Consider the following 72,089-nt stretch of genomic DNA (forward strand, 5'->3'; position numbering starts at 1 on the left):
TTGGTGGGAGAGCGATACAGGAATGCATTGCAGGACACCTCAGAGCCCTGCCCCTAGGAACACCAGCCACCTCGGTCTTTGGGAAGGTGAGGGTCTGCTCCCTTCGCAGTCCAGGCCCTCATTCTCCTGGCTGCTGGTGTTATTGGTCTCTTTCAGTATGCAGCTGAGTTCTTCTTCTAGAATTGTCCTCAGGGAAAGGGAGGCCCTGGCCCCAAGGGCACCCCATAAATGACGAGTGGCTTGAGGGAATGGAGACACGGCCCCACTGCCTCAAGAGGGGCAGTTCTGGAGGTCTTGCCCAAGTCCTCCCATAAGATCATCAGAGGTGACTTCTTCCCCTCGGCCCCATCCTGCTTCCTGCACTAACTTGGGTTCTGTTTTAGATTATATTCCCCAATATAATACACACACACACACACACACACACACACACACAACACACACACACATCTGCCAAGTCTATTTCCAGGGACTCAGCCTCAGATAAGTAGCACCAAAAGTGGTCTAAGAAAAGGACTCCAAACAGGATTTCTGTTTTCCAACCAGCTGCTTGGCAATGAAACCCCATCAGCAGTGGTGGGTGTTAGACTCTGTAGCAGTTCTTCAAATATTTATTGGTGGTAAACCTGAAGGGGACAGCTGTGGAGAGAAATTCACTGACTGATGAAATATCTCAGTCATTTTTGGGCTACGGAGGAAGCAGTAAATATAAAGACCATGGAACTGCATGGCTGATACTCAATGCCCAGGAGAAAGTCAAAGACAGAGGGCAAAGAGTGCAAAATCCAAAGCCATGGGGAAGGCAGAGGCCCCCAGGCAGCTCACAGAGAATTCCATCTCCTGCAGACAACAGGTGAAGGAACCCGCTGGCTGTGTCGAAGCCTGAGACTGCAGAGAAGATTAAGTTCAACTCCAGCAGATCTGCCACACGGTCAGACATCAAATGAGACAAAATGGGGCCCTGACCCTCTGGATGAAGACACCTGAATCGGTGCTCTAGAAAAGCCTGACTTGCTGGATCCTTCTGACCCCCTGAGGCTGAAGAATGAGCCCGAGGTTCTCTGCTCAAGGCCACTGCTCCTCCCCAGTTCAAGCTGGTGCAGAGGCCTCTGCCTGGTAAGATGCTCAGTGTTTTCCCCAGAATCTGTACCCCTCTCCTGCTGGCAGTCAGCCCATTGTTGAGGGTAAATCTCAGCGTATTCCAACAGGGAACCACTGGACCTCCAAAGGGAGAAGAGGGAGTTAAAAAGCCAAGAGAATGTAGGCAACACTGGCAGGAGCCAGGGACTGATCAGAGCGGGCGGAAAACGCACTGTGCAAGGGGAGTGGGCCAAATGGAAATGCTCTCCTAGGCTGCCAGGAAACACCATGCAAGATCCTGGGAAAGTCCTGAGGTGCTGCCCTGGTGACTCGCGGAAGCTGGGAAGGGATGGAGGCCTGCTCTCAGAGTGGTCACGCAGGACCTGTGGCAGTGACGGGCGGAAATCCCAAGGCCCAGTGGTGAAGAGACCCGAGGGCCAAACCAGAGGGCATGCTAGTGAGGAAGTGGCGTGGCCGCCCAGCAGTACGTGCATGGATTGTAATTCGGCATAGATTTTTGGAAATGTATTTGATTGTGTCTATCAAATTTGAAATATCTATGTGGCCCCAAATCCCACAGACACATATGTGGCTAAGTCTTTTAGAAATAATTTTATATGTGATCAAAATAATGTGTAAAGTGTGTAAACATTTTTTAATTGATACAAAAAAGTGGAGAAAATTAATCTTCCTTCAATAGAAAAAAGTTAAATAAAAAATACTATTTTTTTATAGAGTATGACTTAAATAAACAAGATAGGGCCAATCAAACGGACATGGAAAGATTTTTAAAACATCTTCTTACAGGGGTAAAACCCAAAAACTGTCAGACAAATTGATTCAAATTGAATTTATACAACACTATAGTCCATCTTTCACATGTACATGGGGAGATTTAGAGATGGAACTTACCAAGTGATGCTAAGTGGCTCCGTGGATGCCAGTGGTTGAAGGTGATAGGCAGGAGAAAATAATGGAGGAACAGATTCATTTTTTCATTGTTCATTATTGTGATAAAATATACAAAATGGAAGAGTTACAGTTTTAATCATCTCTAAGACCGCAGTTGGTGGTAGTAGATATACTCACGTGCAGCTGTCCCTGCCACCCATTCCAGAACCCTCCATTCTGCAAAACTGGCCCTCTGCTCCCACTGAGCCAGCATTTCCACATCCCCTCCCCAGCCTCCAGCAGCTTCTGTCCTGCTCTGTCTCCACAAACTTGGTCACTCTAGGAACTCACATACGTGGAATCAAAAGGTAACTAAGTTTCTTCCTTTCTTTGTTTCCTATTTTACTTTTGAAATCACTTAGGGTGTGTCATATACTACTTTCCAAAATTGCCTAAAAAGAAAAGTTTTATATAGCAGTGACAGACAGTAGTTTGTGAACTGATCATGAAAGAAGACATTTGCAATAGTCTTTATCTAAAATATTAAAATTTCATATTTTGTCATTCACTTTGCCAATTTTTACTTTTGCAATGGTCTGGGTTTAGCTTTCATAATCTAATGAAATGAAAACCACAAAGCATCCCGAAGAGATCTAGTTAGAAACCACAGGGAATCCAAAGAAGAAACCCAGATGATAACGGCAGGAAGTACAGAAAGTCTGCCTAGGCTTGTAACAATCAAGACACGACTAATTTCATCCTCTTCCCTATTGTGTCTGATAAGGGACAGTGACAGAGGACAGAGGGGTACACAAAGAAGAGCGGAGATGGCAGCCTTCCAGCCTACTCATTAACTTCAACCCATGGCTTTAAAATACGTCCTCTGCTGCCGACTTGCTCATCTCACAAGCTGATCAGTTTCCTCAGTTGCTGGCTTGATTTCCTCTGAGGCAGGTTAGGGATGATCTCTCTGCCATACAGCTGGATACTTTTTCAGTTAAGGTTTGCAGACAGCTCTTCTCTGTTTTCACAGCTAAAGGTGCCCCCAGATGCAGAAGCTGGAGGCATGCCAGCAGTGCTGATAGGACCACGGAGCAGTAGGTGAGACCCCAGACTCCTCAGCAGTGACAGTTTGTATTAGGTGATGCTGAGTCAGATACACGGATTTTGCTGATGAAATTACTCAAGGTGCAAAAACAAAACTTGTCAAACGTCCTCGAGACCAAAGCCAAGGAGGATCTCAAGAGAGAAAGGACTAAAAGGAGTAGGTCTTGAACCATATACGATAATCAGCAATCATCAGAAACATAATAGCCGAGCAAATGACACAGTTGAAGAAAATTTTAAAACCAAGTTTTTAGAACTCATGTATTTGAGACAATATTACCATTCTAGTTCAAATAATATTTTCAAACAACATCTAAATAAATATCTTTGGTGTCTTATAGCTCTGATTAAGTGAATTCAATACTGGAAGTCATGTATGAAATGAAGTCATTCTTGGTAAGTTATTAATGAGAAGGTCAACTGATACAACTGTTTAGCAATGTAAGACCATTGATTAAAATAAAAAATTTTTTATATCTTTTAGTATTCTCTAAGATTCCATAAAATTTTTAAAAGAGGGCAATTATGTGATTTAATGCCCAATATAACACCAGTTATATTGAATATACCTATGCATTTATATGTGCATATATCACAAAATATACATATTTTACACAAACACAAAATAATACCAGTGTATCAGTTAGATTAGACTGCCATAACAATATCCCATAGACTGTGTGGCTTAGCAGGAATTTATTTCTCATGGTCCTGAAGGCCATCAGTGCCCAGATTATGGTGCAGGCAGATTCCTGTGGGGAACTGTTTTCCTGGCTGGCAAACAACTATTTGTTTGCTGTAACCTCTGAAGAGAGCCCTACCTTCATGGTCTCATCTAAACTTAAATGTCTCCCAAAGACCCCATCTCCAAACACCATTACCTTGGGCATTAGAGCATCAAATGTAGATTTTGGAGAATATAATTCAGTCACAGCAGGTAGCAAACATCATTTAAGTTTGCAAAAAATGTGGAAAAATTCAGTAAAATCTTAGTATTTATTAACCTTGCTAGGTGAGATATAAAGAGAGTGAGCACCTCGATTTCATATCTTTTAATTAAAATTCTTGCATAATTCCAGTGGTGGGATCATTTTGACAGCATACTTTTAGAACTGTCGGAAAAATCTTTCTGAAAAACAAATCAAAACAAAAAAATCAATCAGGATGTTAAAACAAAAAATGATGATGGGACATTCCACAAAACAAGGTGTGGAACAGTCCCCATGAGCAGTAGATGAGACTCAGGGGAACACAGAAACTGAGGGAACCTGGGCCTCTGGGGTGGGAGTGGCGAGAGGTGATTGGGGACTCCAGGCACTCTAAGTCCTGACAAAAGCAATGCATTGCCGGCCTGTGCCCACCTCCAAGGACAGGACCAGATGTTGAGCTTCAAGACTAGGAGGATGAAGAGCCACGGGCAGAACTGGAAAGTCCTGTCTGCAGGTTGCTGGTGAGCACTCGAGGCCAGGAAGTGGGGTCCCCAAACATTGCCATACTAAAATTAGCCCCAAAGAATCTCAGAAACACCAGCCAATACTCTCTGCCAGAAGACCACAGCCTTATCCTAAAGGGAAAGCTCCAGACACAGAATCAAAATTGGCAGAGGACAGAGACTGAGGGCAAGAGCAAGGAAGGGTTCAGATGGTTCAAAGGGGATACGCATAGGGGGAGCAGATCCAAGATGTGCCATGAAAATCCCGGAATGCATGAGGGTAGGAAGTCTCCTGAGAACAGGTGGGCCCAAGAGCTCTCAGGTGGGTCAAAGAGCAGGAGAGAAGAAATTCCTGAGTATACGAGTTGGGGTTCTGCACAGAAATGGATCCAGTGGAACATGCAATGATATGCAGGGGATTCAGCGTGGAAATTGGCTCATTGATCATGAAAACCCAGAAGTCCCCAGGTATGCCATCTGCAGGCTGGAAATCCAGGAAAGTCAGGGTAACTTAGTCTGATTCCATGGGGCTGTGGAGCAAAAGCTCATGGCATGGCGTGAGCCCCAGAGTTGGGAGGCCCTAGAATCGGAAGCTCTGGTGTCTGCGGGCAGGAGAAGATGGACATCACAGCTCAGGGAGAGAGGTGGACCTTGCCCATCCTCCATCTTTTGTTCCATTCAGGTCCTCAACATATTAGATGAGGCTTGTGCACTTTGGAGAATGCAATCTGCTTCATTTAGTCTCCTGACTCAAATGCTAATCTCTCCTGGAAGCATCCTGGAGGACACAGCCAGAGATAATATTTTACTAATGATCTCAGCGTCCCATTGAATTAGCTATTACACTGTTCAAAACCTTGTTTAGGGTTGGGCACATAGGTCAGTGGTAGAGCACATAGATAGGAGTACATGCAAGGCCTGGATTCTGTCCTCAACAGTGCCAAAAAGAAGGAGGAGAGAGGAGGGGAGGAGGAAGAAGAAGAAAGAAAAAAGATTTCATTTAAAGTGCCCAAGGAATGGCTTTGCAAAGTTGCCTCTGCACTGTGAATCCTTCAGGAAAACAGCCCGAGCAGGGAGCCCAAGAGCCAGCTAGGAAGCTTTCCTAGGCCAACGCTCTCTCATTACCTCATGCAATGGTATGACAAAAAAGGAATGAAATCTGGTCCCGAGGAGCTACTCTGACAAGAAAGATGAACTTAATCCTACAGACATTGTGACAATGACACACCAGAAACACGTGGCAGTGAAGTGAGTGAATGGCAGTCCAACATTTCATATCTATCCAATAGAATTAAGAAACTGTCACAACTTAGAAATAATCAATCAAAATTCTCAAATGGTGTGGCTAAGTCAAACCTATAATGGGACTATTGAATTATTTTGTAAATGTATTTTCAAAAATTGGTTCAATTTTGTCCCAAATTGGTTGGAAATCTTTTATCCAAGCAAACTTCAATGTTTGAATAACTGGATGAACCATAATGATTGAAAATGGACCTTGCAAGCCAAAAGATGTTGAGAATCATCTTGACAAAAGCAAGGGAGGAACTGAGCAAACCCAGGAGCAAGGCTCAGATGGTGCCTGGAATTTAATTCTGAAGTGCTGCAAGTGTGACTTGGAATATCTTGGATTGTGAGAAGAATTTTTGATGAACTTTCTATTTTAATTCGATAAATTTATGTTCTGCCTGGAACAGAACGAAACAGAAAAAACTCTATGATTTTCCAGCTTAAAATGTAAGACATTCAAAGAATCATAAATTTAATCAACTGACTTAATAGTATAATTTTTAATGCACATACAAACAGTTAAATGGGAAAATATTAAATAAGACCTAAATACTTAAGGATAACCAGCAGGGAATGTGCACATTAAATAAAGTGGCACAGATGTTTGGCTCTCCTAATAATATGGTAGATTGTTTTAGAAAAGTCTTCATATTGAATACATCTCTAAATATTTCTAAAAAGGGAAATCCAGAAAAGTGATATTGATATTTGTGTGATTTTTCTTCGTCAGATTATTGTTTTCAAATTTGCATCTGGGAGACCTAGTGCAAGGCAGGTGAGGAGCCAGGAGGTTTGCAGACCTGGGCTAGTAGCACAGATGTAAGAGCCAACACTAGGGGCAGCATGGGCACTGTCCTCATCAGACCCTCTGCAGAGCCCTTCTTTCATTTCCAGGATTTACCTTCCCGCCTCTAAAATCCTCTAGGAGCCAGATGATGTTAGGGCCTGAATGTCTGTGTCACACCCAAATTCATACGTTCTAAATCCAACCTGGTGTGATGCATCAGGAGGTGGGGCCTTTGGAACGGGATGAGGTCACCAGGCTGGAGCCCTCCTGAATGGGTTTAGTGCCCTTGTGTGATGGAGCCAGAGAACTCGTCCTGTGGAAGAATGGAATGTTTCAGCTGTCTGTAACCAATAGGACCCTCAGGACACCCCAACCAGGCAGCACTCTGACCTCACACTTCCATCTTCCAGAACTGTGAGAATTAAACTTTCCTTGTTTATAAGCCATGTGGCTGTGGTGTTCTCTTATTGTAACCCAAAGACACAGATGGTAAGTTCATACGTGGTCAGGCCTGCCTTTATTTGACCAGCTCTTTATGTCAAAAACAAACCATCAGTCTTTGCCCAGAGGCCTGAGCAGGATAAGCAGCAGCAGGGAGCCTGCCATGCTTTCAGGGTCCCCATCTGGGGCTGAGCCAAACACGTATCAGCCCCAGCTTTTGAATCTCAAGTCAGTGCTTCCAATGCCAGCATGACTGGCAAAGCTCATCTGTTACCATCCAATGCCACTTTCCACTCATTTCTCCTGAATCAGATTCAATAATCAACATGAATTTAGAGGTATTTTTGATCTTTCATGGAAGACTTTGATTTTATCATTTTTTTAAAGTGAGGGTTATTTGGTGTGTGGTGAGCTTGCCTTCATGCCAGTCTTGCCTAACCAGGGCTGACTTTCCAAGCACCATGCTGCAGTCCTTGGTGCCAGTACTTAGGGACTTCTGCTTCCTTTGTTCCATGGGCGAAAATTGACATCAAAATTCTAGCAACTCTCCCCGACCCTCCCTGCTTGCTCAAGTGCACTGTGTATCAGCTCTGAAACAAGAATTTGAAGGTGTGAGACCTGATGTAATTTCTAATGCCAGGCCCAGAAAACTTTCCATTTATACCTGTCACTTCTCCCTGAAGCCTGTCATTTCTCTGAAAGTGCAGCGGCATGTTGTAACACCAAGTCAAAATTCTCCACTCCTGGTTCTGACGCTGTGTTTCCTACGATTGTCTCTGCTGACACCAGGAGTTCAGAACCGTGGCTGTTGGACAGCTCCACAGTACCAGGCTGCCCAGAAGAAACAGCTCCCGTCCTGTTACTTCAGCCACAGATGTCCTTCCCATTCATATGTTGTAACCCCAACCTGGTGTGATGTGTCAGGAGACGGGTCCTTAGGAACATGATGAGGTCACCAGGCTGGAGCCCTCCTGAATGGGATTAGTGCCCTCGTGTGATGGAACCAGAGAACTCATCCTGTGGAAGAACAGGACGTTTCCCTCAGAAAAGGCTGTAGTGGATTCTGTAGTGGATTCTGTAGTGGATTCTGTAGTGGATTCACCCCTCTGTCAACACTCGATACACGGAAGCTCCAGTTGAGATCTCAGAGTTTTTGTGACAACGCTGACATTGAGGCAGTGCATGGAGCAAGGATCGTCACAGTCTGCCTGCTCTGCCTCAGTTTCCAATCCCCTTATATACAAGCTGGTGCAGGTCCAGTCTCAGTCAAGTCCTGAGGAATGGTTGAATAATCAAAGACACATCTATATATTGCATCTTGGAACAAAACTCCTAGATGAAGAAATACACATCATGGAAGAATGCCAGCTACTTCGGGATAGGAAACCTTCAACTCTAAGCACCTCCTCCACAGCTTTGAAACTCGTAGCTCTTTCCTCCAGATTTCTTCATTTTATCTTTGTATCTCCCTTGCTTCTGTGTCTGCACCACCTGGCTTTTCTGCTTAGCATAAGACGGTCTCAGTGAAGGTATCCATCCTACCTCGTCCTACAACAATCCACACTATGATTCTGCCCATCCCTGAACAGGTGGGCACTTCCAGCAAGAAAAGGTCCAAGGGAACAGGCACAGCCCACCACCAACTCCCTGGCACCCTCCTGCTGCACCTCTGCCCCACGCTCCATCTTCTCTCTTTCTGTGTTAAGAACTTGGGAAGTGAGGGCTCACTGTTAGGTGGCCGCCCCACCTTCTTGGTCATCTTTCTAGAATTTTGTCAATGAAACTATGGCCTATTGACTTCTTGAGAATCAAAGATGCAAATTTCCCTTGGTGAGCGCTGTGTCTGGCTCACTTGGGAATTTTCACTCCAACTGAGAACACAGGCTCACTTCTTCAGCTACCCCTGGATTTCCACACTCAGTTGCTGCTCTGCTGACTGCCCTGTGGACTCTCTCAGGGTCCTTATCAGCTATTTCATGGGGGTCTCCTCCATTCCCCTAGAACCCTGGAGTCTCCCCTCCCTTCACCCAGTGTGGCCAATGAGCTCACAGCTTAGTGAACTCCTGAAGACCTCACAGCCCCCCTGACCTGCAATTCCCCCTTCCCTCTGGGGTTAGCAGTTTGTAGAGGAAGAGGTAGAATCACGTTCCCTGGTCTCATAAACTTATGCTTGCCAAATGTAATTTTGCCTTTTCTGCCATTTTTAGCCATTTTATTCACCCTGATTCACTCTTAATTACAAAGCTCACACAAGGTAGCCTACATTTTAATTTTTCTGCTTAATCTTCTAATCCCTGTCAGCAAAGGGACCACAAGCTACAAAGAAACCCTAAATAATCAGTGGTAATTCCAGCCCCTCTCCTTGAATTTCCACTGCTTTCTGTCCTTCAAATATGACCTGCCTTGCCAGAGTTTTCCTAACAGTGAGCACAGAGGTTTTCTCTCAAGCACAACAGGCAATTGCATAAATTGGAAGAGTCTGTCTAGAGACCAGTCTGAAGATATATTTCAAAATATAAAGTGCATACAACATTGAGTCAAATTGGTTACTTTCATGAGACAGCCTGAAGGGGGAATAAAATACACTACAGGATGTTCTTTTGAACATAAAAACTAGTAGTGTTAAGTACAGGAAAGAAAAGGAATTGTTTAATTATCTATCAAAAAAGAATGACTGAAATTGTAAGCCATACATCTGCAGCAGAACTTATTGTGATCAATTAATTGATGTACTTTCCAATCTAGCACTTCATGTGACCAGTGTAGCAGACTTCATATTCTACATAACCAGTATGCAGTCTCCTGTCTATTAATACAATGGCTATTTTGGGGAGATGCCAGTCGCCTTCCTCTAAAGAAACCAAGAAGCTTTAATTCCCAATTTCCCACAGGGTGTATCAACAGACACATAAGACTTGGCCAGTTGAGTGTGGTCTTGTGTTTAAATCTTGACGTAATAACAATGAATGTTCAGAGAGCACCAGCTCCCAAGTCAATCAAACCTTCCCAAAGACTGGAAATCCCTCTAGATATCTGATGTGGATAAAACTATTTACTCTGTACAAAACCCTGTATATAAATTCAATTATAATCCCCTTTTGCAGATAAGAAGATGGAATCTCAGAAAGGTTGACTGGCTTGGTCACAAAATAGCACAGAGTCTAAGCAAGAACTTGAAGCTAGGAACTCTGGCTACAAATCTATGCCCTGAGTACTTTGCTGTGAAGTCTTACATTGTCCTTTGAAAGCAAAAATTTTGCCTGAAAATCTCAGTGACTCTTCCATGTAAAGGCAGAAATTAAACTGTTTTATGACTATAGTGTTGGGAAATATATGGCAAAATACAATGTGAATTACAGAAATCAAGTCTAAATGTTAGTTGGTTGTGGATGAAGTTCAGAGGGCATGCCTGAAAGGTGTATAGTCTAAAATCCTGCTAAGCAATGGCAGGGGAAACCACAGAAATCCCAGGTAATCTCAAAATAATAAACATACCACACCCTAGGAGCTATTCACTCTAGAAATAAGATAAAACTGAAAGAGATCCACTACCCACCAATAAAACCTATAACCAAAAACTGGGAGTTGCAACATAAATTTCCAGTCTTTAATTGTCATAAACAAATGAATGAATGGATGAAACCCTTTTTAAGGAAATAGCATCATCCAGAGATTCCCCAGGAAATCATCCAGATTGGCTGATATGCCATTGTAAACAATGATACAAAAAAAAAAAGGGAAAGATTAAATATGGGGTAATAGAAATGAGAAGCAGGTGCAGAGGTGACTAAGATACTGCAGTTAGTAGACAAAGCCTTGACAACAAAAATATTAAAGAAAGAAAATGGAGAAAGTATATTGACAAAATAGATGTACAATTGAGAAGTATAGTTCCAAGTGGCTTCTTTTGGAAATTCTTTCAAGTATTTAAGGAAATAAAACACACAAAAATTCAGAGAAGAGTAACATAAAAAGTGTTCCAACCCATTTTATGGAGACTGCATAGTCCTGATATAAATAGCTAGCTAGAATATTATACCAAAAGAAGACTGCCCTCTAATATATATTCTACATCTAATGCTCCAGTCAAAATGGAAATTATCAGGAATACAAGCAATAATAATCATTGATGAGGATGTGGGGAAAAAGGCACAGTCATACATTGCTGGTGGGACTGCAAATTGGTGCAGGCACTTTGAAAGCAGTATGGAGATTCCTCAGAAAACTTGGAATGGAACCACCATTTGACCCAGCTATCCCACTCCTTGGTTTATATCCAAAGGACTTAAAATCAGCATACTACAGTAATGCAGCCACATCAAGATTTATAGAACTCCACTCACAATAGACAAACTATGGAACCAACCTAGGTACCCTTCAACAGACGAATGGATTAGGATATTGTGGTGTATGTACACAAGGCAATCTTACTCAGCTTTAAAGAAGAATGAAGTTATGGCATTTCTGGTAAATGGATGGAGTTGGAGAATATCATGCTAAGTGAAATAAGCCAAACCCAAAGAACCAAAGGCCGAATTTTTCTCTGATATGCGGATGTTAATTCACAATAAGGTGGGGGCACTAGGGAAGAATAGTGTTACTTTAGATTAGAAGGGAGTGAAGGGAGGGGAGGGGGTGTGAGGGTAGAAAGGGCAGTAGAGTGAAACAGGCATTATTAACTCATGTATATGTATGACTGCATAACTGATGTCATCCTATAACATGTACAATCAGAAAAATGAGAAATTATACTTCATTTATGTATGATTTCTACATACATACATAATAACTGATTAGAATAAATTTAAAAATTTTAAATGTAATTAATGTACCACAACAAATACAAGCATAAGCACACATTCAGTATTCCTGCATTATTTCAGAAATGTAAAACTAGCATATATTTGAAATGAATAAATGCAAATCTTTGCATTAAAGTATAAGAGAGAGAAAAATAAATCATTATGAATGCATAGCTTGGTTAGCACTTTAGTACTGCAAAACCCGTTTGCAGTTCTCTGGGTTGATATCTCTCCTCTGGTAAATTAGAGCTTTGATTTGAATGGGTTGGGGGTCTATAACTGGAAATGGCACCTGGGGCCCCCGCCTGATAGAAGTCTGGAGCAGACTGTTGCATAAATGAGAATCTAAAAGGTTTCCAGGCTTGTAGGAGTGTGACCTGAGGTGGGGGTAAACCATCATCTTCCTGACGGAGGTGCACTGTATCGGGCTGCAGCTGCTCCCCTGCCCAGGTCCTTCTTAAGAAGGGGTGATGCCTGGTATCTGGAGCTGGGCATTGCTTTACATCTACTAAAACTTTTTTTTATATTTGCTGAAATAATTATTTATTTTAATAGTAATGTGAAGGTGTAATTACTCTCAAGAGAATATTTGCTGACATTTGTCTGGATAAGCCCTATGAGGACAGGTTTGGCCAAGCTGGAATTCAGAGGGAGAAAGTCTCCATGGGTCCAAGCATCCAAGTCTCCTTCCAGTATGTATGTATGCAGAGGAGGGCAGCTCATGGGTGACTCAGTGGCAGGCCAGGAGCACGTGAATAGCATCTCTCCTGGTGTGTGGATAGCATCTGCCTGGGTTGGTCTGCCTGTCTGCTGCCTGCTGGCTTTTTGATTGCTCCAACACTTTCTGTGCCACTTTGCTCAGGCAAATCAAAAGAAAAAAGGGGTTTTTATTAGAGGACTCAGCATCCCTGCTGGGTCCATCCCAGCAACGCCAGGCCCGGTTGCTGACTCTCCCACCTGCCTCCCTCCTCCACACCACCCCCAGAGCTTTCCCAGGTGTCTGGGACAGAATCAGGCCCTGCTGCCATCTATGCCCTTCCCAGTTTTACTCAGGATGCACTCTCTTCTCGTGGCCAAATGAGAAATATGAGAATGACGAAAAGTTTTGTTTTTCAAAAAAGTTTTAAAAATTTAAAATTCAAGGTGCTTATGTCTCTGATTATCCCATAGACCAAACATTTTAACTTGTTAGTACAACATTTCAAGTCATGCTCTGGGAGATAACATGAGAGGCACAAAAAATCCTGTGGACTAAGAACCTTGGGACACGTGGAATATTAAACCAGGTTCCTGAAGATGCAGATTGCCCACTCAACCTACCCAAACTGCCAAAACCTCCCATCAAGGCAAAACCTGCTTCCTTTATTTAATTCAACCACTTCTGCATATTTGACAGAAAAAAAAAAAACAGGGTTTATATTAGCTTATTACTCCAAGAAATCTATTTACATACTTTGTGTTCCTTTCACTTAGCACCAGACCTGATTCTTAATAGGCATTAAATGCGTATTTTTCATGAATACTTGAAATAGATGATTAAATGTATATATTTAATTGAAAGACAACCAACTTGTTATTTATCTGTCCATTTCTTTTCCGAAAACTTCCTGAATGAATCTAGTTAAAACCTCAATTATAATTGAAAGTTAGTTCATTTATTCCAATGCAGACTGGTGGGCATCAATCTGCCCCTCCCCACTACATTTTACTCAATGAAATAGCAGCCCCCACACCTCGGTGAAGATATCCTGATGCACCACACATTTCTATGCTGTCTAGATTCACTTGACACAAAAAGACTAATTGTGTTGGAAAATCCATCTATAGATTTTTCCACAAACCCTGAGGGAACAAGTTTTCATCAACATTAACTGACCGTGTATTCTTATTATTTTATGCAAATATTTTCTGTGTGTTGTATAATCCATTTCTTTCTCGCCAATTCAAAAACAGCAACTCCACATGCAAGCTGGCGAGAGTGTTGGGATTTGAGAAAAAACTCGCATCTGATTTAATATCTTATATTTATTGGAAAACAAACAATTCACAGTGTTCAGCGGGAAGTTTCCGGTCACCTATTGGGTAGTGACTGTGTTTTGATTTTGTTTTCTGTTTTACTGTTTCCTTTGTAACCATTCACACAGCGAGCAATTCCTCACTCTTCAAGGGAAGGGAATTTTCAAACACAAGGGGAAAAAATGAATAGGAAGCATAAGAAACATCCTATTTCAACTTCCCGCTCCCCTGACCCCCAGTTCTTCCAAAAGTGTAAACCATTGGCTGTGTCCCATACGAGAAGGAAATTTTTAAGAATATTATGTGTGAGCAGAATAAAAGCTTGGAATGAACTCAGTTGAATAACAGAGGGAGACGCGTTATGCCTTTGGCACGGCTGAGATTAAATCCTGAGGCATCTTTCTTTTGCACTACTCAGTAACTCACAGCACGAGTGGGCTGTGACTCGGTGCTCCAGGAGGACGGGACAGTGGCAGCCCTGGAGCCTCCAGAGGCGCACTTAGCAGTATGTGCTCTGTTGCTGGGCTGAGCCAACATGGTGGAGGCTTCCTACAAAGGTGTGCCGCACTCGGCATCTGGTGACAAATCTGTAAACAAGTTGGGCCTTTCATTTCTGTGCACATATGTGCTGGTTTAAGAGGGTTTTTTCCCCCTTTTTAAATTAGCTTTGGTAATCCAGAAGCTTATGTTTTGTCAGGACTCTTAATAGGAGACTTGATCATATCTATTTTTTTTTTTTTTTTTTTTCAGTGCTGGGGATTGAACCAAGGGCCTTGTGCTTGCAAGGCAAGCACTCTACCAACTGAGCTATCTCCCCAGCCCTCATGTCCAGTTTTGAAAGGCTACTTATGTCAGGAATGTGCTGGAAGCAAGATCAGTTCCTGAGTCACACAGAACACAGCATGAACTGGACAAAGATGGTTCACTAGTAAATGCCCAGCAGTGCTTTCAAAGCCCTTGAGGAGGCCCCAGATGTTGCACCAGTGGGGTTTAAAGCAGGACTACAGCTTTGTGGAAAGCCAATCATGGACCTGAACTCAGCAAGTTCAAGGTTCAGTAGACTGGAACCTATTTCAACGAGTTGAAGATTTGTGCAATAGAATATGTGTGGTAGAAATTGTTAGCAGAATAACTAAGGAACACATCACCTTGCCAATTTATTCCTGCAGTCAACATTTGAATGTCTACTTCAGGCAAAGTCCTGTGACTTTCCTGCATATTGACAGGCTAAAAAGATTTTGGATTTTATGTCACAAATCTTTTTTTTGGTGTGGTGGTAGACCTAACAAATTGATATACCATGTGATCAAGAAAGTGTTAAAGACAAAAAGAAAGAAGAAAAGACTTAAATCACAAGACTTCTTAAAAAGCCACAATGGTATTGACACAATGAAATGGAACTTAGGGCCAATAGGCAGACGGCTGACTTTCAGAGAGGGTCGCCAGTGTGGAGCCACTTACAGAGGAAGGAGAGATGGACGAGCTGGACAAGGGGAAATCTCTGGAAAAGGTGGGACTGTGCGATGGTCACTTGACCCCTTTTAAAACTTAATTTGAGATGACTAGAGAAATGAATGCTAAATCTAAAACCAAGAAGGACCTAGAGGCAGTCATGGAAAATGGGATGCCTCCAGACATTGGAGAGGCGAAGAAGACACGATACCACTCACAAATTTAAAAAGTAAGTTGATTTCATCAAAATTAAACCTTGATTACAAAAAATAACATTAAAACGATGGAAAGGCTGGCCACGAACTAGAGAAAACACTTAAAAGAAAGACTGATTGCCTGACAAGCAGAATCCGCAGAGGCACTGGTCCCCCTGGGCTTGCGCCCGCACGTCTGCGCTTCCAGCTTCCCTTCAGGCACTGGTCTGCGCGGTGGCTTGGGCTCCTCTCGCAGGTTCTGTCCTGCGTCTCTCCACGCTTTCCCAGGAGCTGCCATTCTGAGTGCCTCCTTCTTTCCACCTGAACATCTTCCTTTCAGCGTGTCATATGGGAGAGTCAGAATACATTTTCTTAATATTTTTCATCTGAAAATCTTTTTATATCAATTTTGTTATCTAAAGTTGACTTCATAAATTATACTCTACAGGAAATGGATGAATTTTAAGTAAATAGTCAAATATGGGCAGATGTGTGCCACCCATAACACCACATCGCTAAAGATGCAGATCTTTCCATCCCTCAGGAAGTTTCCTCCTCTGCTTTGAACCCAATCCATATCTGATTTCTGTCACTATGTATTATTTTCCCTATTCTGTAGCTTCACATACATGGAATCAACACATATACACTTTTTATTCTTTTATCATGTGCATGATCATCTTTGAGATTCAACAGTATAGAGCAGCATGCTGTAACTTTTATCGATGGGGCATTCCATTTTATAAATGTAGCAAAATTTGTGTGCTCATTCACATGTAGAAGGACATTACTTCTATTTCCATTTGGGGCTGTTATGATTAAAGTGGCATATGTATATAAAACTTTTGTGGAAGTGTATTTTTATTTCCTTTGGGAAAAAAAAAAATAGCTGAAAAGGGAATTTTTCGGTCCCATGGTTCCATGGTAAGCATATTTTTAACATTAAAGGAACTTCAGTGAACTCCCTGAAGTTGTGGTATCATTATACCCTACAAGTTCCAACTGGCTTCATGTTCTGACCAGTACTCTTCTTGGCGCTCTCTCTGGTGGTTGGGAATTCCCCTAATCACTAAAGCCTTTGAGCACCTGCCTTCGGCCTGTTGGGTCATTCCCATGTCCTTTTGTATTGTGCCCAAACAAGACTTCGGCCTGTTTTGTGACAGTTTCATATTATTCTTATTAGGTTGCAAGAGATGGCAAATTCCCAGGTAAGAGCTCTTTACCAACCAAACATATTGTAAGTGTTTTCTTGTAGTCTGTGCCTGGGATTTTCATTTTCTTAATAGTGTCTTTTGAAGAGCAGAAGTTTTAAGTTGTGATAATGTCATTCATCTCTTTTTGTGAAGAACAGTAGAATTTTTTTTCTAAGAGATCTTTGAGAACCTCAAGGATAAAATGATTTTCTCCTATTTTTTTCTAGAAATTTCACAATTTTAGCTCCATGTTTATGTCTCTGATACCTATCAGACTAATTTTTACATGATGTAACATAGCAGTCAAGGTTAATTGACTCCACACAAAACCTATTATTGCAAGGCTGTTTGAATGACTATCTCTTACTCATTGAATTATATTGAATTCATTTTTGCATATCAATTGAGATTAAATCTTATTATGGACCCTTTATTCTGGACAATTATCTGTGTGTGTGTGTGTGTGTGTGTGTGTATATATAGTATATATATATATATATATATATAAATATATAAATATATATATATATATTTATAGTAAGACCAACTTCTCTTGTATGTTATAATATTAGAATGAGCTTTGAAATGGGGGTAGGGTAAATTTCTCCAAGTTTATTCCTTTTTTTTTTTCAAAATATTTTTGTATATTCTATGCCTTTGCCTTTCCATCTTTTCCCTAGAACCAAATTGTCAGTTTCTATTAGAAAAACAGTTACTGGGGATTTTGCTTGGGTTTCTGCAGGTCTCAGTGTTAATTTGGGGAACAGACTTACTATTATTGTACTTTCCCAATCTGTGGACAAGTTGTTTCTATTTATTTAGGTCTTATTTAATTTCTCTCAACAATGTGTTTACATTGTTTCTTTAATTTCCCCCCAAGTTCTGCTTTTAAAAATGGAATCATTTTAAATATACTGAGTTTTTATTGTCAGTACATAGAAATGCATTTGAGTTTCATATATTCATTCTGTGTCTCTCAATCTTGCTAATATATTAATTCTAATATTTCTTTGGCAGAACTGTTTGCATTTTCAGGGAAGATAATAAGTCTTCTGCAAGTAGATGCAAATTTGTTTCTCTTTTACAATATCTATGTCTTTATTTCTTGCTTTGCTACCCTGGTAAGATCTTTAACCTCTTTAGATAACTTAAGAGTGGATAGCCTTTCCTTGCTCATTTTCTTAGGGATGAATTATTCATCATGTCACCAGGAAGTACTATACCAACTGCATCATGAAAAGTAGTGCACTCTGTGGGTCAAGTTTAGATGCTGCACCAACCTTGCATTCCAAGGGTAAACCCCATTTGGAACTGACCTTTTACAGTTTTGAAATTTTTCAAGATTTAACTTCATCTAACCAGGTCATCAAAAATGTTTCCTTAGAGATATTTCTCATTCCCAGTAGGTAAAATAAACTCAGTTTGGGGACTTACACATGAAATCAGCTCAGCATCATCGGGCCAGAGAAATCTCCTCACATGAGCTCACGGGACTTTATGGGAACATCCTATTTTTAGATTCACCATCCAAACTACAGCAAATATATTCCAGCTGATTCTTAGTGAGACCCCAGGACTGTAAAAATTGCTCACAAATCCTACCTGGAGACTTGTTGGTCAAAGGAAGCTGAGTTCACTCATTATAGGAAAGTAGAAAGCAATCTTGGTAAAACTCAAATATATTGTGTCTACAAAAGGGGCAAAGGAGGAAGTGAGGTGGCTTTGGTTCTGGGTCTTGCTGTGGGTCTTGCGAGGTGGAGAACTGAGTGGAGACAGTAATGGGGGAGTCGAGGTGGACCAATGCCACAGGACAAGGTCTGGACCTGGGTTTGGGGGAAGGAGCCACTGGTCTTTCAATCCGTCCACAGTCACACACCAGGGGCAGCTGCTGCTCACAATGAGTGCCTAGGTAACTTCAGACTCCTCTGGGTCATTATTGTCCAACACAGCAATAGGAAAGTAGGTTGGCTTAGGTTATAAGAGGCATGATGATTTTTTCATTTTCTCTTCACAGGTTTTGATATTCATTCTGGATGTTTCTTATTTTCCCTATTTTCTCAAAGGAAGATTTCATTTTGCTTATCTTGTTCTTTGTCTACCACTTTCATGTCAGGGGAAAGACTAGAAAATACCCCTTTAAAAAGTCACCAGATCATGAGGACCCATACTGAACCTGTTAAGAAAACAGTCCTCATGCCAAGATTTTGAAATTTGAGCTAGTGCCAGTAAGAGAAAGGGACTTTGGAGTTTTCTCTCTTAAAAGGAAAATGAAATTTATTCTATGTGAGGGAAGAACATGCATGGAAATTAAGTCATCAAATCACTATTTTCTTTGCCGTATTAATCTTCTTGCATGAAATAGAATGTTTATTCACTATCAAAACACTAAATTTCTTAGTCTTTCTAGAATACTGGATAACAAAGATTTGCCAAAAAATAGCCACAGGAATGACATGTTTAATATTTGAATTGGGACCTTAGAATGAGCAGCTCTGCTCTTGGCATTTCCCCCTTGGTATGGGTTGCCTACAAGGAAGAAGAAATGATCCACTATTATTCTGGAGTCTCTTCTACAACAGAGCAGCAACAAACATCAAGTACAGTTGTTGCTTCAGCCACTGTACATATACAATTGGAGATCAGGGAGGGGTTTGAATGGGAAGCCCACCCATGATGATACTTGTTATTAACAGTAGGTATGTTTTCTAAATTAGCCATAAAATCAGAAATAGCAAATAGTGAAATGGTGAATACTTTCACATATATGTATGATAGATTACATTTAATCCTAAAACCAACGCATCCTGATAGACTCCATTTTTTTTATTTTGTAAGAGAGAAAATGAGACTAAGAAGGTTAAGCACCTTGCCTAAGGCCTCCTCCCTACCAGGTGTGAGAGCCCAGATTGAAACCTCTGAAATTTGCCCCTAGTCAGAGCTTCTTGCCCTACACTGCCCATACCTGTACATCCTCTGAACATCTCGGCATGTGCGTTGAAACAAGAAAACAGGGTCACCTTGTCCAACCTTACCTGTGGCCACTCAGATTTGTAGTAGCTCCATATAGGTCCATCAGTGACCACAAAGACATGGCCTGAGTATTAATTCTGAAATTAAAAATAAGTTTTCAAATACAGAATGCACAGATAATGAGAATGGATTATACTTAACATCCTGGATCCCAATAACAGAACTTAAGGGTGAGTAGAGCAGAGTTAAGAAGAAATGCAAGGATCGAGGCTGGAGGTAGGTCTCACACACACATGCAAACCCATCTACAGAGAAGGGGATAAAAGAGAGAGGATAGAGAAGGAAGGGGAGAGGGAGAGGAGGAGGAAATCAGAAGAGCATCCCAGAAGCTAAAAGAAGAGAGTTTCAGGAGACAAAGTGAGGAACAGAGGAAGAGGCAGGTTTTGCACACATGGAGGTTTGGAGGTGATCTTGACCACAGCAGCTGCAGTACATTGGTTGAAACAAGTCTAGATTGATGTTCTAGCTGTTTACTTCTGCCTAACAAACCATCCAGGATTTACTGGCATAAAATAACAGCATTTTTTTATGCCCATGGTTCTATGAGTCAGAAGTTTGGTTTGGACACAATGAAGACAATTTCACTCTGCTCCCTCTGCCTGGCTCAGTTGGTATGATTCACTTGGGATGAGATGGCTGCAGAGCTTGGCTGACCCACATGTCTGGAGCTTTGGTTGTTCCCTGCATGGCATCGGGGAGATGGATTATCCAAGGTGTCTCCTGCAGTACAGAATTAGAATCCACATGGTGGTCACTGCGAGTTCTGGGCACCGGCTGGTTGCTCTTGATCCATCCGCATGTGTACAGATGGGGCTTCCTGACAGATGGCATCTCTGGGCACGAAGACATTGTACATGGCAGCTGCTGGACTCAGCTGGTGTTCAAGGAAACTCAAAGGCTTCTTATGACTTAGTCTCAGAAGTCACATACACAGATAGGAAAAATAATACCATCGTGAGCAAGAGTAGGTGATATCTAGTGCATAAATGGATAGGTTGCAATTATCTAGGAGCACGGACGGGTAATTCATTGTCACAGCAGGGAAAGCAGAGCACATGTACACAGCTAGGAAGAGAATCCAGTACTGGGAGAAGCCCCATTTTCCATTTCATACTAGGAGGGTCAGCTGTTGAGAACGGGAAGGGGTCATGGGTTTGAGTTAAGAATGTCGGTTAGGCATTAGTTATAATTACGTAAGGAACCTAAAAACATGAATAGTAAGTCTTCAGTAACAAACATCACTGTCACTATCAATCCCACTTCTGTCATTGTCACTACCACCTGTTCAGTTCTCCAAGTGGATTTTCAAACAGAAGAAAGATACATTTCATTTTCTATTTCTCCACCTTCTGATCTACATTTCTAACGCGATGATGGTTAAGTTGCAAACACGAAGTCACATATGCAAGTGTTATTCTTAAAAATCCTTTACAACTAACCAAATTCTAATCTGAGACCTCAGACCACTGAGCTGGTGGCGATCTCCTTGAAGCCAGAATTGGGGATAGGCAGATAGTGTAGAAATAGGGGTCAGGTCAAATCGGGGAAATGAAGCCATGAAGCCATCTGCCTCTGGAAGTTGGAGACTGCCCCTGGGAGAATGGAATGTCAAGGATCTCCGAGTCCATTGATTACCGAATTTACCTGCCCTTATCAAGGACTACAGGCAGGGAGCTGCTAATTAATGCCCCCTGGGCCCCTGCCTGACTGAATCACTTTGGCCCTCCCCCTAATCCATCCACTTCTCACTTTATGCATCTCACCTGCAAAACCAGGCCTAGTCACATAGGCAGGAAGGAGAGATAAGTGGGGAGAGAACTGGAGAAGAAAGAGACCTTAACCTATAAAGGATGTAGGGTGCACTCACTTCTTGGGATGTTAGAACATCAGCCATGGCCCCCTTCTCCCTCCTGGGAGAAGTCTGTATCATTACCTTTAAATAAAACCTACTTAATCTGCTTGCCTTGGCGTGCTTCTCTGATGTTAGACTTCAACACCTGCGGAAGCAGAACTCGTCACGGGTAAACTGCTGTATCACAGTCTCGCTCATTCTAAGGAAACTTTTCTACAGCATGGGTCCCGGATCCGAAATCCTGCTCTTAACCTGTGATGCTGATCCTGGTGTTGCTACTCCCTCATTTGCATTCTGTAGTTTTCATAACTGAAAAAGTCTTTTAAAGACAAATAGCTCTGCTGGTCCTGCAAGATCGTAATCTGCCCATGCCTGGGGATCCAGTGCTGTGTGAGCGGCTGTTCAAAGTCCATTGTTTTATTCCCCATGTCTCAGGGTCTCTCCATTCCCTGAGAAGAAGTCTGAAAGAAGAGTGAGGTTTTCCTCCCCCATGGACGCATAGGGACCCTCCTCCAGGAGCTCTGTATCTTGTCTCATCCTCACATCCAACTCTGCCCTGGACAGCAGCCCCTTTGCTCCTTCCCCACTAGAGCATCCTAAATGATGGTCCTCCCATTACACCACTGTTTCTGGAAACTACTCTATTTGTCATTGTTAAATATGAGGTGTCCATGTAACAAATCTCATGTGTTACACAGTTCAAGGATTTTCAACGATGAAATGATTGGTTAATGGGAGTCCTAACCAAATCAGTGGATTAATCCACCGATATGGATTAACTGGTGGTAGTGATAGGCAAGTAGGTTGTGGCTGAGAGAGATAAGTCACTGTGGGTGTGTGTGGAAGGGTGCCTGTGAGGTTTGTAGTTTGTCCCTGGTGAGGGTTGCCATGTCCTGAGCTGCTTTCCTCTGCCATGCCTTTCTGCCATGAAGATCTGTCTCACCTTTGGCCCAGAGTGATGGTGTTGGCCTTCTGTGGATTGAGGCCTCTGAAACTGTGCCAGATTAATTTTTGCTCCTCTATGTTGTTCTTGTCAGGTCTTTTGTCTTTTGATCACAGCAACAACAACAACAGAACTGGCTAAAATAGTCCTATTTAATTTTTTATTACTTTCTTCTCTGGCACTCACGTTGAAGCAGCAGCATGGTTGTCTGAAGTACGAGTCCATTGGAGACCATTTACCATTGGGAGACTGGTGAAGCTATGACTAGACAGACAGACCCGGAAAGAACCACTGTTTCTCCCATTCTTGAAACAAAGTAAAATTTGTAACTTCAGGTGAATTCAAAAGTGAATCTGCACAGAGGAAGAATGGGTGATTGTCACCCCCAGGCCTGGGCACCCCCATGCTTCTCTGAACGGAGGGGAAGGAGCTCCCTCTTCCCTCCAGATCTGGCGTGTTAGAGGCTAATGGCTGCAAGTGTATTTCATATTAGCATTCATTTTATAGATTTTTGTCTTCGACTAGAAATATCACTTCAACTCTACTCACCATGGCAACAAAACAGCTGAAGAGTCTTACAGCTTGCTTAGTGAAGAAAAATACTTGAAAATATCCTTTGGTGCTAAAATTGGTTTGTTTTCCCAGTATCACATGAAGTAACGGAGGGATAAGGGATATTGCTACACATTTCAGATGGTCACCCCGCAGGAGCATTGAGGATGGACCCAACAGGAAAGGAAGGAGGGAGGACACAGGGCCCAGCGGCCTTCTGGTCTGGAAGGTGGATCTAGCCACACACAGGCCTCCAGAAAGCATTTTTCAAGGACAGCACTCACTGAGTTGTTGGAGACTTCCTGTGTGCCTGGCCATCTTCCTAATGAGACCATGACTTCCAGGAGGGCTGTGACCAGGCCTTATTCATCTCTGACCCTCCACTGTCCATTTTAAGTGTGTGTTGGATAAAATAACAAACCAAGATTTTCATTTTAAAAAGTATAGAATAAGTAACAGTTAACTCCAAACAACTTTAGAAATCTTGGCATGAAAGGCATTCTCAGATTACAACTGCTCTTGATTCTTATTTCTGGCAAAACAGGTCACATGTCTATTTTCCTCTTTCCCCAGGACAGGTGGCAGAGCCCGTCTATGAAGCACTATTTCTTGGAGGGTAAATACCTAAGTGAATTAAACCAAACAGAATGCGGAAAGAAAATGCACTGCAGATAAGATAGGCAAAGAATGATAAAGACATGCTGACATGACCAAGCTCTGTTTCTCTGGTTAGTTCTGTATGCATCTGAGGCCTGTAAAGTATTGGTAAGCGCCAGGTTACCCTCTTCTGGTGAGGGAGACAGTGTTTCTTAGCCATCAGATCTGATGACCTTTTAATGGTACTCTGTCCTCGGCTCCTACTGGTGAACAGGAAGCAGTCCCACAAGTTTATCCGTGGGGCACTATCAAATGTTTAACTGTCAGTGTTCTAAAAGAAGACAAAGCCTGTGTTGTATACGTGTCCATTTTCATGAGAACTCTCCAATTGCCAGGACCCAAATCAGGCTACAGACACTCGGAGTGAAAGCAGAACTGGGAAGAAATGCACCGTCGTGCACCATGGATCAAATGTCCCATCCCATAAAAAGGTGCAAATAATCTCAAGAGTATAGACAGCAGTCAACCAACAACAACAAAACAGAACTAGGAAGTGATGAGTCTCACCTGTTTATTATTTTTTATAATATGATTCATTTAATTATGCTTATGTAATTTAATTTATAACAGAGGGCTGTTTTTAAACTTTAGCACTAACCCTCTCCCTCGGATGGCTAAGAGCAGCTCCAGCACACTCCAGGATGTTGACTGTCACTGACTCAGACTGCAGGGATCCAGGGGTGTGTGGCCAGAGTTCTCGGCATGACACCTCTTGGCCTGATACGCTCAGCCTTCTCACTGTGGAAAGGTGGTCCACACAGCAGCCGGCACGCTGTGCACTGCAGCCCTAACACGGAGAGGCAGAGGAGCGGCAGGGAGGCAGGCTCATCCTGCAAAGAAGCACAGCCACAGAGCACCTGACCCCACATCACTCCCAAGGGTGCAGGGAGTGGAGCACAAGGACAGGACGTCTACTGTGTAACTTCAGGTGATTCCTGCAGAGGAAATGCCTGGTGGGAAAACAAGAGTTTCTGGAGGCTTCTTCCATTGGATGGACTCAGGCATGCTGAGCCAAATTTGGGGGAACTCCAGAAAGGGAAAAGAAATAAAGATCTCCACTATTCTGGATGTGCCCAGCTCCCCTCCACTTCCCAAAGAGGTACTTTGTATGACCATACAACCTTTCTTCCATCAGGTAAGACGTTGGCGTTCCCAAGTCGTCCAGTCTCCTGCTGGTGTGGACAGACCCCAGAAGTTGCTGTCTCTGCTTACGAGGTAGGTAGTAGGGTTAAGTTCTTACAGTTTCTGAGCTGTTGAGGAGAAGGGCGACTCGACAGCAAATCCTGTGCTACTGATGGCCTTATTACTGACGGAAAATGTAGAGGTGATGGAGAGGCAACTCCCAGACCAGTAAGAAGCAAGCTGTGCAAGGTCAGCTTCGGAAGGACTGGGCTTCCACCAGGAAACAGGCTCCATGTTTGACTAGCCACAGTATTTAGCACAGTTATCAGCAAAATGCCCAGGGAGTGGCTTTGACCAACCACTCCACAGAGAAGATAATCGGAAACGGCAGAACACGAGGCATTGGGAGACCCTTCTCCCCTCCTGCCATGTGCCCTTTCCACCCAAGGGAAGATCAGTAAGCACCCTCCATATCACACAGGGCAGAGTTCATTGCCTCCTGCTGGACTAAGTCTTTGGGACTGTGACACCTTTCCGCTATTTGAATTGCCTTTTGCTACTTCTTCTAATTGATGTTTAGAATTTCTATATTTCCATTGATCAGGTTACTTGGTCACTTCTGATTTCCTGGAAAATCATCTATGTCACCCATGTTTTAAAAATCATCTTCTCAGAATTGCACCAAAAGTCTCATGAATCTAAATTCGCTCTGTCTGTGAAGAGTTGTCCTACCTTCACATGTTTTCAAACTTATGTTCTGTCTCCCTGCTCCCTGCTTCTCTGACGAAGTTAGCTGACAATTTTTGTGCTTTATTCTGTTTTTTTTTTTTTCCTTCAAAGATCAAGTTCTGGGATATATTTATTTTGACAATTTTACTAACTCCTGCATTTATCTTTATTGATTCTACTTTTGCCCACATCTTTTCTATTTTAGGTTTATTTTGCTGTTATTTTTTTCTAATTCCTTGGGTTGAAAATCTGGCAAATTGTTTTTTAGTAATTGATGCTACTTGGCTATGATTTTTCCTCGAGTGTGGGTTTGGCTCTATGAGATGTAACAGGGCATCCTATTGGGATTATTTTAGAGATGCTCTTCAAGGATCTTCCTCCAAGCCCCGCCCTCTCCCCTGCAGCTTCCCCTCAAAGTCTTTAAAGAGAAGGTTCAAATTCTAGATAGTGGTATATTTTAATTACAAGTTTTATTACATATATTTTTTGCTTCAGATTAAGAAAATAATATCTTTTCTTCATTTGGGGATGGTTTGAGGTTTTCTTTGTAATTTCTTTGCAGTTATTACAGGATTAATGACTGTTTTGTTGATAAGAGTCGACAGTAGATAAGAGCTGTCAAAAATAACACAGACTCTGTATGAATCAACCATGGCTTAATTATCTAAAGGATCCAGAAATATCAGCCCAACATTGGCAGGTAGCAAAGAGATCAGCAATCATTTCACAGTTGGAATAGTCAGCCGGAACATTCCTCAGTGGAGAAAACTGAGCTGCAGATGAACTGTCCTTTGGTTTAGTTCAAACTTTAGCAATCCTGCTAGTGGTCAAAGCTGGACCTGAGCCCAGAACATCCCACTCCAGGTGGCCATGGGCAACTTACTCCCATGGGGCAGCAGTGCCATGCAAAGTCCCCATCCATCACTCTAAGACATGGCTTGCAGAGTTTGTCCTTATTTTCAAGGTGTGCAATTGATTAAATTGAGTAGATAATTTTATTGATCAAATAACCTGGGTCTTACATAAATAGTTTGTCCATGTACTGTGCCACAAGAAAGGTAAGAATAAATTCTCTTAGCACATCTTTCTGGGTCTCCTTGCTTTTCCTGCTCTTTGGTTCTGTGCATATTTAAGTTACAACATGTGTAGACATCCCTAACTGTTAGAGTTTGGTTGTAGATTCCACACTTAATACATACTGCTATTCTTTGTGGCCTATGGTGATAATAAATCCAAATTTAACTCAGATAATATGAGTTTTCTTTTCAATTTGGACCTGGCAAGTTTTAACCATCCGTTCTTGTGGTTTACGTACAATGAATAACTGCATTTTATTCCAAAAGTCCATCTGGGACTGTTTTTATTTCAATAGCTGATTTGAAACAAAGTCTCTGGAGGTAAGTATGGTCATCGTTGGATTTGTATTTATGCTTTATGTTGCTACACTTTTTGTTTTTTTAAAGTATTTTCATGTATTGTCTGAGTTATTTGTGTGTGTTTGTATTTTTTCTTCTGATTGCTCTGAAGCTTTGAAACTTTGTTGTATTGGTCAGCTTCAGAATAAAAACTTCATGTTTTGTGTGCATTCTCCAATGCCCTTTCCTCTGACTTTTAGCAATTAATTATGTAAGTCAAAATAAACACCATAAATAACAATACTGAATAGTACTTATGTAAAGCTACTAGGTGACTTTAGGTTTTAGTCTTCCTACTTGGTGATTCCCTCTCTGTTAGAGATTTTACCGGCACTCCAGTGCGGGTGTGTGTTCTGTGGCTGTTTTTCTCAACAGTCCTTGGTGTGCTGAACTGGAGTCGACTGAGGAGGCACAGGTCATGGGTGGGGCCTCACTGAACTCGGATACCATGAAACACTCACGTCTGAGCGAAGGCAACTTGCTGGTCTGCAGACAGAGGTGTTCCCCAGGAGACCAGTTCCCCTCCATGCCTGGCTCCTTGCTCTTGCCCCTCTCAGTCCTTATCCGTTAAAGCCAGAGTTAGGTAGCCTGTTTTCCCCTCTGTCTTGCCTCCCCCGGGCCCTGATTTCCTGTTCATTTATTTAAACTGAAATGCCCACCACTCTCCAACTCAATCTTAAAAGATAATGCAATGAAACCTGTAGCATCTGGAGACCAAGCCGAGGACTCTAAATACTCACAACATGCTCAGGATCAGAATCTGATTCTCAAACAGCAATTAATACTGCTGAGCCTCAATCCTAATGAAGCACCAGGGGAGCAGCAGAGGCTTTTGAAACTTTTGCACATAAATGTAAGGAGAAAGAGCTGTTTTCATGTCTAAGCAAAGAACAAAAAATAACTCCCAAGCTTTATAAATCATTACTTCAGAATAATAGGTATGGTGTTGCTTTATTAGAAGAAAAATAATGTATTTGAAAAATAAATTTTCACAATGAAATTTTTATTCATTTATTCATCCATTGATTCATTCAGTGCAAATTGAATGCTAATAATACCGTAAGGGATGTGTCATAGATATAAGTATGATATAGCCTTTTGAATACTTAAATAACTTTAATTAGTTAATTCATGTGCTCAAAGAAAATGTAGAGAATTAGTGAGAATGAAAAAGAAAACAAAAAATTCACATGATAGGTAGGTAGGTAGGTAGGTAGGTAGAACTGACATGGTACTCATTGTCTTATATAGTCTTCCATTGTTTACTAATATGGAAACAGATATGTATGTGTTAAACTTTCATGTTACAATTACATGTTTTTTCTTAGTACTCTTTTCACTTCTGTGAAGTGCGACAGTATTTCATGTCACTGAGTGGTAATCTAATGCTTTATGTAGTCGTTTCCTTGATGCTCTGAACATATGTTCCAAGACCACTCAGTAGTGGACGCCTGAAGCCATGGGTAGTATTGAACCCTGTGTAGATAGTGTTTTCTATATACACCTACCCATAGTAAGGTGTAATTTGTCAATTGGACACAGTAAATATTAACAACAACCAATAATAAAATATAACAATCATGACAATATACTGCAATACAAGTTAGGTGAATGTGGTCTCTTTCAAAATGTAGTACCTTCACCTTTTCACCTAAAGAAAGCAATTCCTATGTTTCTTGGGTCCATCCAAATTGCCAGCATCACCAGTTCTTCACTTTGAGGCCATTGATAAGTATCATGGGGGTCACTGGAACATAAGCACTGCAATACCACAAGTCCATCTGCTAACCGAGACAGCTGAGTTGGTTGCCTGGTTCTGGGTGCTCAGTACGACCGGCAAGTTGCTTAGCATAGGGTGCTTGACAGAGCGCAGATAGCCTGGACAAAGGTACCATTCACATCCTGGCTGGAATGGGGCAGGACCGTGTGAGATTTCATCACTCCACCAAGAAGAGTACACAACTTCATGCTTATGACTATCGTATTTCCAGAATTTCCCATTTACTATTTTGGACTGTGGTTGACTGTGGGTAACTAGACAGTGGAAAGCAAAATTGCAGATAAGGGGGACCACTCTAACCTGCAAACAGATTCATTCCATTTCTTTAAGGGACCACGATATTTGATCTTTAAATCCTTCTCTTTTACATTTTGAATGATTGGCTTGAAAAGGTTTTAGATAAGACAGTCCTTCCAGCAATTTTTTTTTTTTAGCATGAACACACTTTATATTTATAAATGTGTATACTTGTTTGCACATGAAATTTACAGATTCGTACACTGGTTTTAATTTGTGAAAGTAGTTTCAATTTTTTTTTTTTTTTCAAAATTATGTAAAGAACAAGGTGAAAATTTAAAAATAACTCGATTGTGAAAAGTTTCTACAGAAGATGCTCTGTGCTGCCTTTGCAGTCTGCTCTGGGGCTCCACCGGCGCGGTGTGAAGGGGGCTTCCCTCCAGGAGCTCTGCTGCCCTGCCCTCCTGTGGGGCCTCTGCAACCTCAGCACAGCCTGAGGGGCCTCGGGTCTGTCTGCTCACTGTCCGGACGTCCGTGTTCCTTGTGTGCGTGCTGCGCGTGCTCATTCCGTGGTCGTTTTTGCCCAGCATTTTCAAGGTGCCCGCCTGGCCTGGTCCTCGACAATGCCTCAAGCTCCTTCCCACGCAGATCTGGTGGGCTCGGTCTGAACGAGGCCCCTGCTTTCTGGAACTGCAGGCCATCCAACACGCCACGCTCCAGCAAGCCTCAAGCTGAAACCAGGGAGGCCACCCTTCTCCTCGGCGAGGACGCTGGGCTCTGCTGCTTTCCGCTCTTGTGCCTGCGATGGACACAGCCTCGGGTGGAGCCCGGATCACCACCACCCCCAAGACCGCCGTAAGGCTGCCTCCATCCAGCTTCCGAAACCATGGTTTCCTGTATTGTCCTCGCTTTTCTAATTTTTTTTTTCTTTTTTTATGATAGGAGATTAAAGGTGAAGTCTGGCCCTTGTCCCTCCTTCATGGCTGGAAGTAAAGTTCTGTCCCCTTAAATTCAGGACGTGACATAAAACTCACTGGACACTTTCCCTTGCCTGTGTCTGATCTACCTTTCATCCTGCTTTGATGCCATTTCTCCTTGGTTAGAGAAGGCGCGTGGTCTGTTTCTTCAGAACCATGTCCTGAATGGCGACACGCTAAGCGTCGCCCACAGGCTCCTGCCTTGCCTTCCTTTTCCTTCACAGGGCGTTACCCTGGGTGTGTGGATAATCCGTGGAAGTGCTGTTCCGGGACCGAGTACTCTGCAAACATCGTTCACTGCCGTTAGCCTCCAGGTCTGCAAATAAGAATTCTGATGTGTGACTCGGGGTCCACTTGCTGACCCACGGGCATGCTGGACAGCTGGACACAGATGCAGATGGGAGCTCAGCATGGGGGCGCTCTCCGCCAGGTATACATAGGAATGATATTGCCATATACATAGGACAACACCACACGCATTGTGTGTATCATGCACATATATTTAAAATGCTATTATCTTACAGATTTATGTTTGTGCTCAAGGAAAATAGACATGCATCACAATATTGCACAGTGATTATCTTTGAGTATAATTTGCTTTCCTTTTGGTTCATTTACTTTTTTCAAATTTTAAAAGATGAAAATATATTTTAAGTTCAGAGAAGTAGTGGTTTGGGTCCAGGAAGCACAGGAAGGTGTTGTCAGTCCTTCTGGGCTCTGGGCACATCCTCTTGCCCATCCACCCCACGTCTATTTTCGACCCTACCCATGGAATCAAAAACCCCCTGTGTGGTGTTCTCCCTGCCATGTGCCCCCAGCTCTCCCACGCACGTGTGTGCTTGCACATCTGCCTGTGTTCCCTCTCTGTACTGTTCCCATGTGGCTGCTGAATTGCTTGCTTTCTGTTCTCTTCTCTCTCCTTTTGGGGACCTTTGGTGTCATCCCAAGGAAGGAGTGGAGAAGAGTTATTTTCTGTGTGAAAGAAAAACACTGACAAATGAAATAGAACAGCTTCAAAACAATTTCCTCTCTTGCAGCAGCTTAAAGTCGGTGCGTTTCATAAACAAGACCAATCTTGTTTGCAAAGACAGAACAGCACTTCCCTGGAACTGACTTCGTGAATCCTGGTTATCCATTTCATGCTAGTCTCAAATGGTCCCAAAATACATTTTGTTGTCAACAAATCTCCCCACATTTCTCAAAATCCATTTTGAGCTCTGAGTTTGGCATCAACTGAGACCATCAAACTACCTACAGTCTATTTTTTTGGCCTTAAAGTTAATGTAATTAGGAAATCACAACTTAAAATACATGAGACATGAAAGGGTTTTAATCCAACAATTGTGTAATTATTATGATGTCTCCATTTCACTGATGGTTTTCAGTGGAAAATAAAAAAAGAAAAAGCCCATATCATTCCTCCTGCCAATTATTTCCCACTGAGGCAAAGTCATGGGTGTGGGCTGTTTTATGTTCCTTTACGCCCTGTTGGTCCCCACAGCTCCCTCCTACAGGTCCACCTCCATTACTCATGGATTGCTGCTGCAGACAGTGTCACAGATGATGGGCAGACGTAGGTAGACCTGGAGACCATGGGAAGGTGCTTGGGTGTTTTATAGGCCTGGACCTACCCCTGAGCCGCGGTGAACTCCTGTGGAGTGGATATTCTGCTCTTTTTTGTGGACACAGTGAAAGTAAGATTCAGACTGCTAAGAAACTCAACTGTGGTCACATGGTCCACAGCCAGGAGCCACCTTGCAGGTCCAGGCTCATCCCAGACAACCTCTTCTCTCCACCCGCTGAGACACATCCCCAAACTTGATTGTGGTCATGAGCCTGTAAAGCATCAGCTGAGGGTCCCAGTTCTGGCTCAGGCTCATCCTGAACACCCAGTGACCTGCAGAACTTTCTGCAGTCTGACCCCGAGCCAGCCTCACAGACTATCTTACCCCTCTTTAAAAACATGTACACAATCCCAGTCAACCCTGCTGCCCCTGAACGTGTTCTAGTGCCTCTTGCCTGCTATCTTACACCTAAGCCCTCCAGCTCGATCGGCTCTGGAGACAGTGATTTTACACGTTAACTGCACGCCGATGCCCAGAGCTCATCGGATCGCCTTTGATACCTTGTTGAGTTACGATGGCACTCTCAGTTTCAAATTGCTCTGTGAATATCGGTGCGCTGTGTTGTCAATTTTGCACCCCATCAGGTATAAAACAATAAAAAAGCAAGGTTTCCTTCAGAGCTGGTCACCAACAAATACATTAAAAAATAAACTAACTGCGGATGGACACTTGACCAATCCAGTTCTGGGCCTGTGAGGGGAGGTCTCTCTCCTCCACATGTCCATCTCCTCGAGTTCTTAAACCGCATCGCATTAGGAGTATGGGTCCGGAGATGCCTGTGAACTTCAAGTTTCTAAAACATTCCTGGAAAATGAAGATAGGTTAAAATCTTGATTAATTATGCTTTGAATACTTTTCATTCCGTTTCTGTCCATTTTTTTTTCACCCAGTGATCAATGCCGTCCTCAGAAGTCCCACTAATTTCAAAATGGGGAAGAATTGGACACTGAAATTTAAAAAGTGTTTGACTGACTTGGTTGTTTCTTACGTGTGAGGCTGTGCTTCTGCTGATTTTATTTCAGTCTTTAATTCTGTGATGAAGGAAAGAAGATGTGCACTGCATGGGGAGGGCGTGATTGCTCTGTGAAGAGAAAAGCCTCCTCCTCCTGAAGCCAGGCCAGCGACACACCTGTCACTGAGGGACAGCATGGGGAGGGTGGGAGTGGGCGGGGCCGCTCTTCCCTCGTCCTCCCTGTCCACCTGCTCACCGCCTGCGGGGTCATGTGCCAAGGGCATGGCGAGCTCTCTCCCAGATGTAGGCACCCCGCCTCTTCCCTCCCGCAGTGCTGTCTCCTTACAGACCAGACCTCAACCCTGAGCTCACTAATTCCCAGGAGGAGAAGAGGGGAGGGACGGTAGCCACCAGGAAAGCATGTCCCCCTTCCTGGGCTGGATCCAGAAAGGAGTACCGATTGGCTACAGCACCGTCCACCTCCCCTGAGGCCAGACACCTTCCAGGAGACCCACGTCCACAGACGGTTTCCTGCCAGACTAAAGGCATCCAGGCCCACATCCAGATAAGGACCAAGGGCCATTCTGTTCCAGAGTCTACTTCCCTGAACATTGCCGACTGGATTTCTGAAGACACGGAACCCGTGAAGGAGTTCAGTATGGAGGATGCTCTTTAGACTGGCCCCCGAGACAAATCCCTGAGCTCTTTTTATGAGATGTGCAGCATGCTGACTCTAGCTGGTAACACTGGGCCATGCGCTGGAAATTTCCTGAGTAGACCTGAGTGTTCTCACTACACACACACACACACCCATGCACACACACACACAAATGGCAATTGTGTGAGGTGATGGATATGTTAACTTCCTAGGTGGAGGCAATCATTTCAAAATATGTACACATATCATATTACATAGTGACCACGGTATTTGTGAACCATACTTCAGCCAAGCCCAGGAAGGAGAGGAAGGAAGAGAGAGGGGAGAACCCAAAGAATAAGAGCCCCGAATGTGTGTCTCTGTGCGCGTTGGTGTGTGTGTGTGCGCATGGGTGTGGGTGATGGAACAGTTTCTGCTCAGTCATGACCAACAAGACAAAACGGGTCTTGATGATGTCAGAGTGAAGTATTTTCCATCACCACATCACATCCTGCGATTGCTGAGCAGAGGCTTTTCCGTGCTTCTCACAGTGAATTCAGACACCTGCCTTATCTGCTCCGCCACTAGTTCCAGCTCCTTCCAGCTACCCGGAGAGTTTGAGTGGCAAAGAATGAGTGACAATTAGTTGTTTACGATGTCGAGCAAACTGCCCAGCGATGCTGCTTTACACGACCGTGGGAATACACGTGACACGTGTGTACTCGGTCTGTGTTATCTGGTGCTCACATGTGATTCCCGTCACCTTGTGGTATAAACAAATTGGGCAGCACTTTGCCTGGAGATGCCTTTTTAAGATCATTAGCAGAATGGTACATACTTAGAATAGGATCAGATCTGCAGTGGCAGCTCACAAACAGCACACCCACATTGTCAAGGCCAGTCCCCTGGCTCTGGAGCAGGCGAGAGGGAAAAGCAGAAGTGGACCACGCCAAACAGGTATCAGAGAAGGCCTGATGCCACCTGCTCTTTGTCACAAGGCCTTCCGTTGAGGACATTCCACCCTGCCCTTGGTTATTTCATTATAAAGTAACATCCACCTTATTAATATGGTTCATTTTGAATATGAGCCTTAATAAGATAAGAAATATCACCTTCAGAAGAAATCATAGCAAGTTATTTCTGACAGCTTGTAGGAAAGCAGAAAGGATGATTATAGGTTAATTTATGTTCTTTCTGCTAAAATAATATTCTTACAATAACAAAAGTAATAACTGCTCATTGTAGAAAATCAGAAAATTATGAGAAAAAATAATCCTTTCCATTACTCCCACTGACAAGAGAGAACTTTTTGTTATTTTTCTCCCAATCCTTTGTATGCATGTGTGGTGCGTGTGCACGTCTGTGTGTGCATGTCTGTTTGCACAGGTGTGCGTGTAGGCAAGCACAGGCCACGTCTGAATCTTCGTGTTGTACTTAATGAACAAATGGTGCCACCTCTACATTTACGTCATCAGAACAGCTCTGCCTTCAGCACCGTTCAACTGTAGAGAGAAGAGCTCACTCCAGGCCCCTTGTCAGGGGGTCCCAATGCCCACATCAGCAGCCTGTCCCTAACCTCTTCAACTCATTTCCACACTGACTCTCAACTTCATTTTATCTTTTCACCTAGTTTTCAAGCAAATTTAAAGTTCCTCAAAAACAGATTTTGAACTATTTATTTGAGCTTTCAGAATGATGTTGTCTTTCTCTTCATCAAATGTGTACTTTTAGAAATCTCCCATTGCAGTTACCTATTGATCGTCTGCTAATTTCTCCTTTACCAAGGCCAGTGCTAATTTTGGGCTAAATCCTTTCTGATTTGCAGCTGGTGAGAGGGTGTTCTTCAGTGCTCCTAAAGGGCCTGCATCTGGAGGGTTCGTCTGGTGTCATTTTGCTCCAGGACATGGGATCATCTCATTCCTCGAGTGTCAGAGGGCCTGACATGCTGATGAACGGCACCAGGCATCTTAGCATCTTCTATTGCAGTCATAAGACAAAAATAGCTCCTGAGAGACAGCACCCACACCTCGCCAGGCTGCCTCACCCTCAGCCACTGAGACAGGACGGCGAGGCGCGAGGTCCACTTATCTGGAGCTCATCAAGCTGTGGGTGCGGTGCTCCTCAGCAGTGACGGGCCAGGGATTCCCACCCCACACCCAGGAGCTGGAGGGAGAAGGCTGGGGGGCCACCGGACAAGAGGCCTGCCCGACAGGAGTCAGGCCCCAGCGCCCACTGGGTCTGAGCGCGTTGGGAGAGATGCAGACCAACATGACAGAGGCTGGGGCGGGGTGAGGGGAGACGTGGTGGGCACCTTTCTCTGCACTTGTCGCCTGGTGAAAGCTGCAGAATGTCAAGGCTGCACTCAGGATGCAGAGAAGTAGTCAGTGGGCCCAGATTAACCGGCAGGCACGGGGCACTGACTCTGTCCTAAGTATTTTTTCCCACATCTCAAAGGCAAGATGATAAAGACTGTGGAAGATCGTCTTCGAAAAACAGCAACACAAGTAAACAGGTGCAATGTCAGCACCAGAGAAGATGTCTCCTAGCTTGCTCCCACCCCTCAGCTCACCACCAGGGGCAGGAAGTAGCCACAGACCCAGTGCCATGCATGACACCAAGGAAAACTGAGAGGCAGTTTTTTTTAATTTAATTTTTTTTATTCATTGTACACAAATGGGTTGCAACTTTCATTTCTCTGGTTGTACACCAAGTAGAGTCACAACATTCGTGTAATCATCCTCGTGCATAGGGTGATGATGCTTGTCTCATTCCACCATCTTTCCTTCCCCACCCCGCCCCCTTTCCCTCTGCACAATCCAAAGTGCCTCCATACCTCTCTTGCCACCCCCCCGCCACTGTTAGGTATCATCATCCACTTAGACAAAGTATTTGGCCTTTGGTTTTGAGGATTGACTTATTTCACTTAGCATGATATTCTGCAACTCCATCCTTTTACCTGCAAATGCCATAATTTTATTCTTCCTTATGGCTGAATAATATCCCATTGTGTATATTTATCACAGTTTCTTTATCCATTAAGAGCACAGCTTACATTTTAAAAAGACAGTCACTAATACCAGGTAAAGTAAAATTAGTGAAACAAACAATTGGAGAATATAAAATGAGTCCCATTTAATATTTGTCAGAAGATCAGAGAATATACCCTCATAAGGAGAACCAAGGGTCTGTGTCCTTTTATGTTTATTTTTAAATTAATTATTTAACTGACATGGAGGAAATAAAAAAAAAAAACTAAACAGACCAAGGAATAGCAGAATAAATTTTCAGGCAAACCAATAAACTTGAACTTTAGACTAAAACTTTCCTAAATGTGTCAGGCAGAGATGCAGAAGAAGGTAATGCAAAAGGAAGTTCAGAAAAGCTGAGGTCAAAAGAAACACATCAGCATGACATAAAGAAGCTCTCGAGGATGGAAAAATAGAAAGGAAACATTATCCGAGAAGGTCCAAGGATAAAACAAAAAGTGTCACTGGCTTAATTCAAATCTTCCAAGTACTGGGAAAAAAAATCACACCTAGCAATATTGCTTTGACACTTAAGTAAACGAATGACAAAAAGATTTGCTTTAAAACCTCCAGAGAGGAAAGAAATCTTCCCTAGAAAGAAAACAAATTCCACCAGATCACCTTCAAAGTTGTCAATAGCAATTCTAATAGAAGGAAATGAGTGTTCGCAAGTGTTTAAATAACAAAACTTTAAAACCAGTTTTATATCCAACTGGATTATCATTGGATTAAGTAGTCATATAAATGTTCAGATTTTCCAGGCCACAGGTGGTGCCATGCTATGATCTGATCTGTGAACACAACTCCAGCAAGAAGGCGACCACCTCCTGAGGCTAGGCCTCAAGGAGTCGGGGCCTCCGCGTGACTTAGCAAAACTCTTGTCTTCTCACACGCAGGGACCGCAGCACCAGCAGAGCCAGCGCGTGGGCGCAGCCCTGTGGTTCTGCACGTAACTGTCACACACCGGCTGGGGTCTGCAGCCTGCAGGAGTGGAGAAGGACCCTGAACGGGAGGGCCGGCAAACACGCTCACTGAGCTGGGGGACGTGGGCAGTGACAGCCGGGCTGTATTCCCATCAGGGAGAGAAGAAAATGTGTCCTGAGGTCAAAGGCCCCAAATCGCGGCTTGGAACAACGAAAATGATTGAAACGCAGCCCCACGATCTCCACTGGAGTCGCAAACGACCGTATGGGTGAAACAGCTTGTGGGAGAATAGATGCAGCATCATCCCATTTTTAAAAAGCTCATAAAGAAGCAAAACTAAAGCATGCACACCTTAGGAGTATCTGTACATGGGGACACATTTACACCAAAACAGGAGTAAACCGTCTTCATGAAATTTAAGTGGGTGCTACTGTCATGGGTGAGAGATGGGAACAGGTTTGGGGTTGACCCACAGGCTCGCCAAAGTACTGATGTGTTCATTTCTTCCAGAGAAATTTGGCTCAGGAGGGTCCTTGTACTTCTTTTCTTTAACTTTACATACACGTTATGCATACTTTATATGCATTTCCCCCAATATATTTTGGCCATAATAATCATTAAAACTTCTGAGATTTCTCTGCTTCATGTATGTCAACAATTACACATTTCCATATAACAAATTACATGCCAAAGGAAACTTTTCATGATTACCGATAACCATAACTCACACTGAACCTTGTCAGCTGTTTGGCCTGTGAGGTGCTTGCACCATGTTTCTTTGATGCTTATTGACATCATTAAAGCGTCTCTTTGGTCTGCCTATTTTGGTGCCAGTACCATGCCGTTTTTGTTACAATTGCTCTGTAGTAGAGTTTAAGGTCTGGTATTGTGATACCTCCTGCATCACTCTGAACAATCCTGCTCAGGATTCTGGATCTTTTATGCTTCCAGATGAAGTTCATGATTGTTTTCTCTACTTCTATGAGGAATGTCATTGGGATTTTAATTGGAATTGTGCTAAATCTGTATAGCACCTTTGGAAGTATGACTATTTCGACAATATTGTACAGAAAAGAAGACACAGAGACAAAACCACATAAGTACAGTTACCCCATACTAAACAAAGGTGCCAAAAACATACAGTGGAGAAAAGATAGCCTCTTCAACAAATGGTGCTGGGAAAACTGGAAATCCATATGCAGTAAAATGAAATTAAACCCCTACCTCTCACCTTGCACAAAACTCAAATCAAAATGGATCAACGACCTCAGAATTAGACCTGAGATCCTGCACCAAATAGTAGAAAAAGTAGACCCAGATCTTCATCATGTTGGCTTAGGACCAGGCTTCCTTAACAAGACTCCCAAAGCTCAAGAAATCAAAGCAAGAATCAATAAATAGGATGGATTCAAACTAAAAAGTTTTTTCTCAGCAAAGGAAACAATCAATAGCGTGAAGAGAGAGCCTACAGAGTGGGAGAAAATCTTTTCCAAATGTATTTCAGATACAGCACTGATCTCCAAAATTTATAAAGAACTTAAAAAATTTTACACGAAAAATATAAACAACCCAATCAATCAATGGGCTAAGGAACTGGGCAGACACTTCACAGAAGAAGACATACAGGCGATCAACAAATGTTTGAAAAAGTGCTCATCATCTCTAGTAATTAGAGAAATGCAAATCAAAACCACCTTAAAATTTTATCTAACTCCAATTAGATTGGCTATTATCAAAAACACAAGCAATAATAAGTGTTGGAGTGAATGTGGGGAAAAAGGAACACTCATACATTGCTGGTGGAGTTGCAAATTGGTGCAGCCACTCTGGAAAGCAGTATGGAGATTTCTCAGAAAACTTGGTGTGGACCCACCATTAGACCCAACTATCCCACTCCTCAGTCTATACCCAAAGCACTAAATCAATGTCTATAGCAGCTCAATTCACAATAGCTAGATTATGGAACCATCCTAGATGCCCTTCAATAGATGAATGGATAAAGAAACTGTGGTATATATACAAAATGGAATATTACTCAGCCATAAAGAAGAATAAAATTATTCTTCAGCATTTGCTGGTAAATGGATGGAGTTGGAGAATACCATGCTAAGTGAAATAAGACAATCCCCAAAAACCAAAGGCCTAGTGGTTTTGCCTGATAAGTGGATTATGATACATAACAGTGGGGGGATGGCAAGAGAAGAATGGAGGCCCTTTGGATTGTGTAGAGGGAAATGGGGCAGGAGGGGGTGGAGAAAGGAAAGATAGTGGACTGAGACAGACATTATTACCCTATGTATATGTATGATTACATGAATGGTATGAATCTACATGGTGTACAACCATAGAAATGAAAAATTGTACCCCATTTGTGTAGAATGAATTAAAATGCTGTCTGTAAAAGTAAAAAAAAAAAAAATTTAAAAAGAAATACCTCTTTGAACTCTAAGCAGCCCTATGCAATATGATGTGTTTTCTGCTAAAGAGATTATTTTCTGTGTTTACTCAAATTATCCTCATGATATTTGGCTAATGCTGTTCAATCCGTACGCTCGTTCCCCCAATACGTATCGATCCCCTTCCTCTACAGTTACCACACAAGGTGCTAAGCTGTACATGTATGTCATTGTCATTCAAGATGTGTGAGACAAGTATAATAACATGAGATTCAGCAAGGTAAGTTTTGCATATATTAAGGGTTTTTGAAAGTATTCATTGAGAAAATGATTTGTGATTGAAAACAAAAGCATAAATTAGAAATTGACCAAAATTTATCCAAGAAATAAGCAGAAAGATGGAGTGTGAGTGTATTCTCACAGCCCCTCAGTCCCTACCCCCTCATTCGGCACATAGACGAACTGCAGCTGAATGCCTACTGCTGGCTGCTGTTTCCAGAATGATCCATGGCTATTTGTTTGATTGTTTTCCTGTTTGCATTCAGACTGTCTATGCATCAGAGGATTTGTGTAACTGAACCTCCCTATTATTAACCCACTCTATGATTCCAAGTGATGTCATTCCTCGAGGTTAGAAGCAGATATCTGAGTGAGTGCAAAGCGGGTATCGGTGAGTTTGTCAGGAGGTCGGGGGTGGCTGATGGGGTGTCTGAGACAGGAGTGAGTGACAAAATCACATGTGAGCATTTTCTAAAGTCACATTTGAGTTGCAGATTTAACCAGGAGCCCAAGTTTCTAACTGCTGTACGGAGCTTGTCTCGGTAATATTCTGACTTAATGTGCACACTTCGTAAGTGAATCACTGGGGAGATGTTTTCATGACAAGCAGTGCACTGAGGGAGGAGGAGGACAGACAGCCTGCCTTCTTCACACAAAGACACCCAGTGTCACAGATGCAAACAAACACTCTCTTCTGCACGCCTGACTCTATGTAATCCAAACTTAGAAAAGGCCCAACACAATACGAAACAGAAAAGTAAATAAGCAAGCACAGTCTCTTGACATGCTTTGTGGTTCAGAAACACAAGTCTTCTGTTTAAAAAGGAATCTCAAAGTTCTCGTCTTTGTGTTTATTCTTTGCTGCAAGATGTCTGAGTTGGATGGATTTTTCTTCTTTCTTTTTCCTCTGGTGTGTGTTACCAAAAAATTCACATGAAACTAATCCAAAATAAACATAAATATTTGTGAGGGCCTGCATGAATATGGGTAAGCTTTACTATGTAAAGGGCATTAGCTGGCATTGCAGAGTCATGCCCAATACACTGTACCAGAAGAAAAAAATAATCAAGAAATGAAATTTAATAAGTGATCTATAATGTTAGCATATGTTGAGTTGTAATGAATATTCAGTTATTCTGTTCGGTCCTACTATTTTATAAACCAAATTATTTCAGAAGTCTTTTGCTTTGACTTCGAAATACTTCTCTGGAATTCACAATGCTTATATAAAAAGCATGTACACCAAAATAGTACAGCTGTCATTATGTATGCACAAACACATGCATGCATGCAGGAAATGAAGATATTCTAGAGAAAGATATCTTCAGTTAGAAGGAAGGCGCTAGCCTTTGTCTAAAACGTTGTGTCTCCTAAGCACAAACTAGTGTTATGTAATATTATAACACAATTTAAATTTCACAACTGAACTATGGCTGAGTAACTGTCCTGAGCAAGCCCATTAGTGGTGTGTCCTGTACCGAGGCCTCGGGAGACTGTGAGAGCGTTAGGAAAAGCCAGCCCGATGGGGAGAAGCCTTGTGCTCCAGGTGTACCACTCATGGGCTCCCATGTGCTATCACGACCCTTGGGGTCTTTCCTGAGCATGAGAAGGTGCTTATGTCACTGTCCTTTCCCAATGTGGTCAATGTGGTTCTTTCAGTACTGGGGTCTGGTTCTGCCCACTCATCGTTGGGTCTTCCATGTTCCCCAGCCCCCTGCTTTGTGTGTCTGGGTTGCGGCTGTCTTCCTTTCTTCTTCTGCTCACGACCCGTTATGGAGACCTGTCCCTCAGATGGCCTCGCAGTCATTCTGTGCACTTTAAATGCTCAGAGTCAAGCGGGCCCTCTGCCCTCCTGGAGGTAGTGGGCACCGGGAATCAAGCTTAGTGAGCCAGAGCGCTCGGGAAAGAGAAAATGACCCCAAATGAGTCAGAGCTTTTGCTTGTGTCTTTGGAAAAATATAGTGGGAAGAGCACCATCAACAAAGCTGCTCATCCTGCAGGGCAGCCAGGTAATCAGAAGGAGCTGAGAAGTCTGGCTTTGTGCCTGTGACCCAATGCCACCGACTGAGCATGTCAGACAGAGGACATGTCAATTCTGCACATGGATCAGAAGCCTGGAAAGTTCAAGAGTGGGCGCTCATGTGGGACGGGCCACATGGACTTCAGGCATCACATGTCAAGACACACATCCAAGACAGGACTCTCGAGTCACAGACTCCATCCCTCCAAAGTAGGCCCTGCCCCGATGGCCTCATTCTGTATTAATTTCCTTCCACCTCTGAGTCCAATAGCCAGATTAATAACTTAGAATAAGGATTAATTTTAGTCTGAGTTTTGGTGGGGACTTTCAACCATAGCCTTTCTCAGCTCGCCGAGAAGGCACCTAACACATGGGAACCAAGACCCAGATGGAGACAAAAAGTCCAGATGGTGGAATGTGAACAAGTAGATATTACTGTGCCAGAATCCATAATCTTTCAAGTTTATAAGTACAGGCTTTCTTGTTTCTCCTTAAATTTAGTTGAGCAAATTTCCATCTTCTTAACTGATAAAGTCATTACTAGACATTCTTTCATTACCATCTCAAACAATGACATCTTGCAATGTTAAAATTCCGGTGTGTTCTAAAGCAGCCCTGTTATTTCACATGTGCATGGCTTGGCACAAGAGCCCTCTCTAGAACTCGGCTCCTATTGCTTCTCAGCCTAATTAAACACTTATCACCACTTTGCTCCCAACTGAATTGCTTTTTCCACTGCTAAGGTTCTCTGACTCCATCAGAAATTTAGTTCATCCTTCTCCAACTCTCCTCTTGCATACACAACAAAATTTGTGTCTTGTAAAAATGTCCTTTCTCATGGTTGTATCCATATTAATTTCATCACAAGCTGCGAGTAGAAACTGAATGCTGAAGCAAATCCTGACAATCTCCTATAGATACCAACTGAATTAATAAAGGAATTTACTGTCTCATGGCTGAAGTCAAGGTTTGGCAGGGTGGTCTCCTCTGGACCCTTTCTGTGCCTCTTCATGGCTTCAGTAGCTTGCTAGCAAACTTGCAGCAGCTGGCACTCGGCTCTTCAGTCTCTGCCTCTGACATCATAGACTCTCGACCACGGGTCTGCACGGTTCCATGGCCATCTCCCTGCTTATGAGGATACCCGTCCCATCACACAAGGGCCAACCCTAACAACCTCACCTGGCTCAATCATATCTGTAACAAACCCATTTCCACAAGAAGACATTCACAGGTATTGGGGATCAGGACTTCAGCATATTTTTGGAGGAGACACAGTTCATCAAATAGCAGGAAGTTCTTCTTAATATGTGCAAGAAAAATGATCAATCTGTGTTTATAGACATGCGATGTATGAAGATGCAATCTGTGATAATAGCCACTAAAATGTGAGTTGTATGAGAACAGGAGTTTTATATGTTACTGAAGCTAATTTGGTGAACATTCAACCTACTTTTTACAAATTCAAGATGTTAGTATGTTAATACTAATAATAATCCCCAGGATAAACAGTAAAAAGAAATAAATAAGAAGAAAGGAAGTGAGAAGTAATTTAAATGGTATGCTGAAAACAATGAGTCAAACATAAAAAAGAAAGCAACAAAGCAAGTGAGGAAGGAAAAAAATAAGAAATATAGAAAACTAATAATCAAAAACAAGTTATTGTAAATGGGTTAAACTTACCAGATAACAGGCAGAGATGGGCAGAACAGATGAAAAAGATTCAAAAGTCGAAATCCACAGGAGACTTGTTTTACATATAAACAGAAATCAGTAGTAGTAAAAGGGGGAGGAAGACATTAAATGCAAATAATCTCCAGGAGATGGGGGCGTGGTTTGTATATTGGACCAAGAGATGTCAAGTCAGAAATTGTTTCCAGAGACCAAGGCTGCCTTAGATGTGCTGATAAAATGGCTAATTTTTCAGGAAGATACAAGAACTGGAAATGTATTTGTAACAAACAGAGCCCCCAAACTACATGAGGCAGACATTGACAGCATTAAAGGGGCAAAGAGTTCAACCACAACAGCTGGATACCTGAGAACCGTTTTCAATGATAGGTAAAAAAACTAGCCAGACAATCAACAGGGAACAGGAGGACTTCAGCACACTGTCAAACTGCTCAGACCACTTTCCCCAACAACAGAACACATGTTTCTCAAGTATTCTTTCAAAGATTAACTGCACATCATGCCACAAAACAAGGCCCAGTAGACTTAGAAATTTTAAAATTGCAGAAAGTTATCTTCACCAAACACAACTGAATAAAATTTGAAAGCAATAAGATCAGGAAATTTGAAAGACATGCACAAATGTATAAATTAAACAAACTCCTCTAAAACAATAAATGAGTCAATCAGCCAATTAGAAAATATGGCTAAATAAACAAAAATGACAGTTCTACATAACAAAATATATGGGCTGAGGAAAGGCAATGCTCAGAGGGAAAGTTAGAGCTGTAATGTATACGAGCACCTTCATTAAAAAGAGGAAAGATATCAAATCAGTTAACTCAGCTTCCACAATAAGGAACGAGAAAGAAAGCAAACTAACCAAAGCAAGTGGTGGATTGGAGATAGAGAGATAAGAATGGAGGCAAGCAAAGCATGGAATTGAATAATCCACAGAGAGAACCCACATTACAAAATGCTGGTCGTTTGGAAAGATGAACAAAACCAACTATCTTTGGATAGATTGACCCAGGAAGAGACAAGCACAAATTACTAAATTCAATATGAAAGCAGGATTACTATGAGCTATATAGAAACAAAAGAAACAACAATAATCAGAAGACCAGCCAATGGAGAAAGAATAGTTGTTTTAACAAATGATCTTCAGATGGATTGGGACCAAATGCCTCACGCCATACGTAAGTATTGATTCAAAATGATGGAATGCTCAAAAAGAGCTAAAACTATCAAACCCTTAGAAGAAAACATAGGTAAAATTTTTTCTGATCTTTCATTAAGCTAGACTTTCTCAAATATGGCACCGAACATTTAAATGATAAAAGAGAAATAGATACATAGGTTTTCATCAAAATTGAAAATATTTGTAATTCAAGGACACTATCAAGAAACTCAAAAGCCAACTCACCAAATGGGAGGACATATTTGTAAATCATATCTCTTAAAAATATCAAGGACACAGGATGCATAAATAATTATACAATGCAATCAAAATAAACAAAAAATTTAAAATGCACAAATAATTTGAATAGATTTCTGTAAAGAAGATATGTACATAGCAATAATCACATGAAAACATTCTCAAAACCACATTGAGATTTTAATTCACACACACTAGAAAGGTTATGGTAAAGAAAGGAAGAAAAATTACCAGTGTTGCAAAGCTGTGAAGAAATCAGAATACCCTCTCCTGTATGTCAGTTGTAGGAATATCAAATGGGGAGAAAACTATGGAATATGTTTCAAGGCTCGCAAAAGACTAAACAGGATATCCATATGACCCACCAGCGCCGTGGCAAAGGACAGAGACCAAAACGGAACGCGAGAGGCCTGGCGCTGTCACCGCGTCTCTGAGCGAATCGGCACCGGGCCACTTCACCGGAAAGCGATCGCGACAGTGCGGGTGGCGCCGCCCCGCCCAGAGCGATCGCGACAGTGAGTGGCACCGCCCCGCCCGGAGCGATCGCGACAGTGAGTGGCGCCGCCCCGGCCGGAGCGATCGCGACAGTGTGGGTGGCGCCGCCCGCCCAGAGCGATCGCTACAGTGAGTGGCACCGCCCCGTCCAGAGCGATCGCGACAGTGTGGGTGGCACCGCCCCGCCCAGAGCGATCGCGACAGTGAGTGGCGCCGCCCCGCCCGGAGCGATCGCGACAGTGTGGGTGGCACCGCCCCACCCAGAGCGATCGCGACAGTGAGTGGCACCGCCCGCCCAGAGCGATCACGACAGTGAGTGGCACCGCCCGCCCAGAGCGATCACGACAGTGAGTGGCACCGCCCCGTCCAGAGCGATCGCGACAGTGAGTGGTGCCGCCCGCCCAGAGCGATCACGACAGTGAGTGGCACCGCCCCGTCCAGAGCGATCGCGACAGTGAGTGGCGCCGCCCGCCCAGAGCGATCGCGACAGTGAGTGGCGCCGCCCCGCCCGGAGCGATCGCGACAGTGTGGGTGGCGCCGCCCCGCCCAGACACTCCCCAGCGGACGGTCAGTGCCTACCTTTCTGCTAGCACTTAGGTTCTTCAGAACGCTGTCCAACAGTTAGCTAAAGCCCTAGGAGGAAAACTGGCCATCTGAGAAGAAAAGAGTAGCTTGAAAATCCATAAAGAAAGGGAAGCACTGGAGGAAGGTGACGCCTTGCGGACGGGAAGCGCTGCCCTGTGTCCCACGCCCCTGCTTAGGAGCCCTGGGGCTGCGGGCAGGTCCCCAGCGCAGCAGCGGGTCACCCGCATCGCAGGTGGACGATGGCCACTTTTGTCCTTCTCTCAGCACATGATCATCTGTGAAAAGCCATGTACATTAGCACCGCAGGGAAAGACCTCCTCCCCCATCCAGACTTTCAGTCTCCTGGAAGGTGAGACAAATCGGATCCGCTTTCCGTGAAGGACCGCTCTTCCTGCTTCAGCTCCTACTGGGCCGCCATTTCTGATAGGCAACATTCAGCCCAACATGCGACGACGTGGCGGAAAGCAAGCTAACAGGGAGGGTTGATATTTAGAAGGCTAATGACAGCAAAAGCCCTCAGTCTGTTTTCGGATATGTGAAGAAGGGTCATCTGCTCCCCAGTGCCTCACGAGAAGAATAAGACACTTAGCGTTGTCCAGTATGAATCATAAATACTTATTACTAGAAGGATTCCCCATTGTTCATGACCAAAGAATGCATTCTAACAGCTCCTAATTTCCTCTAACACTGTTAATATAATAGAAGAAAAAAGCCACCCATTTCAGAGCTAGTATTAAAGCTGATGACATCAGAATAAATCTAAAGGATAGTGTAAAATTAGTGCACTCAGGCACATCAATTCTTACACACACTCCGATGACTCGGTTATCTCTTCAGAGATATTCTTCTTATAAGAGAAACTCCTCTTTCCCTAAAGGGTGACTATTTACTGGCAAGTAGACTCAGAGGGCCAGATGGCCAAGGCCAGACGAGATCATTAGACAGTTCCTGTGGAAATTTTGGACAACAATTAACAGAAGCGCAACAGGAGTTCCCCACGGTTGACCCCCTAAAGGGCGACTAATCAGCAGCATATGTGTTTATTTATACCAGCAGGCCCTTTTAATTAACAGCTCCGAGGTGTGCACTCTTAGGGATTTAGTGCAGTATATTAGGAACCAGTTCTGAAAAGGCCCAGTTATAAAGCATGATTCATAATAAATGTGAAGGAGGAAGACAGGAAATGCAGGGATGTATAGTTAGGTACAGATGGATCAGCTCCTCAACTGTTCACGGGGTCCCAGGTCCAGGGGTTGCCAAGAGATGGTCCTGTTTTCCCTGTCCATCTCAATCTGGACAGGTCTGCGTGGCCTGGGACCATAGCACGGCGCTGACCCCTGGAGTGTTACAGCTGGACTGAATCGCAGGATTCCCGGCCTGCTCCTGGCAGGTACGCCTGAGAGCTGCTTCATTCCAGAGCTGCTCTTGCTGCTGGAAACACCCTTTCCATGACGAGGAAAGCTCTGACATTCAGTCATAAAAGATTATATAAATTCCCCTTCTTGGTCTTAGCCTAATATTTTGATCTTTAAGCACAGGGATTTGATGGTCAAAGGCTGATGCATGAAGAAGCAGAAACACCAGCTTCCCCATCAGACTTACTTCTGTGAATCATTGAGAAAATTATGTCAGGAACAGTGTGACCCCAGGGCAGGGACCCAGTGTTCACGGGAGTTTCTGAAATACCCTGATCTTACTTTCAAGCTCTTCTAAGGCAAAATCAGCCAGAAATATTAATAAAACAAACATATTCACATAAACCAATGTTCTTTTATTCATTTAATTTAATTGGGAATATTTGCTCAATTTCATTCTCATGAGGTAATTTTTATTCTAAAACTACCTCTGAAAATCATGGTGGTATCTTATCTTTCCTCTGCATATTTTCCTTTGATCTTTGAACATGTCGTTCATTCCCAAATTTTCAATTTGATTTGATATCTAATATTTCATTTGATTTTGGTAATAACTATGGGAAATGGTCAGAGCAGAGGTCATTGTTTCAATTTTATAGGCCAGGAAAGGAGAAGTCTAACAGATGTCCCCATGCCTGCGACCCCCCACCCCATGAGGGATCCTGCCTCTTTCAGGCTATCCTGAACACCTTTCAATGCACAAGACGCCTTAGGAAACTGGTGTTCCCAGCTGCCGAGACAAGAGTCAATCTTCCTGAGATACCAATTACTTACATATTATTAAATGGTGAAGAAGCACAATACTAGTTCTAAAAATGGTTTTATAGTGCTGTCAAAGGGGCTGAAGGCATTGCACAGGTATATTGATTATTGTTGTGTGGGACAGTTGATTCATGATCCAGGTAACAGTCAATACTCCCATATTGAAACCTGAATGTAAATCTTCAAATCGAGTAAGAACTTTATGTTGTTGGCTTTTCTTGAGATAAAATAACAGTTAATGAGTTCAAGAAGTAAAGCAATAGATGAACAACCTTTAATGAATGGAACCCCAGTATTTTTGCTGGGTAATAAGAAATTCACTTGATAATATGTTGGGGGGAGGATGAAGTCTTATCTATCCATTAATATAAAAGAAGCATCATTGCTCTGTTTGAATAATTCTCTCGGTGAGTTTATTTTAAATCACAATGCATTTACTTAAACATAAAACAAGTTTAGTTGTTCTCTCTAGTGACCTCGCCAAATCACTGAGAGGCAGTAATTACATGAATCCTTTATAAAATGCATCAACTGAGCAAGAGTGAGCAATGAGGGGAGACTGGGCTATGCTGCTCATGCTCAGAAAGACAGGGCTGTTGGGGGTATCAGTGAGATTGATCAGGTCGAGAATATACAAGGCTCTGGAGACTATTTTCTTCAAACTAAAACTTGCTGAGACAACACCAGGATATTCTGGACCTGTGTGCCTTGTTACCAAGGCCACTGCAGTTACCTTGCATTCTGCTGAGACTGAACTCCAGATGGCATTATGTTGAGAAGAAACAGACATGAAGAACTGCACAGCCCAGAGCTACAGTGTCAGTGCTGCACAGAACTGCAGGAGACTCTAAGCTTGTAGCGCTCATGCAATCACACTGATATCAAAGAATGTTGTGGAGACCTCCTCGTGTATGCCACGGTGCCTGCAGATCCATCACCTTGTATTTTATAGGGTGGTTAGTAACGTTTTGATTACATAATGAAGCAGAAATCCTAGCCTAACAGTAATCTAACAAGTGTGAAGGAACTACCTATACATATGCTTAGTAGACCCATTTAAATAGTATGGTCAGAAGCTCTAAAACCTCTTTAGGATCTTAGTAACAATCTAATCAGAATCACATAATAGCTCTACAACTTCAGATCCTTCCTTTTGATTTAGCAACTTAACCGACATTCTACCCATAATTTTGGTAGAACAGAGGTTGCAACCCAGTTTTATGACTTGTTCAGTACATTTTAAACTGCTATAAAATGAGCCCTAAACATTGAGTAACCCATGAATTGTTTAGGGCCTAAGAATTAGGTAAATCAATAGTGCTACTTTACACTATATCCTTTATGGGAAAACAGGTCTCATGCTCTGATGCATACTTGAGATGATACCATAGAGAAAATACATCACCAGAGATTTTCAAGCATAATGACAGTATGTCATTTTGAAAAAACAAATGTAATCTTGGTGAACTATCAATTTTAAATGGAACTAAAGCTTTTAAAAATAGACCTATACTTATTTTTCTTAGTTACTCAAATATGCATTTCTTGTTAAATATACTTACTTAGAAGTGGATGTGTTCTTCACATAATTTAACTTTTTCAGTAACTTTTATTTCTTACTACCACATGTGTTAGAACTTTAGACTCCACTGACAAAGATAATGTGAATATGGCAATTTGGAAATGTTTTCATATAGTCTTCTTAGAATTCATCTCCTATTTCAAAAAACATATATGCTCAGCTCCTCCTATGTTGGTGGCTATGGTGACATGCTGACACATGTAAATCACACAACCAGGTGTCCACTTTGAAGATGGAGTCGAAGGGTTCTGTTTAAAGCCATGTGAAGAATAAATAAAGAACAGGAAGCACCCCAGTCACACAGATGAGACGGAATCTCTCCAGATGCCTCAGCGTGTATCTGGCCTCAATGGGGAGACGCCATGTGCCTCGACAGAAGGTAGCTTCTTCTTCCAGCATGAGTGTCCTGCTGTAACTGAGTCTGCTATCCTCCATATTCATTTTTGTTGCCTCTGTTCTAGTTACTAGCACCTGTCTGCTTCCTCCAACTGAACTCTGTATTTCTGGGTGTGCTTTGCTTGGGTCACCAGTCTTCACCAGGGCCCCTGCACGCATTCTCTAGAGTGGCTGTGCTGTGGCCTAGGATAGACAACTTTCCTTTGTCCATCCACGTGGGGCTGGGATGGCAGACTCACGTGAAAGAAGGCATAATAACATTGCAGAAGCAGGTTTGCTCACATATGGGGGCATTTGAAAGGGACTTGATGAAACTTTCAAGTTCTAAATTATGATCCCGGGCACCCAGCAGTCGTGGCTATCATCTTCATCATGGTGATTATCAATCCGATGATGACAATCGTTACAGGCTTCCCAGTTCAAATTCACAAGACTCAAAGCATCCTATTCCTCCGGGCCCAGCTCACGTTGGAATGTGCGGGCTCAGAAGACACCCCGCCCCAGCACGCTTGCTTCCACTGCTGGAGTTGGCTCTTTCGGTATTCAATTAAAATCACACCTCTTGTCCACACTGAGAGAGCAGAAGTGCGTGGTGCCTTGCCGTGTGGGGCAGAACCATCCTCCCAGTCTTCATTTTTGCTTTGGTTGTAGAATGAGTGATGCATTATCATCAGCCCTCAGGGTCCAGGCCAGCCTGGAGAGTGGTCAGAATCATTCAAGCCAATAGGATGCAGTTATTTTGCTGATGGCTCTTTGAATTTGGGCATTTCTTAGGCTCAAAAATCTTCAAAAATGCAAAAAGAAGCAATACTTCCTTAGTAGAATTTGTTATAGAAAAATGTACTACTATAAGTATATGCAAACATGAAACGGAAACCAAAGTAAGTATTTAGATAATGGAAGCAAGACATTGTAATATACAAATGACTGAAAGCACATTCATGAGTATGTCTTTATCTATTCGAAACATTTGTTTTTGTGTTATTAATATCTATTGACTTTGTTGTGCTTTTCTTTTTATGGTACTTGAATATTGCCCAAAGTTGATTCTTGATAAAATCAGCAAACCAGGATTTGTCTTTAAAAGGACTTTACTCAAAAAAAAAAAAAAAAATTGAAAATAATGTGTAATCATTGAAAATGTACACTGAACTGTTCTGATTTACCATGTGCATGACAAATATGTTAAATGTTGGTAAGGTCTAGCCTTTTTTTTTTTTTTTTCAAGTAAAAAATAAATAAAAAACATAATTTTCTCTTACTCATATAATCAAGTTAGAGGTTTTCATTAATATTTTTAAATCTTGCATTTACAATTTAAAGTACGCTCACTGCTGGAAGAAGGAAGCATTTAGAAATATATGGATGAATACGAATAAAATCATGAAAGAATGCTGGTCATGGGTTAAATTATGCTCTCAAGATTAAAAAAAAATCTCAAAATCCTCACCCCAGCTTACCTTATTTGGCAACAACCTGTAGACATTAATTACGTTAAGATGAGGTCAGAGTGGGGAACTAAGCGGAGACAGCCACTGAAGACAGGGAGGGACACTCTTCCTCAGGCCGAGCCTGTCCCCCTAAGCCCCCCACCTGGAGGACTATCTGACCCACCTATCCCCGCCGCCTTCCCGCTGACAAGGAAGCAACAACTGTCCTGGGGCAGCGCAAGGGCAGCTCAGGGGCAGCAGGGTCCTCCCACCAGGGGCAGCTGTGCGCCTGCGCGCTGGTGAAGGTGACTGTGGATGCCTCGCTACCGGATTCCTTCAGAGAGCGCGAAGGAGGATTGGGTGAGGGTGTCAAGAGGAGACAAGCCGGAAAAGAGAAAAGGAGCATGGTTTTAAATGAAGCTGGGAGAAAGTGGACTTTTTCTTTCCCAGAAAATGTGTGTCCTCCTGGATGTGCTTCATCACCTGCGGAGCTGCGCACCCCTAAATCTACCCTGGCTAACCGGTCCCAGCAGACGGCACCAGCCTGCCCTCACAAGTGCGGTTAATGCAGCAGAATTCATGGATTTAGTTTCAAAATAAGCATCCCTGGTCCCGTCTGACACCTCGTCCTCCTCCTCTCTACTCGCCGTGAGTGCAGTAGCCTGGGCAGCGCGGTCTCCGGGCTGCTGTGCTTCCCTTCCCCTGCCAGTAAGGCCCCCAGTGCTGGTCCCTACAGTGTGCCCTCTGCGCCTAGTCTTTCCGCGGTCGCTGGTTGGTGCGCTTTCCTATCTGCACAGGACTCAGCACATGGAGCACAGTGGTGATTCTGAGGTAGCAGGCTGCATGGACTCTCTCTGGCTCCCATACAAGCACAGCAAGGTGCACCTTTTGGCTGCTCTGACTCTAAGCAGCAGAGAGGAAGTGTTTCCTAGTAGGAGGACAACAAAGAAGACAGCGCCCCTCTCTACAGATACCTGCTTTCTTCAGATGGCGGCTGCCTGTGGCAGGGATCCATGCAGGATAAAAATGTGGAGCCACCCTGCTAAGAAATTATTAAGAACAGCAAGACTGCAGCCCCAGAGTGCTAAGTCAAGTGTGAGCCCTTCTGGGTACGGCCTCTGTGGCTGCTCAGGCCTGGCCTTCTGGTGAGTTGACTCAGCTATATCCAGGGCTATTCTACCACCATAGCATCTAGACTTTCCACTCGACACTGTTTTAAACTTAGAATGAATGGGCTCCACTTTCATTATTTATAGTCTTACTTGAAAGTGACAAAGTAAATGTTCTGCAGTTTATGTTTTATCCACTATTATCAAAATCTTTCTAAGCATAAATTTATGATCACTTAAATAAATTCATAATTCTGTGAGTTACCAAAATAGATCATGAGTTACCTGAAGATGAATAATCATCATTCTTGGATCATATCATTTTCAATAATAATCCGTTAAACAGTAATTAGAATTTTTGTGTATTTTGTACATTTGTGTATTTTGTGTATTTTTTGTGTGTTTGTCACTGATCTATTATTTGGAGCTGAACGCTGTTAAGTAGGGAAACAATATCCCCACTTGTTAAAAATATTTAAGATATTAGGAACACAGGCAGTGAAATTTCAGAAACCAACTGTGTCAACAGATCAGCTCTGTGCCAGTTGGCATGTGGCTTGTGGGCCTGTGGATCTAATCCCACTCCTCTATTTTGTGATTAGAAGAACTCATTGACTCTCTTTATTGAGAGAAAGAGAACAATAACTATCCAAATCAATCAATCTGACATGCATATATGACTTTCCTTAGTAGATTTCTGCAGGTATGTTTTGTATATCATGAAATTTACCTGTTTCATAGATGCCATTTGATGATATTTAGAACTTCAGCCCAGGGTGAAACCATCATCAAGAATCCATTTTAGAATGCTTTCACTCTGAATGATGCCCACCGTGACCACTCACAGTGACTCCCCAGTCACACCCTCTGTCCCTGCAAGCCACCCATCTCCTTCCAGTCTCTATAAAATTACTTTCCTTGGCCATTTCATGTAAAGGTAATCGTGCCCGTCATGTTTTCTTGTTCTGGGGTTTTTCCACTTGGCAGAATGCGTCTGCGTTCATCCGGGATGTGAGGACCTCCGTGGCCTGCTGGCCTGCTGAGGGGCGCTGCCGTGGAGCTGGGCCGTGAGCCCAACTGTCCACTCCCCTCGGTGTGGAGTGTCACAGATATCGTGCTGTGAAGATTCACATGCAAGTCTCAGGCAGGCGTGCCTTTTCATTTCTCTGTGTAGACACCTAGCAGTAAACTTTCTGGGTCATCTGATCCTTCCACCTTCAGCTTTTGAGAATTTGCTAGACTTTTCCAGAGTAGCTGCATCACTGTGCACTCTCAGAAGAACTCTGTGAGGCTCGCCTTGTCTCCATGTTCTTGCCAGTGTTTGTTTGAGTCTCTCTCCTTTGTTGCCACTGTTCTCTGGGCATAGGGGTGTGTCACTGTGGTTTCATGTCACCTTTTCCTAATGATTAATGATGTCCAACATCATTTCATGTATTTACCGGCCCTTGGTTTTTCTTCTTTTGTGTGTTTGATAGTATCTTTTGCCCAATTTTGGCTTATCTTATTTTTTTTTTATATTATTTTTAAGTTGTGAATATTCTGAGTAAATTCTTTACTGGATAAACATTTTGCAAATATTTTCTTTCATCTTGTACTTATCTTCTCATTTCCCTAATGGTCTTATTTGAAATGTAAATTTTGAATTTTGAATGTTGGGGAGGTTCAACTTATAAATTTTGCCTTTTATAAACTGTTTTTAGTGCCATATCTAAGAAACTGCCACCTAACCTGTTATCTGTCTGTTCTCGTCTGTTTTCTTCCACAAGTCATTGTTTTGGCTACTTCATTGAAAGTCTGGGATCCACGTGGAGCTAATTTTGGGTGGAGTGGGGTACGGTCTAAGCTCATCTTTTGCATATTGCTATCCAGTTGTCCCAGCACCATCTGTTGAGCAGACTCTCCTTCCCCCAGTGAATATTTTTGGCAACAGTGTCAGAAATAAATTGACTATAAATATAAATATTTCTTTCTAGACTCTCAGTTCTGTTCTGTTTGTCCACACATCAGTATGCAGTGTCTCCGTAACTGGAGGTTTATATTAAGTGTTGAGGTTGGTAAGTGAACGCCCTCCAGCTTTGTCTTTTCCCAAATGTTTGACTTTTCTGTGCTTGTCATTTTGCATTTCCATGTAAATTTTAAAATTTGTTCATTCATTTCTGGGAACAAAAATTCTGATGGAATTTTGATAAGGACTGAATTGAAATGAGGAGAAATGTCCTTTAAACAATACTGTCTCTTCATCCACAAAGAAGTGGGGTATGTCTGTTTATTAGTAAATATTTTCTTCGATTTCTTTCAGAAAAGCTTTATGATTTTTAATGTAGATGTATTCTCTTCTTTTTGTTTAATTTATTCATTAGTATTTTTTCCTGATGCTACTATGAATGGAATTTTATCCTTAATTTTATTTTTGGATTTTTCATTGCTCATAAGTATATGTTATATTTGTTATTTACCTGAAATAAATAAGAGCAAAAGGTCCAGGCCACATATAAGGAGGAATGGAGGTAAACATTCAAAGGAAAAAATTAAGTTATTGTCCATCTGAATTGATGTACCATACATGCACATCTGTTGAAATTAAAAACAAGCCAAGTCATGTATCTCTTTTCTTACTTTTCGAGCAATAAATACTGACTGTGGAAGACATAGTGAGAATATCAGGGTCGCTGGGAGCTGCGGGATCAGGCAGCTGAGTCACATCCGTGCCCACAGTAGTACTTGCCAACTCCTGATCCTTCCCTCTGCACAGGCTGAAGAGCTGACTTCCAATCTCAGCTCCTGCACATGTTGTGAGACCGAGGGGTGGTCGTCCCCTGATCACTTCTGTTCTCTCACTTGCCAATGGGATGGTGGCCATCTCCATCCCTTCCTTCCCTCCCTCCTCTTTCTTCTTTTCTTCCTGCTTCATCCTGTTGATCTCATTACTCTAGTGGTTTGTAGCATATTCTCTCTGAAGTGCTGCTCCTGAGAAGTACATCCTATCAAACTCTGTGATGCCAACCTCATAGACTTACCCTCTTGCTCTCATCTTGGGACCGTGCTCCACGGACCCGTATTGTCTCCCCCAGAGTCGATCTCTGGTCTCTCCAATATGTCTTTGATCCTCCTCTCTCTCAAACTCTTTATAACTCATATGCAGCTTGGGGCAGTCGAAGCCCTGGGGTCCCAGGTTCAAAGAGAGCAGCATCCCCACAACACAGTCTCAGCTACACTTCTGCACTTGAGTGTCAGGCTTAATTCTGCTCCATGCTGACAAATGTGGAGATCTGGGCTCCTTTACTATTTCACTCTGCTAAAATCCACTCACACTCATGTCTTCAACAAGAAGGTAATTTCCATAAAGGTTTAGAAGACCAAGGAGAAGCTTGCATCATGGATCCCTTTCATTTTGGCTGCTTCCTTGCTAATCACCATTCACCTGGAACAGCCCACATTCCCCAGGGGACCCATGCAGAAGGCACCATCTTACCCACACCTTCTCATGTGGAGCAACTGTGCCAAGCACAGGAGCCTTCTCTAACACTTAGGAAATCCTGACCAATGGAAATCGGGAACATTAAAAATCCATACGATAACCAAAAGGAAACAAAACACTTGTGTTTTAATTACCCAGATTTCGACACTATTTCCTTTCCTATGGTGTTATGGTGTGAATAGGAGGTATTTCCCAGTCACCTCATGAGATGGATAATTCAGGAATGCTCAGAAGTGAAATGGTTAGGTTATGAGAGTAATAACCTCATCACCCACCAGAGGATTAATTCGTTTGATGGTTTAATCATTTGAATTGGTGGTAACTACAGGCAGGTGGAGATGGCTAGAAGTAGGTCTCTGGAGAGGGAACCTTGGGGACTATATCTGGTCCCCCTGGCCTCTCCTCCTCCCCTGCTTCCCAGCTGCCATGACCTAAGCAGCTTCCCTCCTCCACTCCTTCTGCCGTGGTGCTCCGCCTCATCTCAGGCCAGAGCAATAGAACTGGCCAACTATGGACTGAAACTCTGAAATCATGAACCACAAAAAACTTTTCCTTTTCTAAGTTGTTCCTGTTGGGTATTGTGGTCACAGCTGACTAACACGTAGTGCATTTTTACTTTCAGATGTAACATAGTATGTAGGATGATTGAGGCTTGCTCCGGGTTATGGCTAAGGTAATGAAATTATTTAGTCATACTAATGTAAGTCTAAATAAGTCAGTGAGTAATTTGAACCACTACTTAGATTTACCATGGTTTGCATTTTACCAAGGTGGTACCATGTTGTAGAAAGCACTAAAGGCAGAAATCTGTCTCTGATTGTCTCTAAGGTCCTAATTTGCATCTCTGTAAGGAAGTGACTTCACTTTGGGGGATTTACTTTTCTCTAATTGTAAAAATAGGAGGTTATCCTAACTAGATTTAAGATCCCACTAGTCCCATAATCTACAGATTTGTGAAATATGTGTGCTTGTACTAATTTCATGCAAACCTAATCTGAAAATGATGTCTCCATTTTGAAAGAGAAGATATGCATTTATATCACTTAGTCCAAGTTGAATTCTCTAAAAATGGATAATTTTATCACCATATGTTGTCATCTTCATGTGTGCAAAAATGCTTAGACAATGGTATTGTAAAAGTAAGCTGAAAATCTAAACTGTGAAAATTTTAAAAATATCATAGATCATGTCTATGACAGATTAAAAGAAGGCCTATGTGGTTCCTTAGATTGCCGTTTCTTGAATTTGGATTTAGAGAGGGCGTTTAATGGGTTTATATCACAATTTCTCCATCTTTTTCAAAGAGTAATTGTTAGTTATTTCTCATAGGCAGTTTCATATGTTTAGTGATTTAAGATGATTTCAGAACCCAACTGACAATTACTCATCAAGGAAGAAGTGTCCTAACACCACTTAGAGTTAGAAAAGAGGTTGAGCTGGCCCAGAGGGTTTGGAGCTGCCAGAGGAAGGGTTCAAGGTGTTCTTCGGTGACCTCAGTCTTGACTTCCAGCCTTGGGTGTCACATGGTGAGCGTGCACACAATTGCTGTGCATGAGAAAAAGAAAGTAGTACCTAGTGAACGAAAGAAAGAAAGAGAGAAAGAAAGAAAGAAAGAAAGAGGGAGGGAGGGAGGGAGGAGGGAAAGAAAGAAGGAAAGAGAAAGAAAGAGAAAAGAAAGAGAGAGTGAAAGAAAGAGAAAGAAAGAAAGAAAAAAAAAGAAAAAAAGAAAAAAAGAAAGAAGAAACAAAGAAAGAAAGAAAGAAAGAAAGAAAGAAAGAAAGAAAGAAAGAAAGAAAGAAAGAGAAAGAAAGAAAGAAGAAAGAAAGGAGGGAGGGAGGAAGGAAGAAAGAAGAAAGTAAGAAGAAAAAAGAAAGAAAGAAGGAAGAAAGGAGGGAGGGAGGGAAGGAAGGAGGAAGGAAGGGGAAAAAAGAAAAAAGAATAGCATACTAGTAGCAAACCACATCTGCCTTATAAAATGCCTACCAGGTCAACCGTCCTTGCTGACAGGAATAGTGCAATTTTTCATTTTTGTAGCGTCTTCTGTTCTCTAGCTCTTGAGTTAAATACTGTTACAAGGTTCTCTTTTAAAACCTACACACCTGCCTTTTTGCACTGATTTGCTTTAATTACTGATGTGCCTGGAAATAATTTGTAAAGGGAAGAGTTGGTGTTGATAAGCTACCCACTTCTCGGCTAGATGGTGATTTTTAACAATGACAGCTAGTGCCAAGACTGGGAGTCATTTGGAATGAGAATAAATTAGTTATCAAGAATGTATGAACAGCTCAAGTGGGCAGAGAACATACACACGTTCTAATGTAGCCTCAGGAACAGAGCGACTGTCGAGCCATCTTACCCAAGTGCTCGCAAGTCAATCTCAGCGTGCTCACACTGAGACTGGAGGCAGACCTGGCAAGACAGAATTAGACCTGGCAGGGTCGCGCTCAGCGCTTGAGTCTGGAAGGCTCAGGGCTGCCCAGCATCGGAAGAGTACTGTGCTTACTGCTACCTCTGCTGCTGTGATCAAGATTCCCATGGTTTCTAAGCAACCCCCTAGCCCAGCATTTCCTTTCCTACTGAGTCTTACAAATTTATTTAACCCATTCTGGACATAGCAATTTTGCTGAAAATTTAAGATCTTTCCATGACTCCATATGTGATTTAGAGAAATAACATTAATTTTTCTTACATATAAGATGAGATGAGAGCAAATCGATTGTAACCAAAGGGTTTTATGAAGCCCAGCTCAAAATATTTAGGCAGCCCTTTGAATAATGTACGATGTAAACTGCCTCTAATATCGACAGTGTTGATACTGCAATCCATTTTCACTTGCTTTCGAGGAAGGGGTTCTGTGTATTACACAGAAGGGGTTTTGTGTATTACAGAAGAATAGCCAGTTGGCAGAAATAGCAGTATCCAAAGAGAATCCCTTAGAGCTTGTTCAACCGTGTTCCAGACAGTGGATGGATGAACTAGTGTCAAAACGCAGGTGAAGCTGGACAGACCTGGGCTGCATCCTGGCCTCTGCTGGAAGTTAATTTTAAAAAGCTCCATCTACCATGAGGGAACCTTTAGTGCTTCCTGTCCATGGTCAGAAGAGAGACAATGTCCACCAGGGCCACTTGGCTCACACTGGAGGAGTCCTGGGTTCTTAGGGGCCACCGCTGTGCATGCACAGGAGACACATGCACAGCAGCACTCTGCAGCCAGGAGGTGGAGAGTGTTCCTTCAATAACGCCGTCTACCTAACATGACTCCAGACAAGTTAGAATATTTAAGCAGTTCAATTTCCACAGAAAAATAGGAAGAGTATTGTGCCTACTTGGTTCCAACGTACAGTCCATAAAATATATTCACAAATAATATTATTTCAGGGGCAAATCACATATTCAAAATTATACATGAGAATAAAAGCTGATCCCTTATTTGGAGAAATAAGAGAAAATAATAATAATGAAAAGATTGACTCCAAAGACATTTTCAGACCAATTCCTTGATGAATAGTAAACAAAAATCCTATTAGCACATTGAATGCAGAAACACCTTTAAAAGGATAATAAAATGGATTAAGATAGGACAAATCCAAAGCAAGTATTTATTTAGAATCAAGGAATGTATTGATATAATCATGATAGCCAAAGATCTAAAGTAAAAAAGAAAAGATCTTCGCAAATGCTGAAATCGCTTTTTAAGATCAAAAGTCTGTTCCTTGTTTAAAAAAATGAGTAATGATAAAGTAGAAGTAGATCAATATGTTTATAATATGATAAAAATTAAAAATAAATCAAGTTTAATTGAGAAACACTAAATGCCTCAGGAAAAGGCTAGATGTGAGCTGCCTGGTATTGTCTTCTCACTACCAGGGCGAGCTGGAGAAGGGAATGAATTACAACTGTACAGCTGTGAAGAAAGAGGCAAGCTGATCACTGTCCTCAGACAGCATGACCTTATTACTGGAAAGCAGCATAAAACCTACTGCGGTCACTAGGAAAGAATCAGTAGATGGTCTGGGTGAGAAGAATAATATTCAGTAGCTTTCATTATCACAAAAGAACTTTTACAAGATACATTTGGAAATAAGGTTCCATTCACAATAACTGACAGCAACAATAGAGGAAGATATAAATGTACAAATATGGGTGCAATGTCTACATAAAGAAAAATTTAATGTTTTAAGCAGACACAACATGGTTAATGTTAAACATATGAAGAGTGCTGGCAAATCAATAAAGAACACCAACATCCATATATTTATATATATATATATATATATATATATATATATATATATATATATATATATATATATATACAGATACATAGATACAGCCAAGGGATGCAATCCTAGAGAGAGTCCACAGAAAAGAAAATACACATGGTTCTATGAGATGCAACCACAGTGATATAACATTTTTCAATATTCAAATTGGTAAAAATTTAAGTTTGATGTGGTGCCTAATCAACTAGCCCAAAGAGAAATAAGTGCTCTCTGGCATCCTGGTGGTCCCTCTTATGAGGGACCTTTTACCAATATCTATCAAAATAACCAATGAACTTACTCCTTTACTCAGAAATTTGACTTTCAAGATATTTCCTCTTACCTATCTTCCCACAATTTGGAAATGCTGTTTATAACGTGATATCCACTTAAACTATGCTATTTGTTGTAACGAAGTCTAGGATCTTGCTTCCTAGCTCCTAAAGAATGTCTTTTTTTTTCAGTTACATAATATACCATTAGGTAAATCTTCCGACATCTGAGTTAATGTGTTTTAAGCTTAGCTAATTATTCCTATTTTTTAAGTATTTAAAAAAATGATTGTCAAATTAATCAGGTGTTTGTGTAACTTCTTTCTATCATATTAGATCATTTTAGAACACTGCACTTTTCAATAAGTTGTTAAAATGATTTATTTCATCCAGGTTAAAGCACATACTAATTAGAGATTAAGAAAATCATTCCATTATGATTCTCTTAAATCATACAGGGATTTTTTTCCCTGTCATTCTTAGTTTTTTTTTTTTTTTCTTCTTCTTCTTTTTTACATTATTAAAGTATCTGAATGTTTGAAGCTTTTCTGACTGTACCATTACTGACACAATAAGATGACTCCCTCAGTTGCAATTTCTTCAATTTTTTCCTTGAGGAAAGGGATGATATTCCCTGATATGTAAGGTAAATTTTATTTTTGACCAGTATTAACAATATTATTATAATTTCATAGACTGCAGTTAGTATGCTTGCTTTTAGATAGTGTTTGTAATATTGTGAGCACTAATACAATTCCCAGTCTGGGTATTTTGAAGTGCTAAACTCATTCTCTTTCTTAATGATACTTAATGAACTTTAAACAACCATGTTAATGCATGCACTGAAGTAGGTGCCCAAGCACAAAACCACTTTTAAAAACTTATTATTAAGTTCCTTTGTATATTTTTCTGAGTGGAATTGATGTGTGTCTGCATGATTGACAGACTGCAGTCCATCGAAGGCACACTAAAACAGGTTGAGCCCCAGACCCTGGACCGGAAGCACGTTGGTCAGCAAGGAAATGCAGGTTCACCTTGAATGGTTTACTTAGACGTCAGGCCAGGATTTATCAGTGACCTTATGGAGGTGAGCTCCTTAGTGGTAACATAACCAAATGTTATCTCCTTGCTACCACTACATTTTTGGTGTTTGGTTAAATAGTCACTTTCTTTCTTGATGATGAATTTGTAACCACCATACCATTGGTCTTACAGTGTTTCCCAATTAATGGCATTCATAAAGTACATTCCCTGCAAAATAAAGTTTTATAAATGAAGCCCTATTTGTAAGCTCAGAATGCACAGATAGCACAGAAAAACAGAACTGATGCTGGCTGGTTTCTGCTACACACATAAATGCATGTGGCTCTGTCATGTGAGCATAAAGGGCGATTTAATATGTAGTGAATCACAGAAAGCTTCAAGCATGTGTCCCACTTAAATACAATAATCCACTAAGAAATATCTTTAAATTCTGTAGGAGAAGAGAATCTAATTTTTATAGCTTCACTTTGGCAAAGGCAGTGCATCTAACTAATTTTATTTCAAGCTTTTAAAGAACAGATTGCTGCAGATAATGCAGTGAAAGTATTAAGTACAGTTTGAACCCAAAAAGACTCCTTCTAAGTTCTTAATTTGGGGATCAGCAAAAAGCAAATTGCTCAAAAAAGTAAATTTCCATCTAAATTAATTTTCTTTCACAATAACAGTAACAACAAAGCTTAAATTACCACGAAGGGAACAATAGCTTGATTATAAAGTCCTGGTGAGAACTATTTCTGGATGGGGTGGGGAGCCAGGATCCGCCCTGGTGCCTCCGAAGCTGTCCGCGCAGAGCTGCCCTTGCTCCCGCGAGAGCCGGGGGACGGAGGTGACCCTTCGGGGCTCCACCAGGTGCTCTTCATGTTGGCAAGTGCTAAGGAAAAGCGAGTATTAGAAAAAAATGTTTAATTGACAATTCCCACTCACCAAACTTCCCCCCAGGAATTATTGGCAAAGCAAATGAGACAGGAGAAGAAAATTGATATTTATCTCCTGAGTACAAATGTTTTTCATTAATCTTTTAGTTTTTGAATTAAGTACCTTTCCCATTTAGAAGTTTGGGGGAAAACACTCACAGAAGAGCCCAAGATCATGCACAGGGGTTGCGGCAGAATTGAAATTCAAGGTCAGATTTATAATAATGGAAAGCTTACAACCTTTTTGTTCTCTATTTTTAAATGTTAAACATGTATTAATTTTTACAAAATGTCATACATAACAAATGTATATGACACACATAAACATACATATATAAAGAATGATATTAATATATTTGTATCTATCACTCAGTCTATGAATTTAAAATTTAGCACTATTTTGAAGTTTCCTGAATTTTTCTCTGAAATTACATCACTCTTTGTTATGGTTTAGATGTGATCTGTTCCCCAAAAGTTCATGTATGAGACGATGCATGAGAATTTAGAGAAGTTATTGGGATATGATAGCCTTAACACAGTCAGTGCATTAATCCCGATAGGAATTAACTGGGTGATAAGTGTAGGCAGGCAGGGTGTGGCTGAAGGAGGTGGGCATTGGGCATGAGTCTCTGGAATATATGGTTTGTCCTTGTTGAGCAGAATGCTCTCTCTCTCTGTGATTCTTGGTGCCCTCTCTCTCTCTCTCTCTCTCTCTCTCTCTCTCTCTCTGATTCTTGGTGCCATGTCCCCAGCCCCACTCAAACCTGGAGGAATGGAGCTAGAGCTGGCCTTCTATGGACTGAGACCTCTGAAACCCTAAGCCCCCAAATAAGCTTTTCTCCTCTAATTGTTCTTCTCAAGCCTTTTGGTCACAGCAGTGAAAAAGGGGACTAAACGACTCTTTTTCACTCAGATATGCTCATAACCTGGTTCACTTTAGTCAATTCTTTTTTGTTTTTTTCTTGTATGTTTTGCTAAGTGTTCAATCCCTAGCTTGTATCTTGCTCACCAGGGTCTGTTTCTAAGTAATAAAAGTACTACATCCATTTCCACTGGCACATTGTGCTTCATTGGGTGAAAGTAGTTTATCCATTCTTCATCATTTGGGTTGCTTGCTTTTTTTCCTCTTTTACTATAAACCATGCCTCTGAGAACATTCCAGTATTTGTTATCTTACACACATCTGTAACCGTTTTTTGGTAAATGCATGTTTGACTGGAATTGCCAGGTCATAGAATATATACAACTTTAACCACACACTAGTATGAAATAACTTAGAAAATACATGAACCAATTTAAAAATCTCAGAAACAGAAAAAGAATTCTATTTATTCCATATTCCCACAAACACATGGTTATGAAAGACTTCTTACAATATACTAATCTTGTAGGTATGAAATAATGTATCATACTGTTCTGCATATTTCATGCTATTGAAATTAAATAGATTTAAAAAATCTTTTCATATTTTTGATGGTAGTCAAATGCTTATTTATATTTTTACTCACCTTAGTTATTTTTTCCTTCACAATCTGTGGTAATACTTGGTATCATAGGTATTAAACATTTTACAGTTCCAGATGTATAGTGTTTTACTTCATTTCTTAATTAATTTTTAATTGTAATTCCCTACAAATCCACATGTGCAGGCAGGAAATAATAGAGAGATTTCCAGGCATTCTTTACCGAATTCCCCCCAGTGGTAGCATCCTGGTAAAAATGCATACTACAGCATCACAAGGAAGGTATTTTAACACATGGAATATTCATGCTGCTTTTTATAACCACATCTGATTCCCACTTGCCCCCACCCCCTCCTTAAGCTTTGGCAGCCATGAATCTTTTCCTGACTCCTGTAATTCTGTTATTCCAAGAGTGTTATATAAATGGTATCATGCAGCGTGCAACCTTTGAGTTGGCTTTCGTCGCTCAGCATGGTCACCCGTAGATGCACCCACTGTCGGTGCATCAGGAGCGCATCCCACTGTCTTGAGGAGGCTCGTGTCATGGAAGGGCTGCACCACGCTGCACCATATCGCATTAGCTGGGCTCTGACTGAAGGAGACATGGGTTCTTTCCGATTTTTTGATCAACATAAATTAAGCCACTACTAACGTCTATGTATGGGTTTTCGCATGAACCCGTGAATACGTGTTTTTATTTTTCTCAAATGAATTTCCAAGAATGAATGGCAAAAGAAAACTAAGGAGGCAGATGAAGTACAGATTGCTAATCCCTTGACCTTGAGATGTGAAGGTTATCTGAATTGATGGTATGGGCTTCGTGAAGTCCCCAGGGTCTCTTAAGAGAAAGATGGAGACAGAAGAGTTGGTGGCAGAGTTAAAAAAAGAAAAATAAAAGAAAAACCTCGAAGATGTTATGTGGCTGATACTGAAGATGAAGGAAGAAACCGTGAGCCCAGGGCCCAGGGAGGTGGGTGGCCCCAAGGAGCTGGGAAAGCAAAGGAGCTGATCTTCCCTAGAGCAGGCAAAAGTTAATAAAATGTCAAATCTGGTATGAAGCCTGTTCGAATCTGGTAGGTGGGACCTTCGTTGCTGTTGGATGAACACCCTTCATCCTCTGACTTTGTCCCGTAAGATGGTAAGAACTTGAGTGGCTACTGACATCACTACGGCCCTTTAAGACAGACTCTTCACTGCCACAAAGCCTTCTCTTGTCACGTTTTGTCGACCCAGAAGAGCATCCATACACTGCTGCTGTCCCCTGGGGTGGCTTGCTCAGAGGTCGTGGTGGCCACATTATGGTTGGTGCCACTGCTGCAGGTCGCCCTGCTGCCTAAGAGTAAGTGCGTAGCATCTGAGAGCCAGTCGGGAAGGAACGGCCGCCACAGATCTGCCTGTGATGCCCCTGCTGCAGTGCCTCCTGTCAGGCTGGCATGTGGTACCCTCAGAGGACGCCACTAATGACAGCCCAGTGAGGTCAGTCACGTCAGCTGTCAAACGCACTCCTCCTCCCTGGGCTCCAGGTTGTCCAACTGCCCCCATCCACCCCGGCCTCTGATCCTTTCCACGGTCCCTCTGCTTTTCTTCCAGCCTACCTGTGTCGTGCCCTCTAATCCACACTGTCCCAAGCAGAGTAGCTCGCCCTGCACACTGCGGGAGATTTGCAAGAGTGTGCATCAGTCATCTTGGTTATCGATGCCCAAAGCTGAGGAAAAAGCAAAGGAAAATGATAGTCGTTATTCACACAATGAATGGGCTTGCACAGCTAATGGCTTTGCTGCCGATTCTATTTTGCAGAGCAGAAGTGTTTAATTTGTATTCCTTCTGTAACATGACTAATCTTCTCTGCAGGCAAATGAACCGCCTGGGGCAACTGTGCTTAGCATGAAGCATTAGGAAAGACATTTTACAAAACACATTAATACTTCTCCATTTTTTTCGCCATCGAATAACTTGTACCTAGTGAAGGGAGGGGAGGGTATGGGGGTCAGAAAGATAGTAGAATGAATCAGACATTACGACCCTATGTGCACATTTGACTATATGACTGGTCTGATTCTACATCATGCACAACCAGAAGAATGAGAAGTCCTACTCCATTTATGTAGGATGTGTCAAAGCGCATTCTACTGTCACATATAACTAATTAGAACAAATTAAAAAATTAGAAGAAAAAAAGAATACTAGAATAAAAAAGAATCTGCTGTTGCTCAGTCCTGTGTTAGGAAAGTTCATATTCAAGGTGGAGAATAAATAAGAATGCAATTAAAAAAAAAAAAAAAGAGCAAGGTGAACTGTGAAACACAAATTTTCTAATAACTTAAGCACCAAGATGCTTGTAAGGCAAAGACAGTAGCAGGAACTCACGAAGAGGATTCAACAAAATGCATCTTCAGATGATCATCTTGGAACTGCAGGGGGCATGTTGTAAGATGAGATCATGAGTGCTCACCCCCCCCCCCCCCGGGTATCCCAATTTAGTGGGTTCCGACTGACACAAGATCCAGTCTTTTAAGAAAAGAAAGTTATATAGTTGTTCACAGTGATCTTGAAGGAGAAAATTCAGTCTAAGCAAAGCCCATAGGCATGTCCCTTTATGACCCACCTCGCTCCTCAACACACCGCTCATCTGGGGGAAGCACAGTTTTGACTGGATCTAAGGAAAATGTCCCCATCTATCCTTATAAAATTACGAGTTTGCAAGGCGCTGGGTAATTTTTATTCTGGAGATGCTATATATCATCTACAGGTAATGGGCCAAAGAAAAGAAAAAAGATTAGACGGTTTACTGTTTTTTTTTTTTCCCCTGTTTTGTTTTTTGTACTTCATGGTGGGATTGGTTGTTGAATGTCGTTATATGCAAACAATGTAACAATATAATTTGGTCCAATATCGCTCCCCATCGCTCCCCAGTACTTCCCCTCACCGCTTCTCCTCCCTCCCCCAGAATCTTCTTCCCTATAAAATTGTCTTCTATTTCCATGAGATTCCCTGACCTAATTTCTTTTCCTTTCTCCTCTCTTTCTACATACGGGAGAAAACACATAACCCTTGTCTATATTACTCAGTATTTCATGAGCGAAGTTTTTACTACTACTTTTCCAGCATTCCACTTTTGTCAATTGCGTAATACTGTTCTGTCCAGTACAGTAGCTATTGGTCATTATAAATGTGCCCAGTCTAAATTGAGGATTGCCAAAATGTAAAATATAACTGGGTTTTCAGAGGCTCAGCATGAAAAAAATCAAGTAGAATATTTCAACAAGTAATATAATATATTTTAAATGTTAATGTTTTGATTATTTGTGATTAAGGAAAAATGTCACTAAAATTAATTTTACTTGTTTCTTTTACTCTTTTAATACTGTTTTCAGAAAATTTAAAATTATACATGTGGCTTTCATTTCAACTTGCATTGTATTTCTATCAGATAGTTTTGCTATAGTATTTTAAATACTTGTAATCATGTTTCTTAGACAAAATTGTGCTTTGGTTAGGATTTCTTGGGTAATCTGTTAAGTAAACAAAAAGCAACTTGTATGTAAATACAGCAATTAAGCAGTATGCTGCAAGAAAAATCTTGTTTGGGTGTTCTTAAATAGAAATGTGCATAAAACTTTTAGTTAAAGAAAATTAAGTCTGAATAACTTAAATTCTTTGTTCTTATAAAGTGTGAATTTCCTTTTGAACTACTTGAATGTCTTCATGCTTAGACACAGGCAAATGTAGTGGTACGTAGTTGTACAAATAATCAAATTGCTCATCTTTTATGTAGTTTATGATTCACTGTCTCTGCCCTTCCTCAGCTTATATCCACATTTACCTCCCAAGCATCTTAAAGACAAAACAAACAATCTGATATAGAGTACTTATAATTTTTTTCATGGTTAGAGCATCATTGGTATCTATATGCATATATTTGCATGTATATGCATATATTTGTGTGTGTGTATAAGTGCATGGGTGTATTTGTTTTGGTTTGCAAAACATGAGTGCATAGCATGCGTATTTTTCATTTTTTCCCTTTTCACTCATAGTTCTCTGTTCACATCACTTCAAATTATAACATTTGAACATATTATTTTTTTCAATGGATGCAGAGTATTCCAAACTGTGAGTGTAACATATGTAATATGTTTGTCTTCTTCTTCTCTTGATGGGCGATTATTTTGTTATATAAAGTTTTAACATTTTCCCTTCCTCCTTCACTCCCTTCTTTTCTGCCTTTCTTTGCTATTACAAACAAGATTTTCATAAACACCCTCATACATATCATTTTGTATTTGGACTTATTTTTATGGGAGAGGTTCTTGGGAATGATATTGCCACCAAAAGGGTTATATTTAACGCATTTGTGCATGTGTGTGCTAAAAAACATAACATCAGATAAAGATCATTATTTTGCTTTTAAAAAATATCATGACAATGGGGTTCTAGGGTGACAAGAGGGTGCAATTAACCCTGACAGAGCGCATCCTGCTCAAGTTCTTCCAGTGCACTGACCTTGGGGTGATAATCTATGTGACTGTGATCCGTTTCCCAAACTGTCAGTCATTTTTGGTTTTGTTTATTGTTTGTTTGTTTTCTTATTGGCCATTAGCTTTTGATCCTCTGTAGGCTGTAAATACAGAGCAGCAATCCTCAATACCATCTCCAGACATAGGAACTGTCTCTCTGAACAGCAGCTACGACCGTGAAACCGTATTTCAACTTGGCTTGATGTTTTTGACTTGACTTTAACAGTCACGCAGGTCCACCTGTTAAACTAATGACTGTGCAGATGTGATGGTTACCCAGCTTCCTAATTTCTGCACTTCTGCTGTCATTCTCAAAGAACACTTCCATAATATATAAATTAATGTTATCACCTTTTTATTTATTTACTCTTTGTTTTGGTTACTATCTTGTGAAAGGAGTTGTAGTGATATTGTCAAGTTTTATTCGTAAGTATGATTCTTCTATTTAAAAGTTTTTCTTAGTAACTGACACAGTTTCATAGTTTATAATGTTGAAAACTAGGGTGAAGGGACAAGAGAATAACTTAAAACGGTCACGGTGCTTCATTGCTTCCTCTAACCAAATATGGTGTGTTTTCAAACTTCCCCTTGTATTTTAATAATTCCTATTTAATAAATACCTTAGTTTTCCAATGTTTCCTTTCAGGTTGTTCTGCTACTCCAAAAACAGGGTCCCTTTCTGCCTCTGTTTGCAGCTTGTGTCTCACTTCCTTTACTAAAGATGAAAAACAAGAGTGGCAGGCCAGGCTTTTCTGTGGTGAAACCTGACTGAAACAGGGATGTCCAGAGCTTGTTTGCCTCTGTTTACATCTGTGTCCCTGGAGACTGATCACACACCACGATGTACTGGACATCGTGAACAACCTGCGTTCTTGTTGTTCCACAGATTCAACCACTATACAAAACTAGAAACTCATGGAACAGCTTGCTGAGCATAAAGCTGAGGTGACATGGTTTAAGAAAGGATATTTTAACACATTGAGCATTGATTAGAAATTCTTCCTGTAGAGTGTGTAACTGTGGGGAAGTACATGGGATGAGAGCAGAATGGATCCCTTTTCCAGCATGCAGTGCTTTGAAAGTTAAAGAAAGGTTTTATTTCATTGCAGAGAAGAAGCAATAAACATAGGGCAGTCATAGTGTTCTTCACACCAAGAGAGGGAGACGCCTGCCCAGCCTGGACAATGCCTTGGTTTCGGCAGGAGACCTAACAGTGCGGTTCTCTACTGAGGATGCTAGGTGTCATTCACTGTCGATTCCACCATATACTCTATTTGTGCCATTTCACTAAAATAATTATCCTTGATTCATTTGGAGCTAACAGATTTCGGCATTTTTCTTACACTTCACTATTTTTTCAATAATAAAATAAATTTTCTGTTTATAAAATTAGTAACTGCCGAAAAATATTTAGAAAAGATGAAAAAGCAGTATATTAAAATTAAATCTAAAACCGGAATGAAGAAAAAAACACAATGAAATAAGTCTTAAGGATTGAACTGCAGACACTTTCTATTTATTGACATCATGCAGCATAAATCATTTGAAAATGTTTAAAAAGCATTATGTAACTCATATCATTTGCAATGTAGTTTTGTTCTAATAGATGGTTTTTCATACAACGACAAGCCAGAAATGTCAAATCATTCCATTGGTGCCATCATCCACAGCTGATGAATTGGAGATCCACCCATGACACCACAGTGCAATTGCTTACTTTATTCAACAAGCTTGAATTTTAGACATCCTGGAACAACAGAGAGACTGCAAACAAAGCTAGGCAAAGTGAAAATTTGACTGTTTCCAGGGCATTTACTCTTACATTCACTAAGAAAATTTACAAATGTTTTCAATAGAGTGAATCAAAATCTCAAAAATGTCTGCAGATGTCTGAGTCAAAGGTTAATGTCTTTGAGCTTTAGGGCCACACACATGAGCAGATTCCCTTGTCATCCCTTTAAATGAGTCTGAATTTCTAAATTGAGGTTTCTTTTTTCCTCTTAAAAATTGAATGTCCAGATTATATAAGCTTCAGTTCCTAAAAATTCTGGATCCACCTCTGATAGCAGTTAAAATTATTTTCCAAACTTTTTCCCTTAGAAATCAATGCTCTCAACCAAAAGTATTTTGCAAGGTATAAAGATATTAGCCTTCTCTAATCCAAACCCTATGAAGCTTCATACAATGGGTAAATAAATTTTTGCCAGAAATCTTTTATTTATATGAAGTCAATAATTTTCTACCCACTTGTCAAGTATGGGCACCTATGTCATTTAAAAAACAGACACTGTGATGTCAGTTTATCTATTAAATTCTGTGCCTCATTTGAAAGGCAAAAATATACTGTTTTCCTACCTATATTGCACCCGTAGACACCTGCTGAATTTTGTACTTAATCTTTACTTTTGATCCTGACACGCTCTTAGTCATTTTTCTCCCTTCCTAGTGCTGAGTTCATTCTCAGAAATGAATACATCATATTAAAATAGCCTTTAAATTTACAAAAGCCTTTCCACATAATGGTGAAAGAGAGTTTGAAAAAAGAAGATAAGTCAAAGTCAATTTGTGGTCATGAGGACAGCTGTTTATGTACTCATTCATTTATCTCACCAGTAAACACGAAAGATGCTCTAAATTCCAATGAAGGTTAAACAGACTTGAAGTCCATCTCCGGGGAAAAGGTGTTACTCTCATACACTAAACTCGCATTTGGACATTGAGTTGCAGAACGGCAGACAGAGTTCAGTGGAGCTTGACTCCAGCATCTGAGGTTAAACGAGTCTCGAAGTGGGGTTGGGTCTCCCAATGACCAAGACAGGGTGTGTGGCAGGGAGTTCTAGTGCCTGCAGTCAGGGCCCAGGTGGCACCTCCAGGGATGTCTGTCAGATTCCCTCTCCTTGATCATTCATCACTAAGGGCCTTCCTGCCAGACCCCTTGAGCACACGGAGCCAACTCTGCCTTTCAGGACTGGGATGGTCTCCATCAGTCTCTCCCTGACCCTCACTTTGTTCAGTTGTGCTTTACAACTATGAGCTATATTTTAAAGAGCAAATACATATTTAATGTACCATGTAAAATATATTTCAAATTAATGATCTCTATGCCAGAGTAAAGTAAAAGACTATATATTTACTAATCAGTTAATTATAAGGATGTATCAGTGTTGGTTATTAACTGTGACAAGTATGCTGCTCTAATAAACATGTTAAAACTGTCGAAACTGTGACAGACGGAAATTCACAGCACTATTTTTGTGACTTTTCTATAAATCTAAAACTATTCTAAATTTTTTTTAAAACTTCTCACTTTTTAAAATTTAATTATCTAGAAAAAAATGAAGTTGTATTTAACCTACGCTTTAAGTAACAGGCAGGAACCACGTTTACTTCATCACAAGTGGATCCAACAAGGCACAAGCCAC

Source organism: Sciurus vulgaris, assembly GCF_902686455.1.
Source record: "Sciurus vulgaris genome assembly, chromosome: 4".
Taxonomy (NCBI): Eukaryota; Metazoa; Chordata; class Mammalia; order Rodentia; family Sciuridae; genus Sciurus; species Sciurus vulgaris.